At 44.7% G+C, this 58884-nt stretch overlaps 1 protein-coding gene across 1 annotated transcript; it reads right to left on the minus strand.

The window, feature by feature from the left end:
• Positions 1-16454: 16454 nt before the first annotated feature.
• On the minus strand, positions 16455-58625 carry LOC124137808. Its single transcript, XM_046504257.2, has 3 exons — positions 57596-58625; positions 30439-30568; positions 16455-18981 (listed from the first exon to the last, which is right to left on the minus strand). The coding sequence occupies exons 1-3, from the start codon at positions 57721-57723 to the stop codon at positions 18262-18264; spliced, it is 978 nt and encodes a 325-aa protein (XP_046360213.2). The 5' UTR covers positions 57724-58625; the 3' UTR covers positions 16455-18261.
• Between the last annotated feature and the right edge of the window lie 259 nt (positions 58626-58884).

Here is a 58884-nt window from a genome sequence, read left to right on the forward strand (position 1 = left end):
TGACAAGCATAGTCGCCTAGTCATACAATGTATTTCTCAGCGTCAGTACACTACCCCTGGTATGTATACACTGCGTTCCTTCATCAAAGTGGCCGTATGCATTTATAGCGTATACAGTTATATATCATTGACGATATTTACTATGTCACTTGATCCAAAGCTCTAAAGTCATTGTCCAAAGAAATCATATTTATGAAACTTGACATTTTTTATAGAGAATTTGTGGATATCAATTTCCTGATTATGAGGAACACAACGTTTCGGAGTATATGCCTACTTCTTCATCAGGTGATGAAGGCATAACCCCGATGAAGGAATAAGCACATGCTCGTTGTTTATATAACGTTATGTTCCTCATTATAAAGAAGTTGACGTCCATAAATTCTCCCTCTCATGTGTTTTTTTTGTAATTGCCATTCAAAGACGTGACATGTCAAGAAAGCACTATCCGAACATTTATGAATTCATAACAGCTATCAAGAAGATTGAATCCACCAACAAGATCACTCGCCTTCAGATTGACCATGGTGCAACAACTCGGCCACGCTCACGAGCTTACAGAGATCTTGACCAGCGTCTCAACCGACTGAGACAGCAACTTGGAAGTTGGAATCAGATCGCCTTTTCAGTTCCTGGACGCAGCAGGTCACTTATTGAAGCTTAAAAAACTCAGATTTTTGTTTTGATTATTGTATTGTATTGTATTATCAGTTGCTATGAATAAAAATAGGAAAGAAAAACACTTACTTACTTACTTAATTTGGAGATTTAACGTGAGCTTTCCGACTGATGCATATTTCGCACACGGTAGAAAAACACTAAGGGAGATTCTATTTATATCTGAAGGGGGTAAACTTATTACTCATGCATGAAATAACAGTCACCAGACCATAAATTGTTGTTTTAAGACTGTAGGCGAAATGGGATGTAGGCGAAATGGGAACAATTGGAAAACGATGCCTAATGATACGCCACGTCCTTTTGAAAGAACTTTCATACACGATATAACGCAGACAACATTTATTGTTATTTTACGGTAAAACAAACGCGTGACACCAATATGGTCAATCGTTGTCCTACTGACACACATACATTTATACATATCATTGTAAATTGACCGCCATCTGTTGACTGCTGACAGAGATAGTCAGATGTAAGGAATTAAGCACAATGAACGCTACGAGCACAGACAAAGCCTTGGAATGGTATCAGATGTAACTTTCAAACAGTTGCATTTATTGCTTATTAATCACAAATATCATTCGGATCATATAGGTAAAGGTTGGGGTGAGAGGTCAGCACCGCTCGGGTGATTGAACGGGTAGAAGTGGCAGGGTGAACATGGCCCACCCGACGCCCCTAGAGAGGAGCATCCTGCTGGCCTCACGCTCGGGTGAAGTTGTTTTGATAACCCAAGGCTGGGTACACCATAGAAATATAGCTACAGAAGTCATTAAACTTAGGTGATAGTCATCGTAAGTACTTCACAGGTTGTGTACGTTCTTCACTAGTGTGTGCATGCCTGAGAAGTATTGACGCTGGTGACATACATAGATAGATAGATAGATAAATATGGAGTACATATAAAGATAAATAAATGGAAAATAGCTATATAGTTAAATAGAGGAGGGATAGATAGATGGATAGAGGATAGATAGATGGATAGAGCATAGATCGAAGATAGATATGTAGATATATAAAGGATAGATATAGATAAATAGAGGATATATATATATATATATATATATATATATTTATACATATATATATACACATAAATAGATGATAGATAGATGATAGATAGAAGATCTCTCTCTCTCTCTTTCTCTCTATCTCTCTCTATATATATAAGGAGAGATATATAGATGAATAGAAGTTAGGTAGATAGATAGATAGACAGATAGAGAATGGATAGATAGATAGATAGATAGAGGATAGATAGATAGATAGATAGATAGCTGGATAGATAGATAAATAGATAGATAGATAGACAGCACGTTGAACGCCAGCTGCTTGTCAGGAATCGTACAGATAGATGTTGTTCTTGTTTTGATCAAACGCAGCGAGGTACGATCGACTGAAGCGAAGTCAATGTTGCAATTTGACGTAAGTCTTTCAGAACCTTGCAGACCGTTTCCCCACTATTTTTAGTGCTTGTTAAGAAGTCACGTGATTGGATATCTAGTGGTGTACGAAATCCATCAATATCGATTTTATGTCACAGATGGAAGGCGATTGTCGGTCATTTGTTTGACCGAGATTCCCGTGCCAAGTATTCACCTACAGGGTATATCGGACGTTTAACACAGCTCCCGGCTGTCCCAAATATTTGCCCTGGAAGCCCTCATAGATTATTTGATTTAATGAAGGAAAAGAGCAGCTGGATTTGAAACAGCCTTTCTGAATGACGCTGAGATTTTACGTAAGCTTCTAACACTTGTGTGGCTGAGAGTGAGTGAGTGAGTTGGGTTTAATGTCGCTTTTAACATTATTCCAGTTATATCATGACGTGTCAGCTTAATGTGGGAGGAAAGCCCGAAGTGATGCAGGTCTCAGACGTTTATCACTTCGGTGAAACCCATGAGCACGGGTATGGTGCTGACAAACCTAGAGACATAATCGGGGCGAACCCGGATTCGAACCCACAATCATAGGTTTCTGGCATGCCCAAGGGACGCAACTCTGCACAGCGAATAGCGGCGCCTTAGACGACTGGGCCACCCGTGCCCCCTGTGTGGCTGAGAAATGATTTTGATTCCCCGCTGTTCGTTTCGGTCTGTGAATCTACGATGGCTGTTATACGTTGGTTGAGGGGCGGGGGGGGGGGGGGGGGGGGGGGGGGGGGGGGGGGGGGGCGCACGGGGGACCTAGTCGTCTAAGGCGCCGTGATTCCCTGTGCACTTCCCTTGGGCACGCCAGAAACCTATGATTGTGGGTTCGAATCCCGGTTCTCCCCGATTATGTTTCTTGGTTTGTCAGCACCATACCCGTGCTCGTGGGTTTCACCGAAGTGGTAAACGTCTGAGACCTGCATCACTTCGGGCTTTCCTCCCACCTTAAGCTGTCACGCCGCGATATAACTGGAATACTGTGATAATTCACCTGATGAAGAAGTAGCATCTACTCCGAAACGTTGTTTTCCTCATAATAAAAAAGTATAACATCCATAAATTTTCTTCCTTATGTGTATCACTTTTAAATGCCTTTCAAAGACCTAATTTGATTATTGGAAGTATTCCCATGCTCAACTCTATTTGAAAATGATCTGATTGTAACTTTTTAGATGAATTAATATACTTTATAGAAAAAAATATACGCACGTTTTGAGGGTATTGTATTTTATTTACCATATACCACAATCTTATAAACAAATTATTCATGACTACCTAGCATCACTGTCAGTAGGAATAGCCCTGAGTGTCTGTTTACAGGAATTCAATGGTTGCCATGGAAATGTGACTGTGGAAAATGATTTAGTAGTCATTGTTCTTTTGTTAGCACATACAACATAACCCACATGGCAAAAGGGATGTATGCACTTGAAAATTGGATTTGACCTCAATATTCCAAACGTAATCAAAACGTTACTAGGATGAAAAACGTCGCCGAAACACTGCAAACTTAAGGTCCAAAACAAGGCAATAATACCCGTATCAAAAACGTGACCATCGATAAACCATTTTTGTTTGTTTCGTTTGTAGCCCCCATCAAACATAGGTGTATACTCACTTTTGCCCGGCAGTTGATGATACAATTCAAAACATTATTTAAAAAAAACGTTTGGAGACCTTAAATATTCCCACTCCTAAAATGTTATATCACTTTATAAAGATGAGCTTTTCCTGATACTCTAGTATATTAAGTTGTCAGTATTCTAAAATGCCCAGGGTGGTGGTGTAGTGGTGAAAACTATCGCTAGTCACCAGGTTCGAATCCCAAAATGAAATGTGCGAAGCCTATTCTTGACGTTCCCTTTCGTCCGTGTCACGGTGCAGGTGTCACGGTGTAGATGTCACGGTGCAGGTGTCACGGTGCAGATGTCACGGTGCAGGTGTCACAGTGTAGATGTCACGGTGCAGGTGTCACAGTGTAGATGTCACGGTGCAGGTGTCACAGTGTAGATGTCACGATGCAGGTGTCACGGTGTAGATGTCACGGTGCAGGTGTCACAGTGCAGATGTCACGGTGCAGGTGTCACAGTGTAGATGTCACGGTGCAGGTGTCACGGTGCAGATGTCACGGTGCAGGTGTCACGGTGTAGGTGTCACGGTGTAGATGTCGCGATGCAGGTGTCACGGTGCAGGTGTCACGGTGCATGTGTCACGGTGCAGGTGTCACAGTGTAGATGTCACAGTGTAGATGTCACGGTGCAGGTGTCACGGTGCAGATGTCACGGTGCAGGTGTCACGGTGCAGGTGTCACGGTGTAGATGTCACGGTGCAGGTGTCACAGTGTAGATGTCACGGTGCAGGTGTCACGGTGCAGGTGTCACGGTGCAGATGTCACGGTGCAGGTGTCACGGTGCAGATGTCGCGATGCATGTGTCACGGTGCAGGTGTCACGGTGTAGATGTCACGGTGCAGGTGTCACGGTGCAGATGTCACGGTGCAGGTGTCACGGTGCAGATGTCACGGTGCAGGTGTCACGGTGCAGGTGTCACGGTGCAGATGTGATGTGCAGGTGTCACGGTGTAGCTGTCACAATGTAGGTGTCACGGTGTAGGTGTCACGTTGCATGTGTCACGGTGCAGGTGTCACGGTGCAGATGTGATGTGCAGGTGTCACGGTGTAGCTGTCACAATGTAGGTGTCACGGTGTAGGTGTCACGTTGCATGTGTCACGGTGTAAGTGTCACGGTGTAGGTGTCACGGTGCAGGTGTCACGGTGCAGGTGTCACGTTTGTTGGAGGCGAGTTTGGGCAGCCCAGGAGTGAAAGTGTTTGCTTGGAACACCGAATACCCGGGTTCGTTTCTCCACATGTACAAGGCGCGAAGTCTTTGGTGGGATATATCAGAAGGGGGCGGTTGGGTAGCCTAGTGGTTAGAGCGGGTTCGATTCCCGACATGGGTACAATGTGTGAAGTCCATTTCTGGTGTCCCCCGCCGTGATATTGCTGGAATATTGCTGAAAGTCGGCGTAAATCAAACTCAGACACTCACTCATATATCTGTAGGAGACGTAAAATCACACGCACTCACTGTTGTTAAACGATGCAATTGTCCTTTAAATGTGAAACTTGTGGAGTATGAATATTATTATCATTGCAGTTTTTCCTGTCTTTCATGATCATGATAGAAGAACTCTCACTCTACATCATGTCGTTATTGTATGCAAGTCAACCATGACCAACCTGATCCTAAATAAATAAATCCAATACAGCCCAAGCAAGTCTATAATGTTTGGCAAGTCTAGATTACTGCAGTATCTGGCATCTGAAACTGAAGAAAGTTTCTGGGCTCCTTTTTATTATATTTGATGTAATTGAACAACTGTTTTTTTCTGTAAAATATGTTCATTTCAGGGACTAGATGTTAGTCTAGGATGTCACCCGTACATAGAATCAAGTTTCCATTTATGTATTTATTAGTTACAAAAGAAATAAAACAAATATAACATAAAATCCCCTTCTCCACTTCACGAGACACAAGAATATTGTATTGGCTGGCCTAGTGTCCCAGCTGGCAGTAAATCTCACACCTACACTGTTTGTTTGTTTGTTGTTTAACGCCGCACTCAGCAATATTCCAGCTACATGACGGCGGTCTGTAAATAATCAAGTCTGGACCACACAGTCCAGTGATTCACATCATGAGCATGGATCCACGCCAATGGGATCGATGACATGCATCAACCAAATCAGCGATCCTGACCACCCGATCCCGTTAGTCGCCTTTTAGTCAAGCGAAGTCGCCTTTTGCGGCAAGCATGGGCTGCTGAAGACCTTTTCTACCCCCGTATCTTCACGGGTCCACACCTATACTGACTAGATCATGTGCTGGTCTTTCGTTGTTGATGCTGATGTTTGGGAAAATGTTGATGTTGTGATGGCGTTTTCTCTGAGTTTGTTTATTTGTTTACTGTAAATGATAGCACTGTTGATGGATGTTTTTCTGTTGTTTATGCTGGTTGTGTTGACAGCGATATTTCAATGTTATACAACCAAAGAATGAAACACATTCACACAGACATATTGAACAAAAATATTTTGCTTTCAGTTTAGATAACTTCTTTGATAGTTTACTTGTGTGTTTAAGGGCAAAGGGCCACACTTAAGACATTCCCATGTTCCGGAAGGGAAGACCCCATTCATGGAAAATGCCAGGCAAAACGCACTTCTACTTTAGAGTGGGTGTTAGTGGTGGCGCATAGGTATTATAAGTGCGCTTCTATTTAGACTTGCTTCTGGACCGGCAGTTAAAGAATATCGCGCTGTTCTGGAGCTTTTAGTCAGTGAGATGAGGTGAGGTGAAATTGGGTTTAACGTCGCGTCCAAGATTATTGCGCTTTTATAGCGACGTGCATGCACGTGTGTGTGTGGCTGCTTGTACTAGTCCGGACTGATGCCGATTTATAGTGCTAGCTCACTGAGATACCATGCCGCAGTTTAACATGAATACCCCACTCAGACACAGTATACTGACTCCGAGCCGACCAGTCCTTGTTTTAGCCCCTTAATGCCGAGCGCCAGACAGGGTAACAATAAGTACCATCTTTTAACCTCTTTTGGTATGACGTGGCCGGGGATCGAACCCCGGGCCTTCCGCTCTCCGGGCGTCCGCGTCATACAAAAAGACGTTAAAAGATTGTACTTGTTATTACCCTGTCTGGCGCTCGGCATTAAGGGGCTAAAACAAGGACTGGTCGGCTTGGAGACAGTATACTGTGTCTGAGTGGGGCATTCATGTTAAACTGAGGCATGGTTTCTCAGTGGACTAGCACTATAAATCGGCATCAGTTCGGACTAGTACAAGCAGCCACACAAACACATACACGTGCATGCACGTCGCTATATAAGTGCTATAATCTTGGAAGCGACGTTAAACCCAATTTCACCTCACCCACCTTATTTGGTCAGAGCAAGTATTCAAATGCGAGCAACAGATGTGATATTATCTTTGATCTGGCCCGGGGTAGAATAGGTCTTCAGCAACCCATGCTTGCCGTAAAAGGCGACTCTGCTTATCGTAAAAGGCGACTAACGGGATCGGGTGGTCAGGCTCGCCGACTTGGTTGATGCATGTCATCGATCCCAATTGCGTGGATCGATGCTCATGATATCAATCACTGGATTGTCTGGTCCAGACTCGACTATTTACAGACCGCCGTCATATAGCTGGAATATTGCTGAGTGCGGCGTAAAACAACAAACCAACCAACCAAATCTTTGATCTGGCAGTTCAAGTGATGTCAGGTGATGTCAGGGGATGTCCTGTGGTTCAAGACGTTTTTGGAAACCCAAGTTACGTGTCACAGATCGTAGATTTGCGGGTTGGGTAAAACCAACGAGTATGGGTATTGTGTTGACAGATCATAATCTAGACGAACCTGGGATTCGAACAATAGATGTTGCAGCCAAGGGACACCTTCAGCCACTTGCCCACCAATCACATGGGCAACTATATATCTTCAGACATACGCCAATCTCATGCCATGAAAAAGACATTCAGTTTCATGACGAGGTCACATCAGTAGAGCTTTCTAATCAGCTCATCACCGTGGAGACAAAAAGAACATAAACGGGTAGTTCCGAATGGAGAAAAACAAAGGCCACGCACTTCATGTTGTCGATAATATATACACACGCTATCGTTTCTGAAACCCATGGTTTACCATGGAGGGAACGTTTGAGATATGTACAGGTTTTCTTTTGTAAAAATCAACATTATCAAATCAAGGTGGAGAGAGTGATTATGGTTTTTTCGCCGCTTTTAGCAATATTCCAGCAATATTATGGCAGGGGACACCAGAAATTGGCTTCACACATTGTACCCATGTGGGGAATCGAACCCGGGTCTTTGGCGTGACGAGCGAAATTTTTAACCAATAGACTACCCAACCGCCCGTATCGAGGAGGAAATGAAAAAAATTAAACCGAATCGTTTAAAAAAAGCTGTCATCTGAGGGTGTGAGGTGACATGGGGTTTAACGTCGCATCTAAGATTATTGCGCTTTTATAGCGACATGCATGCACGTGTGTATGTGTGTGTGTGTGTGTGTGCGTGTGTGTGTGTGTGTGGCTGCTTATATTATCCGGACTAATGTCGATTTTATAGTGCTAGCCCACTGAGATACCATGAGGCAGTTTAACATGGCTGAATACCCCACACAGACGCAGTATACTGACTCCGAGGCGACCAGTCCTTGTTTTAGCCCCCTCATGCTGAGCACCAGGCAGGGTAACAATAAGCACAATCTTTTAACGTCTTTAGGTTTGACGCGGCCGGAGATCGAACCACGGACCTTCCGCTCTCCGGGCGGACGCCCTACCACTAGACCACGGAGGCGGTCTCTTATGGAGGATGTGAAGTCCATATCTCACTCACAACTAGGACGCGACGACCCGTGAAGATCCGGGGTAGAATAGGTCTTCAGCAACCCATGCCTGCCATAAAAAAACGACTATGCTTGTCGTAAGAGGCGACTAACGTGATCGGGTGGTCAGGCTCTCTGACTTGGTTGATGCATGTCATCGATCCCAATGTCGTGAATCGATGTTCATGATGTCAATCCCTGGATTGTCTGGTCCAGACTCGATTATTTCACCTCATCCCGTCATGGATTAATATCAGTTTCCCATATGCCACTACTTGGGGTAGACTATACTTGGGGTGAGCGTGGCGTTAAACAACAAACAAACAAACAACCAAACAAGGACTTGACAGATATTGATACAGAGAGAGGCACCAAATCGGAGTAACCAAAGACGTATATATATATACAAATATCTATATACGTCTTTGGAGAAACGGATCTGAATATAATGAGAGTAAAAACGGTAGTCCGTTAAAAATGAGGAAGCTCAAAACGTGAAAACACTTACGCGAAATACATATTTATTTTTTTAATATACAAATATATACACAGATGGCACGGAACATGTGCATGGATACTCGCAGATGAAAGTCAGGATTTTGTACACCGAAAATTCAAAAAGCAAAAAGGGAAGATAACCACTGTTGGAATTAACACGTAAAGGGAGACAATTCAAACACGCATCATTCGCGGCTTGATGGACAAAAAAAGAAGCAACCATAAAACATTGACAAAAAATGTTTCGTTGAATTTAAAAGAATTTACCATATTTGATTAAGGTCTACGTTCAAAGATTATTCAGCGAAAAAGCCCCATGTGTGTGAGACGAGGGAAGCAATGTATAAAACGTACGTGATGGAGCGTATTACCACATATTGAAAGCATCGTTTTCAAACATTTCATATAAAACATGTGGGTAATATCAAATTAATTCAATTAACTCCGAGAATTCGTATTCATGACTAATTACCATAGCAACTCGAGGTTTAATGTATTTCATAATATTTATTTTCTCTTTATGAAAATAGGATAAGATGGAAAGTTACACAAGCTGTCGGGGCAAAGAGTGTAGATGGTGGCTAAGAATAAAACAAACAATAAATGGTCATTCGATGGTGATGTATTTTGATACTGGTATCAGCGTTGTGTTTTGGACCTTAAGTTTGCTGTGTTTCGGCGACTGTTTTCAGCCTTGTGGGTTCGAATCCCGGTTCGCACCGATTATGTTTCTAGGTTTGTCAGCACCATACCCGTGCTCGTGGGTTTCACCGAAGTGGTAAACGTCTGAGACCTGCATCACTTCGGGCTTTCCTCCCACATTTAGCTGACACGCCGTGATATAAATGGAATACTGTTAAACCCAACCCAAATCACTCAGTGTTTTCAGCCTTGTAACGTTTTGATAACGTTTGTAATGTTTTGGTCAAATCAATTTTAAGTGTATACTTTCTTTTGCAGGCATTTTTTGTGTGGGATTCCGTCCTGAATGTGACTTGTTTCCCTGACTTTTCGATACATGTTTCCTAACGAGTTTCCTTGACTTTTAGCTACATGTTTCCTAACGAGTACTCCGACCGATATCTATAACCGTCCCTGGGGCTGTATACAGACGGGGTATTTTTAGATTTACCCGAGTGCATGTTTATCTATCGAACAGACATTCGCCGCTTAAGTTGTCAGTCACGGGGTTAAAATATGCTATCAGACCTAGGATTAGTCCCTTTCCTGTTTTGCTACTTGAATGTATGGTCTAAATGGGCTTGTTTTTGAATACCTTGCATTCACGTATATGCCCACGCCCTAGATAGTCAAACCGTGTGTCTCCGTTATAACCTTTGACCTGTCAGCATGGATGGTCACGTGACGATTCCAGTTATGCGTAACGCGTGTCATAAAAAGCGAATAAAATGTGAATCGATTGGTCACAATGGATGTGTAAATGAACGGATTGGTGACGAGGGAAAGACTCCTAGCTGTGCTCTTACTGTTCGTTTGTTTGTTTGTTGTTTAACGCCGCACTCAGAAATATTCCAGCTATATGACGGCGGTCTGTAAATAATCGAGTCTGGACCAGACCCTCCAGTGATTGACATCATGAGCATTGATCCAAGCAATTGGGATACGATGACATGCATCAACCAAGTCAGCGAGCCTGACCACCCGATCCCGTTAGTCGCCTCTTACGACAAGCATGGGTTGATGAAGAGCTTTTCTACCCCGGATCTTCGTGGGTGTAAATATATAAATTGTAGGTGATTCTGTGCCATTTAGTTGGCTTACCGTGTAAATTTGTCTTCGTTAATGTCGCTTCGTGGATATTTAAACATCATGCACACAGGTTTTTACGTGTATACAACCATAAACGCAAAAAAAACCAAGTTGTCAAGCATGTGTTGCTGAAGACCTATTCTACCTATTCTTCACGGGTTCCTCGATTTAAAAGAAGCCAGCAGATTGTAAACTTCAGGGCTGAGCAAGTGAGTGAGTTTTTTTAACGCCGCTTTTAACAATATTGCAGTTATATCACGGCGTTTCAGCTTAATGTGGGAGGAAAGCCCGAAGTAATACAGGTCTCAGACGTTTACTACTCCGGTGAAACCCACGAGCACGGGTGTGGTGCTGGCAAACCTAGAAACATAATTGGGACGAACCGGGATTCGAACCCACAATCATAGGTTTCTGGCGTGCCCAAGGGACGCAACTCTGCACAGCGAATCGCGGCGCCTTAGACGACTGGGCCACCTGTGACCCCCAGAGCTGAGCATAAAGGGGGTGAGTATAGGCAGCAAGAGCTGTGAAAGGGATGAGAGTGGAATAGGGGGAGGGAGGATGGGTGGGTGGTGAATGTTTTATAAGATATGTGCTCTCGGGTATGAAAGAGAGACGAAATCACTTAGATTTATACCTGTCAATGAATCGACCTCACAAAATAATTTTTCATTGCAATATGGTAATTGGGATCCTAAATACCTCACTACGACTGATAGATCTATTTTACGTACAAATATTTACATTAGGACAAGAATAACACATACACACATATATTATACAAGTTCACGAAGAATGTACACACTTGCCCCGACACAACATTTACCGTTCTTCATTATGCCGGCATGGCGCCATAACCGCAATTTTGTCATTAAAAAACACCATTGTATTTCTGTTGCAGACCAGGTCAATGTGACCATGATATTTCCATTCTTTCAGTCAACACGTATTCTCCACCATGTACTTCGCCTGGTTATTTCTGCTGTCAAATTGCACAAAGGGCGAAGTATAGCTGCGATGGCATTCTACCAAATGAGCGAGGGACGTAGCTGGCGAAGTCAGCAGATGGCGTCCACGTTCATCACGTGGTTGCAGTTGAGTCAGAAACAGAACATTGTATACATGTATATATATCAAAGAGTGGTGGTGCCAGTTTGGTACCCACACAGCTGAGGTAACCTGGATTCCGAGAATGGTTGCCTCGACAGTTTGGCACTTGGTGGCTAGACTGGCTCCTAGTCCGTGAACATATTTTTTTCCCTTCCGCCCAGCCCTTACTGCAAATGCTACAGCCCTAAATGAAGCAAGTCTAGATTTTCCACATGGTCTGAGACTTCCATCTCACGGGGACTCTTCAGTTTAAATATTAATGTAGCTGCTTGTTTCTAATAAAATGTATATTTTCGGAGACTAGGCGTTAGTCTACGGAGAGTTTCACCGGGTGAGGCAGTTCCTAATTGCGAGGAATGTGAACAAATGTAATTTATTTCGAGTTTTTTTGTAAGGCACACAATTGTTTGCAATGCATCTGGATACATCTGGAAACATCTGGATACATCTGGATCTCTCAGTGGCCATGGCCTGTGTGAGATTGTAAGACTAGAGACTAGACAGATACAGCGTAGATAGATACATGGACGTAGACAGAAACAGATAAGAATAATTATACCAGTGAGAAGCTTTGGTTCGATGAAGCTAGATGTAAATATAATATAGATACTGACTAAACAAAAAGACACAGGCTGCTAGAGCTGAAGAGGGGATGAGTATAGCCTGCTAGAGCTGAGGAGGGGATGAGTATAGGCTGATAGAGCTGAAGAGGGGATGAGTAAAGACTGCTAGAGCTGAAGAGGGGATGAGTATAGGCTGCTAGAGCTGAAGAGGGGATGAGTACAGGCTGCTAGAGCTGAAGAGAGGATGAGTATAGACTGCTAGAGCTGAAGAGGGGATGAGTACAGGCTGCTAGAGCTGAAGAGAGGATGAGTATAGACTGCTAGAGCTGAAGAGGGGATGAGTATAGACTGCTAGAGCTGAAGAGGGGATGAGTACAGGCTGCTAGAGCTGAAGTCGGGATGAGTACAGGCTGCTAGAGCTGAGAGGTGGATGAGTATAGACTGCTAGAGCTGAGGAGGGGATGAGTATAGGCTGATAGAGCTGTGAGGGGGATGAGTATAGGCTGCTAGAGCTGAGGAGGGGATGAGTATAGGCTGATAGAGCTGAGGAGGGGATGAGTATAGGCTGATAGAGCTGAAGAGGGGATGAGTATAGACTGCTAGAGCTGAAGAAGGGATGAGTATAGGCTGCTAGAGCTGAGAAGGGGATGAGTATAGGCTGCTAGAGCTGAGGAGGGGATGAGTATAGGCTGCTAGAGCTGAAGAGGGGATGAGTATAGCCTGATAGAGCTGAGGAGGGGATGAGTATAGGCTGATAGAGCTGAAGAGGGGATGAGTACAGGCTGCTAGAGCTGAAGAGAGGATGAGTATAGACTGCTAGAGCTGAAGAGGGGATGAGTAAAGACTGCTAGAGCTGAAGAGGGGATGAGTACAGGCTGCTAGAGCTGAAGACGGGATTAGTATAGGCTGCTAGAGTTGAGAGGTGGATGAGTATAGGCTGCTAGAGCTGAGGAGGGGATGAGTATAGGCTGATAGAGCTGAGGAGGGGATGAGTATAGGCTGCTAGAGCAGAAGAGGGGATGAGTATAGACTGATAGAGCTGAAGAGGGGATGAGTATAGACTGCTAGAGCTGAAGGGGGATGAGTATAGACGATATATACTTAGATAGATGGTCAGATTGATGATGGATGGATAGATAGTTAAATTGATATTTCGACGATATATACCTAGATGGGCAGATTGATGATGATAGATAGTTAGAGGGATATATAGACGATATATACCTAGGTGGGCAGATTGATGATGACAGATAGTTAGAGGGATATATAGACGATATATACCTAGATGGGCAGATTGATGATAATAGATAGTTAGATGGATATTTCGACGATATATACATAGATGGGCAGATTGATGATGATAGATAGTGGGGGTGGGCGTGTTTGGTACAGGGTGGGTTCGGAGACAGGGTGAGGCGAGTTTATTAGATGGGGATGTGTTTACTATCAGGGCTTGGGCGTGTGCTTATTAGGGGGTGTTTACAAGAGGAGAAGAGGCTTGTATGTTAAAGTGGTCTACGTGGGCGGTGGCCGCTCAGTAAGACTAACGAGAGCGGGTGTGAAGCATATGCTGGCTCCACTACAACACAATCTCTGATACATGGTATCAGCATGGCCCAGTTTGTATTCCCCTGGACGGCTACAGACACAAGCATGAAATACTCATATCCCCCGCCAATATGTCCGGTTGTGTGCAAGGCTAGAAATAATGTACGGTTTTCAAGATCTGCTCCGGAAAGGAGTACTAACGCCGTTTTCAGTCCCGTCAAAGTCGTTGCTATGGAAACTCCAAAAATAATGTTTTCAAAAATCCCAATTAAACTATTAAAGGGCACCAGTTTACCACAAGACCTATCTATGTGCCAACTTTGGTGAAGAAATATTGTACGGTTTTCAAGATCTGCTCCAGAAAGGAGCACAAACGCCATTTTCAGTTTCGTCAAGGTCGTTGCTATGGAAACTCCAAAAATAATGTTGAGTTCTGCTCCGAAAGCGAAGCGTGACGGACGGACGGACGGACGGACGGAAGGACGACGGATAGCACCCATTCCTATATCCCCCCTTCAGCTTCGTGGCGGGGGATAGAAAACGCATTACACTGGATTGTTGAATGAACAGTCAGTTTATGATCCTAGTGTGACCACCTGATTCACCATAGTCGTCCCTTGAGTGAGTGAGTGAGTGAGTGAGTGCAGTGGGTGAGTGAGTGAGTGAATGCAGTGGGTGAGTGAGTGCAGTGGGTGAGTGAGTGAGTGAGTGCAGTGGGTGAGTGAGTGAGTGAGTGAGTGAGTGAGTGAGTGAGTGAGTGCAGTGGGTGAGTGAGTGAGTGAGGTTTTGTGCCGCTTTAAGCAATATTCCTGCAATATCGCGGCGGGGGACATAAGAAAATGTGCTTTACACATTGTGACCATGTGGGGATTCGAACCCGGGCCTTCGGCGTGACAAGCGAACGCTATAACCACTTGGCTACGCCACTAGGGAACGAGGCACTGGGGAAGAATAAATAAGGTTCACAGCCACTTTTTAGCGGACACCAAGAATAAGCGTCACGTACACGTTGTTTCCATTTCGAGAATCGAACCCGGACTATTTGTTACTGTACTCACATATATACTTGCACCGTCAGTGTGAACCAATCCATGTAAATTTTATGAAAAGGTCGTGTTGGGAGAGAATATTGAAACTTTTAGCAGCAGCAATATTGTTACCATCGAACGTGGAGACGTGTCTGCTTGTGCCGGGCCAATATCGCGAGTCAATTACCAAATATGGGTGCATTATTATGATGATCATGACTACACGCATGTACCAAATGACACGACCTCATGTGCACGTGTACCACGTGCCGCGCCCCCTGTTGGCCGCATTTCTGGCATGTGACCGACCTTTAGAAATGTCAGAAGAAATGAGACACACTCCATGACCGATGTTTGCCCATGTAGTTCCACAACGTGGTGTCGTTCAGTATCCATGGTTGGGGCCCTATGTAAAACCCTCGCGGCCCCCAACAAGCCGTGTATCTGTGGTCAGTCAATATAATCGCGCTAACAGTAAACAAGCTGACCCGAAAAGGTGTTATCTTGTTTACTGTTTACTCAGTCACGTGACGACGGAGGATCTTGGTCACCCTCAAACTGGGAGGAAGTTAGAAACATGGGCGCGACTAAAAGTCGGATTGAGTTGATTGCTATTTAATAATATGGAAAATATTGCAAAGCTGATTTTTTAAATGTCATGCTGTTCTCGTTGCTGGGGAGAATATATTTTTGTACAAGAAAATCGCACATTCTTATTTCGAATTCGTATTAAGTAAATGAAGTTGGCTTATTCCAATATTTACAACGAATCCTATAAGTATTCCATTTGATATTCGATGTGAATGAAACAACGACACTTCGCCATTTGGTATTTGCAGCCAACATCCGTCATAACGAGTGAGTGAGTGAGTGAATGAATATGGTTTTACGCCGTTTTAAGCAATATTCCAGCAATATCACGGCGGAAATGGGCTTCACACATTGTACCCATGTCGGGAATCGAACCCGGGTCTTCGGCGTGACGCGTCATAACGAAATAACAATATGCACGGTGATCTGATGATATTACGAAGTTATCACTACATGCTTGTTTGTTTGTTTGTTTGTTGTTTAACGCCGCACTCAGCAATATTTCAGCTATATGACGGCGGTCTGTAAATAATCGAGTCTGGACCAGACAATCCAGTGGTTGACATCATGAGCATCGATCCACGCAAATGGGATACGATGACATGCATCAACCAAGTCAGCGAGCCTGACCATCCGATCCCGTTAGTCGCCTCTTACAAGCATAGTCGCCTTTTGCGGCAAGCAGGGTTGTTGAAGACCTATTCTACCCCTATCACTACATGTACATGTACAACGATCATCTCTTATTACGAATTTATAACCACATGATAGCTAAATTCGGATATTACGAAATCACCACAATGTAAACAGAAACGTGCTGATATATACAAAGCATCACCATATATACCGCGAAGTTCGGATATAACGAACTTACCATCGTTTTCAAAGCGAGGTTTTTAAATGTCCAAGTTATCAAAACGTGTACAGCGAAGTTCTTATAAGACGAATTTATCATTACGTGTACATCGAAGTTCGATTTAAGCGAAACTCACTGATACCGTTTGTTCGTTATATCCGTAGTGGTATACATGATAGTGGCATTTGAGATTTATTTCAGATAATTCTGTTCCATTGCCCATTGAAGTTTGTTACATCAAAACATCTATCCATGAAAGGGCGATATGCCAGATTGCTCACCAAACATGTCTGCATTTGTTAGTGGAAACCTGGGGGTCACGGGGGTCCAGTCGTCCAAGGCGCCGCGATTCGCTGTGCAGAGTTGCGTCCCTTGGGGACGCCAGAAACCTATGATTGTGGGTTCGAATCCCGGTTCGCCCCGATTATGTTTCTAGGTTTGTCAGCACCATACCCGTGCTCGTGGTTTTCACCGAAGTGGTAAACGTCTGAGACCTGCATCACTTCTTGCTTTCCTCCCATTAAACTCACACGCCGTGATATAACTGGAATAATGTTAAAAGCGGCGTTAAACCCAACTCACTCACTCACTAGTGGAAACGTTTATTAAGTAATCATATGAAATAACGTAACACTATAGTTGTACGTTGAAATTGGGTCACCACAAGGCAATAATAGCCAGATGGCTTTTCCCTAGACTAATATAGACCTAGAAATAAAGCTATTCAAAAATATATTATCTAAAATCTAAAAAATAGAATCCTATTAGAACCAACAAGCTTGCTTAATTTCTGGAGTTTAGGCAATCTTGACTTGCCAAATTATTCTATACTTGAGTTGGATTCGTTTTTATTTCATTCTCTGGGGTCTGGGAGGCTTGGTGGGCTTTGCCCATACCCATACATTTACTATGGGTAAATCTGGCATATTCCCCTATCTTGGACACATCGTACGCTCCTCACGACATACGATGTACCCTGTGGCGCTGTGACGAAATATACAAACTGGATATTGAAACAAAACAAACATTGTAACAGAATAAATTCAACAAATTAAACTTCAACTGCTCAAATCTATATAAGGATGAATGTTAGCTTGAGACAATGCATTGTAACACAATATCCTTCGTTGGAATATTGCTTTGGCAAGATGGCAGGATTAGGGACACACTCACGCGATGACATCACATCCTGACATGCGCAATGCACATGCTGGTTGTTTCAGAATGACATTTTTTCTTTTTTGTGTGGATAATTCGTCTTCCTCTGGTCTTGTGACTTCGAGGATACACGCGCTCCTTTACACATGCGTAAATGGAGAATTTAAAAAGAGCATCTCCGTCACAAAAATATTCCAATATTAATAAAATCCAACATTTGGAAGCGTCATTCGAACGAGCACATTCAATCAAGGCGTTTAAACGTTAAATCGACGTCACTTCCTGACACGCTCGTATCATTTTTATTGTTGACAGCACGGCATGGTGTGGAAAATACCCTGTGGTTTCTGATATATAGTGATATATATTGATGTTTCAGTTTATCAACATCACATACGCATCACTTGATGTAAATGATTCATTTCAGAATCAGATTTTCTCGTTTCGTGGGAATTGTGGACTTCATCAATTTCGTTTCTTGATCTTAGTTTTAACACACACCCAGCACTTGCAACGTTGCAAATTCCTCATCGGATTTCCTAATCCGAACTGAACCTTCAATTGAGATCGTCTTTTGTATAAACCCGACAGGCCAATCAGTCACGTGATTAAGCCGCGCTTTCCTCTGGGTAGGCTGACAATACGTTGTCATAGACGCTCATCTTGGATGAGGACGTCTGCTCGAAGGTCATAGGTCGCTTGGCCGAGGGGTACACGAGGGGTTGGGGCTCGGGAATATCAATGTCTTCGGTTCGGGCTCCTCCTTTGGTATGAATGGCAGAGGATTGTTGCGAGCTGGAAGAAGATCTCATCTGAGTATGGTAGGAGGAAGAAGAGGAAGTTCCAGTGTGGGTGGACAACATCGGTGTTGACTCTGCTGGGTTGTCGTAGTCGTCGTCAAAACCATACCTGATTGACGAGGACGTGGAGGAGGTGCCCCTCATGGGGTATACCTGGATTGGGTACTGTGGGGTGGGGGAGGGAGGGGCGAAAGGGGGCCCAAGGGGGTGCTGCACGGGCGGGATATATCCTGGACCCGATGGCTTGTATATTGGTGTCTGGCCCGCGAAGCTGTTCTGCTGGCTGTACATGTGAGATTGGCTAGAGTGCTGGATTGGTATCTGGTGCACGGTATCCATGCGTGGTGAACCGCCAGAGGGCGCTATTGTCACGTGACCCGAACCTTCTCTCAGTTCCGTATCCGGTGATAGGGTGACATGTTTTTCAAGAGTGCGGCCATTTCGCTTGGAACCCGAGTCAGACCTCTTAAGGGATGATGGTTTCTGGATGACGGCGTAGCTGGGGATCTCCTCCACATCAACCTCTCCCTGTAACATCAACATCAACATCAGTTTATACACCGTTATGTACAACACATTGGTAACATGTTCCTCAGAATAGCTGTCTAGAAATTTTGGTTGTAATTTTCTGAGTGTGTGAATGAATATTGTTTTATGTTGCAGTGGGCATTATCCGAGCCATAGCACAGCGGTCTGTAAATAATTAATTCAGGGTCAGGCAAACCAGGGGTTTGAAAATATGAGTGAGTGAGTGAGTTAGCAATATTCCAGCAATATCACGACGGGGACACCAGAAATGGGCTTCACACATTGTACCCATGTCGGGAATCGAACCCGGGTCTTCGGCGTGACAAGCCAACGCTTTAACCACTAGGCTACCCGACCGCCCCTTGAAAATATGAATAGTTATTCAGGCCGGTGACACACAATCAGCCAAGTCGCATATTGTAACCACCCGTGGAGATCCGGGAAGACAATAGGTCTTCAGCAACTCAAGCCGCACTCAACAATATTCCAGCTATATGGCGGCGGTCTGTAAATAATCGAGTCTGGACCAGACAATCCAGAGATTAATGTCATGAGTATCGATCCACGCAATTGGGATCGATGACATGCATCAACCAGGTCAGCGAGCCTGACCACCCGATCCCTTGACTCGGTTCTTACGACAAGCATAGTCGCCTTTTACGGCAAGCATGGGTTGCTGATTGCCTATTCTACACCGGATCTTCACGGGTCCACCAGGAAGAGGAGGAGACAACTTAAACTGCAAGAAAATATGACATCTGTTGCTCGCATTTGAATACTTGCTCTGACCAAATACTGACTGAGTATGGTTTTAACGCCGCTTTTAGCAATATTCCAGCAATATCACGGCAGGGGACACCAGACATGGGCTTCATACATTGTACCCATGTCGAGAATCGAACCCGGGTCTTCGGCGTGACGAGCGAACGCTTTAACCACTAGGCTACCCGACCGCCCCTCTGACCAAATAAGGTGTTAAGGTAAAGTCGCCTCTTACGACCAGCATCTATGAAACATCCCTGTTAGAACTGATCTTCAGCATCCCATGCTTGTCGTAAGACGCGACCAACGGGATCGGGTGGTCAGGTTCGCTGACTTACTTGATGCATGTCATCGTATCCCAATTGCGTAGATCGATGCTCATAACGTCAATCATTGTGTGGTCCAGACTGGATTATTTACAGACCGCCGTCATACAGCTGAAATATTGCTTTGAGCGGCGTTAAACAACAAACAAACAAAGCATATTGTAACCACTCGATCTCCCTTGTCAACGGGGGCTTTCTGACACGCCGTGCTACGACTGGAAAACTGTTCAAAGCGGCGTTAAACGCACACACTGACTCACGCATTTCTCAGCCGCGCCTGGGCTGATGAGGATGTAGTGTTTCAGTTGCTTATGACTGTTCCAGATATTATAATGCATCTTTAAACAAGTAATTACACCGAAAGAACACGAAACACGTCATCTTTACTAAGTACCTGCCTGGGGCTGGACATTAAGGAGATAAAACAAGGACTGGTCGTCTCGGGGCCAGTATACTGTGTCTGATTGGGGTATCCATGTTAAAAGATGGTACTTGTTGTTACCCTGCCTGGGGCTGGACATTAAGGAGATAAAACAAGGACAGGTCGGCTCGGAGTCAGTATACTGTGTCTGATTGGGGTATCCATGTTAAAAGATGGTACTTGTTGTTACCCTGTCTGGCGCTCGGCATTAAGGGGCTAAAACAAGGACTGGTCGGCTCGGGGCCAGTATACTGTGTCTGATTGGGGTATCCATGTTAAAAGATGGTACTTGTTGTTACCCTGCCTGGGGCTGGACATTAAGGAGATAAAACAAGGACAGGTCGGCTCGGAGTCAGTATACTGTGTCTGAGTGGGGTATCCATGTTAAAAGATGGTACTTGTTGTTACCCTGCCTCGGGCTGGACATTAAGGAGATAAAACAAGGACAGGTCGGCTCGGAGTCAGTATACTGTGTCTGAGTGGGGTATCCATGTTAAAAGATGGTACTTGTTGTTACCCTGCCTGGGGCTGGACATTAAGGAGATAAAACAAGGACAGGTCGGCTCGGAGTCAGTATACTGTGTCTGAGTGGGGTATCCATGTTAAAAGATGGTACTTGTTGTTACCCTGCCTGGGGCTGGACATTAAGGAGATAAAACAAGGACAGGTCGGCTCGGAGTCAGTATACTGTGTCTGAGTGGGGTATTCATGTTAAAAGATGGTACTTGTTGTTACCCTGCCTGGGGCTGGACATTAAGGAGATAAAACAAGGACAGGTCGGCTCGGAGTCAGTATACTGTGTCTGAGTGGGGTATCCATGTTAAAAGATGGTACTTGTTGTTACCCTGCCTGGCGCTCGGCATTAAGGGGCTAAAACAAGGACTGGTCGGCTCGGAGTCAGTATACTGTGTCTGAGTGGGGTATTCATGTTAAAAGATGGTACTTGTTGTTACCCTGCCTGGCGCTCGGCATTAAAGGGATAAAACAAGGACTGGTCGGCTCGGAGTCAGTATACTGTGTCTGAGTGGGGTATCCATGTTAAAAGATGGTACTTGTTGTTACCCTGCCTGGCGCTCGGTATTAAAGGGATAAAACAAGGACTGGTCGGCTCGGAGTCAGTATACTGTGCCTAGTTGTTGTCTAGTATAGCTTGTTTGGATTCGACCGCCTCCATGGTCTAATGGTAGAGCGTCCGCCCGGAGAGCGGAAGGTCCGGGGTTCGATCCCCGGCCGCGTCATAACAAAAGACGTTAAAAGATGGTACTTGTTGTTACCCTGTCTGGCGCTCGGCATTAAGGGGCTTAAACAAGGACTGGTCGGCTCGGAGTCAGTGTACTGTGTCTGAGTGGGGTATTCATGTTAAACTGCGGCATGGTATCTCAGTGTGCTAGCACTATAAATCGGCTTCAGTCCGGACTAGTAGAAGCAGCAACACACACACATACACGTGTATGCACGTCGCTAAATAAGGGCAATAATCTTGGACGCGACGTTAAACCCCCCTTCACCTCACCTTGTTTGGATTCGGGGTACAGGTGGCCCAGTTGTCTGAGGAGAATATGTGAACAGTTGCGTCCTTGGGCGTGCCCGGGCCCACTTTCACAAAGCGATCTTAGCGCTAAGATCGCTTTGTGCAAGTGGGCCCAGGTCGTTGCTCGGAATCGCATCTTTGCCCTGATTTTGATTCTTGGTTTATCAGGGTTTTATAAAGTTTCACGCCACAGTTTCCCACCATTATTATCATAAATTATACATTTATATACTGCACCTATCCAGACTGCTCTGCTCAAATGCGGTTTTATATTTGTTGCCAGCTTAGTGGATCCGTATGGACTCCAGATTTCATTCTCAGCTCCCTATGGAATATACAGCTCATGCTGTCTACGGGCGTTTTTACACTTTAGATATCGCGTACCTGATCACTAAATGGGTACGGTATAAGCGCCTGGCGCTTTAGACCGCTCGCCAACTTCGCACCTTGACCTATTCTCCATCCCAGCTTCTTTTTAGCTGGATTCGAATGACACGAGACACAAAATAACCGTCCAAATATTATGTGATCTTAAGTTATTGATTAAGAGTGAGTGAGTGAGTGAGTTGGGTTTAACGCCGCTTTTAGCAGTATTCGAGTTATATCACGGCGTGTCAGCTTAATGTGTGAGGAAGGCCCCAAGTGATGCAGGTCTCAGACGTTTACCACTTTGGTGAAACCCACGAGCACGGGTATGGTGCTGACAAACCTAGAAACATAATCGGATCGAACCGGGATTCAAACCCACAATCATAGGTTTCTGGCGTGCCCAAGGGACGCAATTCTGCACAGCGAATCGCTGCGCCTTAGACGACTTGGCTACCCGTGCCCCCTATTGATTAAGAAGATTCATGGACACGACATTCGTAAAATGCATCTGCAAAATCAGTCACAAAAAACATTGAAAAAGTATCCTTGGGTGGGGCTATAGTAAATTGTTTCCAGGCCCCGATAGTGATAATGTATTTATACTATCATTGTTAACAATACCACGAAAGCAATCGTTTCACACATTTAGACATGTTTACTATAGATTTCCTCCGAAATACTGCAGCTATGTCTTGCATTAAAACCAGATGTATCCGCTATTCAGGATCAAGTCAGTCGCCGTTTTGTCTACAACGATTTGGTTTAAGAGAGTCCAACAGGAAGAGGTGTATTGTAGGATTCAGTGCGGGTTAAACTACGGGTCTAACAATGGTGCTCAAGTTAGTAGGCACATGTTGTATCGATCTAACGCCATTGCATGGTTGTGTGAAGTTTGTTTATATCTGGAGGCATGTTGGTCGGCCATTATGCTGCCGCAGCAAGGAACCCAGAGTTCCAGGAGACTGAAATAGTCACCAGTGGGTTTGGCATCCTCCCAGAGACAGGGGATGAACACTTCTTAAATCTCAGGGCCAAGAAGCACCATCTCATCATACATTTTCCTCCCGTAACAGTAAATTACCTTCGTAGAGTCCCGCGGAAAGGTTCGTTTGGGTTTAACTCAACAGCGCTCACCTTGTTATGATGTTGCTAGGGGCAACGTTTCGGTGTTGATATTTCCTGTCTTGTAAACTGGCAGTTTTTTGAGTGGAACGGAATTTGAACACTGCGGTGATTGATGTTACACTTACGCTTGAAGAAGTATCATAATGTTGTTGTCAGTTAATGTGAAACTGTTTTTTATACCTTTCCTGGATTGTTATGCTGTATCTGGCTATTTAGCGACCAGAGAAAGTCACGTGACTTCGTTATCTGCACCATGACCTTGTGTGACCTTGACGTCTCTTGAGGTCACGGTACCGCCGACTGAGCCAACGAATGTGTTATAATTATACCACTGTCTAAGTAACTCCCCACTTCCGTGTTTGAATGGAATGTCAATTTCTTTCCAGAAACAATTACTTGTAAACAACAAGTACCATCTTTTAACGTCTTTTGGTATGACGCTCTCCGGGCGGACGCTCTACCACTAGACCACGGAGGCGGTCTACTATTTAAAGGAATATATAAATCTTTGCAAAGGTTTTAAAGGAACAATGTGTCAAAACATTAGCACATTTGGGGCGTTACTCAAACAATCTCAGCAGCCATTACTTGTTTAAATATGTGGCATTGTTTCAGTCCAAATCTCATCAAAATGGTCGGACTGGTAAGGTGCTCCTAACACGGGCAACTGTGTTGCATCTGCTTACATTGGTATGTTCGAAACGTGTAACTATATTTTCTGATTATTTTTATATTTGCCTACACTTCCGGTTTGGGACGGGTCCATGGGACTGTAAACAGAGCCGGACCTACCTACATATGTGTTGAAGGTAGCGTATTGGAGTGAGGGAGAAACTGTGTAGAACATCACGTATTTGAGGACGGTATAACCTGTGTGTAGAACATCGCGTATTTGAGGACGGTATAAACTGTGTGTAGAATATCGCGTGTTTGAGGACGGTATAAAATGTGTGTAGAGCATCGCGTGTTTGAGGACGGTATAAACTGTGTGTAGAACATCGCGTATTTGAGGACGGTATAAACTGTGTGTAGAACATCGCGTATTTGAGGACGCTATAAACTGTGTGTAGAGCATCGCGTGTTTGAGGACGGTATAAAATGTGTGTAGAGCATCGCGTGTTTGAGGACGGTATAAACTGTGTGTAGAATATCGCGTATTTGAGGACGCTATAAACTGTGTGTAGAACATCGCGTGTTTGAGGACGGTATAAACTGTGTGTAGAATATCGCGTATTTGAGGACGGTATAAACTGTGTGTAGAGCATCACGTATTTGAGGACGGTATAAACTGTGTGTAGAACATCGCGTGTTTGAGGACGGTATAAACTGTGTGTAGAACATCACGTATTTGAGGACGGTGTAAACTGTGTGTAGAACATCGCGTATTTGAGGACGGTATAAACTGTGTGTAGAACATCGCGTATTTGAGGACGGTATAAACTGTGTGTAGAATATCGCGTGTTTGAGGACGGTATAAACTGTACGTAGAACATCGCGTGTTTGAGGACGGTATAAACTGTGTGTAGAATATCGCGTATTTGAGGACGGTATAAACTGTGTGTAGAACTTCGCGTATTTGAGGACGGTATAAACTGTGTGTTGAATATCGCGTATTTGAGGACGGTATAAACTGTGTGTAGAACATCGCGTGTTTGAGGACTGTATAAACTGTGTGTAGAACATCGCGTATTTGAGGACGGTATAAACTGTGTGTAGAATATCGCGTATTTGAGGACGGTATAAACTGTGTGTAGAACATCGCGTGTTTGAGGACGGTATAAACAGTGTGTAGAACATCGCGTATTTGAGGACGGTATAAACTGTGTGTAGAATATCGCGTATTTGAGGACGGTATAAACTGTGTGTAGAACATCGCGTATTTGAGGACGGTATAAACTGTGTGTAGAATATCGCGTATTTGAGGACGGTATAAACTGTGTGTAGAATATCGCGTATTTGAGGACGGTATAAACTGTGTGTAGAACATCACGCATTTGAGGACGGTATAAACTGTGTGTAGAACATCGCGTATTTGAGGACGGTATAAACTGTGTGTAGAACATCACGTATTTGAGGACGGTATAAACTGTGTGTAGAACATCGCGTATTTGAGGACGGTATAAACTGCGTGTAGAACATCACGCATTTGAGGACGGTATAAACTGTGTGTAGAACATCGCGTATTTGAGGACGGTATAAACTGTGTGTAGAACATCACGTATTTGAGGACGGTATAAACTGTGTGTAGAACATCGCGTATTTGAGGACGGTATAAACTGCGTGTAGAACATCACGCATTTGAGGACGGTATAAACTGTGTGTAGGACATCGCGTATTTGAGGACGGTATAAACTGTGTGTAGAACATCACGTATTTGAGGACGGTATAAACTGTGTGTAGAACATCGCGTGTATGAGGACGGTATAAAGTGTGTGTAGAACATCGCGTATTTGAGGACGGTATAAACTGTGTGTAGAACATCACGTATTTGAGGACAGTATAAACTGCGTGTAGAACATCGCGTGTTTGAGGACGGTATAAACTGCGTGTAGAGCATCGCGTGTTTGAGGACGGTATAAACTGTGTGTAGAACATCACGTATTTGAGGACGGTATAAATTGTGTGTAGAACATCGCGTGTTTGAGGACGGTATAAACTGCGTGTAGAACATCGCGTGTTTGAGGACGGTATAAACTGCGTGTAGAGCATCGCGTGTTTGAGGACGGTATAAACTGTGTGTAGAACATCGCGTATTTGAGGACGGTATAAACTGTGTGTAGAAAATCGCGAATTTAGTAAGAGATAAACCGCATATTAGAATATCACCTAGTAGAGAAAGGGATAAAATGTCATCTATTGAGGAAGAAGAAAATCTGTGTGTGGAACATGACGTATTTTTTCAAGGGATAAACTGTATATAGAATATAATGTATTACACGAAGGGATAAAATGTGTGTAAGGAACATCACGTATTTGACGAAGGGATTAACTGTGTTTGGGACATTTTGACTATGGGATAAACTTATATATAATATCACTGTGTTTAGGACATCATGTAGTGGAGGAAAGGTGAAACTGTGTGTAGAACACCTAATGAGGAAGGACTGCTCCAAGTGACACAGGTCACAAACAGGGCGAATCTGGGATCCTTATCCACGATCATCGAATCCTATCTCGACAATCGGACGCAACTCTTCACAGCGTAGGGAAGAGCCCTTGTGTGTTGATGTGATATGGGGAGGAAAGCCCGAAGCTTGGCGAGACCTAGCAGTTTACAACTTCGATGAAATCAACGAACACGGGCATTGTGCTGACAAACCAAGACTCATAGCGGGTCTGGAAACACGGGCATTGTGTTGACAAACCAAGACTCATAGCGGGTTTGGCAGCACGGGCATTGTACTGACAAACCAAGACTCATAGCGGGTCAGGGAGCACGGGTATTGTGCTGACAAACCAAGACTCATAGCGGGTTTGGCAGCACGGGCATTGTACTGACAAACCAAGACTCATAGCGGGTCAGGGAGCACGGGTACTGTGTTGACAAACCAAGACTCATAGCGGGTCTGGCAGCACGGGCATTGTGTTGACAAACCAAGACTCATAGCAGGTCAGGGAGCACGGGTATTGTGCTGACAAACCAAGACTCATAGCAGGTCAGGGAGCACGGGCATTGTGCTGACAAACCAAAACTCATAGCGGGTCTGGCAGCACGGGTACTGTGTTGACAGACCAAGACTCATAGCGGGTCAGGGAGCACGGGCATTGTGCTGACAAACCAAAACTCATAGCGGGTCTGGCAGCACGGGTACTGTGTTGACAGACCAAGACTCATAGCGGGTCAGGGAGCACGGGTATTGTGCTGACGGACCAAGACTCATAGCGGGTCAGGGAGCACGGGTATTGTGCTGACAAACCAAGACTCATAGCGGGTCTGGCAGCAAGGGTATAGAGTTGACAAACCAAGACTCATAGCGGGTCAGGGAGCACGGGTATTGTGTTGACAAACCAAGACTCATAGCAGGTCAGGGAGCACGGGCATTGTGCTGACAAACCAAGACTCATAGCAGGTCAGGGAGCATGGGCATTGTGCTGACAAACCAAGACTCATAGCAGGTCAGGGAGCACGGGTATTGTGTTGACAAACCAAGACTCATAGCGGGTCAGGGAGCACGGGTATTGTGTTGACAAACCAAGACTCATAGCAGGTCAGGGAGCACGGGCATTGTGCTGACAAACCAAGACTCATAGCAGGTCAGGGAGCACGGGTATTGTGTTGACAAACCAAGACTCATAGCGGGTCAGGGAGCACGGGTATTGTGCTGACAAACCAAGACTCATAGCAGGTCAGGGAGCACGGGCATTGTGCTGACAAACCAAGACTCATAGCAGGTCAGGGAGCACGGGCATTGTGCTGACAAACCAAGACTCATAGCGGGTCAGGGAGCACGGGTATTGTGCTGACAAACCAAGACTCATAGCAGGTCAGGGAGCACGGGTATTGTGTTGACAAACCAAGACTCATAGCGGGTCAGGGAGCACGGGCATTGTGTTGACAAACCAAGACTCATAGCAGGTCAGGGAGCACGGGTATTGTGTTGACAAACCAAGACTCATAGCAGGTCAGGGAGCACGGGCATTGTGCTGACAAACCAAGACTCATAGCGGGTCAGGGAGCACGGGTATTGTGCTGACAGACCAAGACTCATAGCAGGTCAGGGAGCACGGGCATTGTGTTGACAAACCAAGACTCATAGCAGGTCAGGGAGCACGGGTATTGTGCTGACAGACCAAGACTCATAGCGGGTCAGGGAGCACGGGCATTGTGTTGACAAACCAAAACTCATAGCGGGTCTGGCAGCACGGGTACTGTGTTGACAGACCAAGACTCATAGCGGGTCAGGGAGCACGGGCATTGTGCTGACAAACCAAAACTCATAGCGGGTCTGGCAGCACGGGTACTGTGTTGACAGACCAAGACTCATAGCGGGTCAGGGAGCACGGGTATTGTGCTGACGGACCAAGACTCATAGCGGGTCAGGGAGCACGGGTATTGTGCTGACAAACCAAGACTCATAGCGGGTCTGGCAGCAAGGGTATAGAGTTGACAAACCAAGACTCATAGCGGGTCAGGGAGCACGGGTATTGTGTTGACAAACCAAGACTCATAGCAGGTCAGGGAGCACGGGCATTGTGCTGACAAACCAAGACTCATAGCAGGTCAGGGAGCATGGGCATTGTGCTGACAAACCAAGACTCATAGCAGGTCAGGGAGCACGGGTATTGTGTTGACAAACCAAGACTCATAGCGGGTCAGGGAGCACGGGTATTGTGTTGACAAACCAAGACTCATAGCAGGTCAGGGAGCACGGGTATTGTGTTGACAAACCAAGACTCATAGCAGGTCAGGGAGCACGGGCATTGTGCTGACAAACCAAGACTCATAGCGGGTCAGGGAGCACGGGTATTGTGCTGACAGACCAAGACTCATAGCAGGTCAGGGAGCACGGGCATTGTGTTGACAAACCAAGACTCATAGCAGGTCAGGGAGCACGGGTATTGTGCTGACAGACCAAGACTCATAGCGGGTCAGGGAGCACGGGCATTGTGTTGACAAACCAAAACTCATAGCGGGTCTGGCAGCACGGGTACTGTGTTGACAGACCAAGACTCATAGCGGGTCAGGGAGCACGGGCATTGTGCTGACAAACCAAAACTCATAGCGGGTCTGGCAGCACGGGTACTGTGTTGACAGACCAAGACTCATAGCGGGTCAGGGAGCACGGGTATTGTGCTGACGGACCAAGACTCATAGCGGGTCAGGGAGCACGGGTATTGTGCTGACAAACCAAGACTCATAGCGGGTCTGGCAGCAAGGGTATAGAGTTGACAAACCAAGACTCATAGCGGGTCAGGGAGCACGGGTATTGTGTTGACAAACCAAGACTCATAGCAGGTCAGGGAGCACGGGCATTGTGCTGACAAACCAAGACTCATAGCAGGTCAGGGAGCATGGGCATTGTGCTGACAAACCAAGACTCATAGCAGGTCAGGGAGCACGGGTATTGTGTTGACAAACCAAGACTCATAGCGGGTCAGGGAGCACGGGTATTGTGTTGACAAACCAAGACTCATAGCAGGTCAGGGAGCACGGGCATTGTGCTGACAAACCAAGACTCATAGCAGGTCAGGGAGCACGGGTATTGTGTTGACAAACCAAGACTCATAGCGGGTCAGGGAGCACGGGTATTGTGTTGACAAACCAAGACTCATAGCAGGTCAGGGAGCACGGGCATTGTGCTGACAAACCAAGACTCATAGCAGGTCAGGGAGCACGGGCATTGTGCTGACAAACCAAGACTCATAGCGGGTCAGGGAGCACGGGTATTGTGCTGACAAACCAAGACTCATAGCAGGTCAGGGAGCACGGGTATTGTGTTGACAAACCAAGACTCATAGCGGGTCAGGGAGCACGGGCATTGTGTTGACAAACCAAGACTCATAGCAGGTCAGGGAGCACGGGTATTGTGTTGACAAACCAAGACTCATAGCAGGTCAGGGAGCACGGGCATTGTGCTGACAAACCAAGACTCATAGCGGGTCAGGGAGCACGGGTATTGTGCTGACAGACCAAGACTCATAGCAGGTCAGGGAGCACGGGCATTGTGTTGACAAACCAAGACTCATAGCAGGTCAGGGAGCACGGGTATTGTGCTGACAGACCAAGACTCATAGCGGGTCAGGGAGCACGGGCATTGTGTTGACAAACCAAGACTCATAGCAGGCCAGGGAGCACGGGCATTGTGCTGACAAACCAAGACTCATAGCGGGTCTGGGAGTTGGACCCATGATCAGTGGGTGTTAAACCGTGTGTGGAGACTGGATATTGAGGAGAAGTACGTCAGTCAGGTGCAACTACTCACCCCCATCCAAGTCTGGGTAAACACGTCCTGGGAGTACCGGCAGCAGTAGGCGTGGATGCAGAGGAGGAGGAGCACCATCAGGCCACACCCACCCAGGCCCACAAAGACCCCGCCCACCGATGAAAAGCCACTGTAGGAGATAACAGTATTGATTACCATTCGATTTAATAACTTCAATGACGAATGACGAACGAAAAACTGAAATTTAAACATTGTATGAAATCAGTTATTACGACGTGGTTTACCTAGGTAAAACATTGTTATTCTAAATTCATATATGGGTATGGTGATAACAAACCAAGGATGAGAGACGGGTGGATTCTGGGTTCGAATCCGCGTTCAGCAGATCCTGGCACAACTAGAACAGCGATTATTAGCCCGGTTCTCTGGGTATGCTGCGCTGGCGCAGTGTAGCGCCAGCGCAGCATACCCATGGAACCAGGTTGCAGCGATTATCAGCAAATTGACGACTGGTCATAATCAAAACGTAACCCTTTACAGGCATGTTCTTATTATATCTCTGGCTAGACACGCCGAAGGCCGGCCTCGATTCTGCACGTTGATACAATGTGTTAAGAACGTAGAAACTGAGATTGACCCGAACAATTATAAAAACGGAGAAAATTCAGTCTCACTCATTCACTACTGATAGTGTATTTATCACAAGTCATGAATACACAATGCGATTTTGAAAGTGGTCAAATGGGATGTTATATTTGTGATAACACTTTTTTTTAGTAAAGTACAGATTCTAGTACTTTTTTGGGTTCCATCACTCTGGGTGTGTGGGTTCGAATTCCGAAAGGGACCCAACCCCCAAAAGTAGCGTTCAGCCATGGGAGCCGTGCCAATTTACACTTATCAGAGGGGTACACACATTACGTGATCTAGACTAGCTGTTGACGGACTTTCATTTTTGTGGAAGCCTCGGTGGCTGAATGGGTTAGATCGCTGACTCTGTGTGCTGGCGATTAGGTGCCTCACTGCGAGAGTGGGTTCAAATCCCGAATTTGGACTCAATCCAAACAGGTACTAGAATCTGTACCTAACTAAGAAAGTGTTATCCCAAATATAACATATGTTACGTTATTACAAATCATATATACAATATCACACAGAAACAAAAAAACTATTTCAATAACTAAAGAACCTTTCCCACAACCGATTCGACTAAGCAGCGTCGGGCACATATTTCTCATGTCATTCCAATTCCGTCTCAGATAAACACATGAATAGCCGAGCATGTCGTGGGTGGGGTGAGCTATGTGCAAAGATATACACCACAGCTGTACATTGTGGGGGACTAGCCCTGGAATCTCGTACACTTTATAACAAGGGAGGTATAGAGGTTTATCTTCCCGCTAGTTTGATAACATACAATTTTAACTGAAATACACTCCTTATCGGCCTTACACTGTAGCACTGGGGATAGGGCCGTGTTCAACCAACCTAAAACTGCATCTTGAAATGTAATCACTTTCTAAGTATAGTTCAACGTCAAACTGAGATAAGATGTTAGATTCATGATAACGTTTCGAGGTTTGATACACGCCAAGTTTAGCTGCACGGGAAGAAATGTTAGTTTGATGAAAAGGGTTGACGACATATTAATCTTCGAGCACATTCCTGTTTGTCTACATATCAAAGATGCTCCTCCCCCTAAACGTATTCTAGGGCGTCGTAGAAACATGGCGTTCCACCTAAACATGGAGAGAACAGTTTGGTTCTTCTTTGAAGTCCATGGTATGAGTTTGATAGCTACGAAATGAGTCAGATGTAAAGGTCCGCTTTTATTATCCACCTGCCTCTAAAACATACCACTTACACAAACGTTTTAATAGAGTACGAATAAAATAATGTTTATACCCCTCGTTCCCAAATTAATTATCCGTTTTTTTGTGTGCTTTTTGTTGTTGTTTAACGCCACACTCAGCAATGTTCCAGCTATATGACGGTGGTCTGTAAATAATGGAGTCTGGACCAGACAATCCGGTGATTGATATCATGAACATCATCCACGCAATTGGGATCGATGACATGCATCAACCAAGTCAGCGAGTCTGACCACCTGATCCCGTTATTCGCCTCATACGACAAGCATACTCGCCATTTACGGCAAGCATGGGTTGCTGAAGGCCTATTCTACCCCGGATCTTCACGGGTCTAATTATCTGTAAATATATAAATTGTTAGTGATTCTGTGCCATTTAATTGGCTAACCATGTAAGTTTGTCTTCGTTAATGTCGCTTCGCGGATTTAAACATTATGCGCACATGTTTTTACGTGAATACAACCATACACATAGACTTGCACAAGTCCCTAAGATTTATTAGTTTAAAAAATAATTTCAGATAATGTAAACAAAAAACACAAGTTGTCAACAAATCTAGACTTGCCTATTAGGAGATTGGAATTACAACATCCATGGATTTATCTTTCAATACAGCCTTGGAGCAAGGCTAACGGAAACTACATCAGTATATTATTTTCATCAAATATTGAGATGGGAAATGTAATTTGTCAAAAAGTTTGACATACAACGTGCTAGATGGATGCAAATAATTCGGGAACAAATTATGGTTTATAGTCGTGTTATTTGTGTTGAAAACATACCGGCAAATGATTGAGTTATCTGTTTACATGTTGAATAAGTTCTTTTGGCGATAACATATTTACTTATGCCAGGTGAGCTAAAACTCCTGGACTTACATCAAGTCTCTGAAATCAAAATATTTTACAAATGAGTTCTTACATTGTTCTGATAAAATATAATACAAAGGAGCCCAGAGACAATATTCATTTTCTTAAACTGCAGTAATCTAGACTTGCCAACTATTACAGACTTGCATAGTCTTGGGTTGGGATCTGGGGTCTTGGGTCTTGGGTTGGGGTCTTGGGTTGGGGTCTTGGGTTGGCGTCTTGGGTTGGCGTCTTGGGTTGGCGTCTTGGGCTGGGGTCTTGGGTTGGCGTCTTGGGTTGGGGTCTTGGGTTGGCGTCTTGGGCTGGGGTCTTTGGCTGGGGCCTTGGGTTGGCGTCTTGGGCTGGGGTCTTGGGTTGGGGTCTTTGGCTGGGGTCTTGGGCTGGGGTCTTGGGTTGGGGTCTTGGGTTGGGGTCTTGGGCTGGGGTCTTGGGCTGGGGTCTTGGGCTGGGGTCTTGGGCTGGGGTCTTGGGTTGGGGTCTTGGGTTGGGGTCTTGGGCTGGGGTCTTGTTTTGGGGTCTTGGGTCTGGGGTTGGGGTCTTGGGCTGGGGTCTTGGGTTGGGGTCTTGGGCTGGGGTCTTGGGTTGGGGTCTTGGGTTGGCGTCTTGGGCTGGGGTCTTGGGTTGGCGTCTTGGGCTGGGGTCTTGGGTTGGGGTCTTGGGCTGGGGTCTTGGGTCTTGGGCTGGGGTCTTGTTTTGGGGTCTTGGGTCTGGGGCTGGGGTCTTGGGTTGGGGTCTTGGGTTGGCGTCTTGGGCTGGGGTCTTGGGTTGGCGTCTTGGGCTGGGGTCTTGGGTTGGGGTCTTGGGCTGGGGTCTTGGGCTGGGGTCTTGGGTTGGCGTCTTGGGCTGGGGTCTTGGTTTGGCGTCTTGGGCTGGGGTCTTGGGTTGGGGTCTTGGGCTGGGGTCTTGGGTTGGCGTCTTGGGCTGGGGTCTTTGGCTGGGGTCTTGGGTTGGCGTCTTGGGCTGGGGTCTTGGGTTGGCGTCTTGGGCTGGGGTCTTGGGTTGGGGTCTTGGGCTGGGGTCTTGGGCTGGGGTCTTGGGTTGGCGTCTTGGGCTGGGGTCTTGGGTTGGCGTCTTGGGCTGGGGTCTTGGGTTGGGGTCTTGGGCTGGGGTCTTGGGCTGGGGTCTTGGGTTGGCGTCTTGGGCTGGGGTCTTGGGTTGGCGTCTTGGGCTGGGGTCTTGGGTTGGGGTCTTGGGCTGGGGTCTTGGGTTGGCGTCTTGGGCTGGGGTCTTTGGCTGGGGTCTTGGGCTAGGGTCTTGGGCTGGGGTCTTGGGTTGGCGTCTTGGGCTGGGGTCTTGGTTTGGCGTCTTGGGCTGGGGTCTTGGGTTGGGGTCTTGGGCTGGGGTCTTGGGTTGGCGTCTTGGGCTGGGGTCTTTGGCTGGGGTCTTGGGTTGGCGTCTTGGGCTGGGGTCTTGGGTTGGCGTCTTGGGCTGGGGTCTTGGGTTGGGGTCTTGGGCTGGGGTCTTGGGTTGGGGTCTTGGGTTGGCGTCTTGGGCTGGGGTCTTGGGTTGGCGTCTTGGGCTGGGGTCTTGGGTTGGGGTCTTGGGCTGGGGTCTTGGGCTGGGGTCTTGGGCTGGGGTCTTGGGCTGGGGTCTTGGGTTGGCGTCTTGGGCTGGGGTCTTGGGTTGGGGTCTTGGGCTGGGGTCTTGGGTTGGCGTCTTGGGCTGGGGTCTTTGGCTGGGGTCTTGGGCTAGGGTCTTGGGTTGGCGTCTTGGGTTGGGCTCTTGGGTTGGGGTCTTTGGCTGGGGTCTTTGGCTGGGGTCTTGGGTTGGCGTCTGGGGCTGGGGTCTTGGGCTGGGGTCTTGGGTTGGGGTCTTGGGTTGGCGTCTTGGGCTGGGGTCTTTGGCCGGGGTCTTGGGTTGGGGTCTTGGGTTGGCGTCTTGGGCTGGGGTCTTGGGCTGGGGTCTTTGGCTGGGGTCTTGGGTTGGCGTCTTTGGCTGGGGTCTTGGGTTAGGGTCTTGGGTTGGCGTCTTGGGCTGGGGTCTTTGGCTTGGGTCTTGGATTGGCGTCTTTGGCTGGGGTCTTGGGTTGGCGTCTTGGGCTGGGGTCTTGGGCTAAGGTCTTGGGTTGGGGTCTTGGGTTGGGGTCTTTGGCTGGGGTCTATTGTATTATCAGATGAAATATGTAAACAAAATCCCGAAACTGTGTTTGGGATCTGTTTTTAGTTTAAACATATTTTATTCTCGCGAAAAGGAATGGGCACAAGTTATCACTACTTAGAACGCCCTGTCCCATAGATTTACACGTATGCTTATTTACAATTCATAAATTAAATGACAGAAAGGAAAGAAAGAAAATAGAGAAACGTATATACATTCGCATTGCTCACACAACCCTTTTTGTTTACTTTATATATGTGTGTACATTTCCAAAAATGTTTTCGTTCACATGACTGGGTAAACTTGTATTGCCAACTAGCATCAGGTCAATATTTACATCACAAGTATCTATCACAATTAACAATAGTGAGTGCATCAAATCGTTTCTAGATGATTTAAATAAAGGGATCTGTCATAAGTGATGGCATCTGCCCAGCTGCAGGAGAATGGAGCGTCTGGACCCATTAGGGTAGTCCTGCACCATGACCGTGGAAGATTTCATGAAATAAATAAATCTAGAAAAGCATACAAAAGCAAGTCTAGCCAGCTCAAGCTAGCTCTATTCCACATAAGGAATTTTTTATTTATTTTCCGAGTCAAGAAGGATATTGTGTAATATAAGATTTCAGAGACTACATGTTAGTCTACCATTATGGCAGCAATCACAGATGCTGGATTTTTCTAGCAGACGACATTTTCATTTGACAGCTTTGAAACACGGACAGGGCAGGCTTTCAGGTACCAAATAAGAAAGATTTTTGATTCTTTATTTTTACAAAAAATCAGTGACATCATTCATAGATAGTAGTGGTATAGCTATGAAGTATAATTTATCTAAAAGAACAATAATGTACTTTATATATAATGACGATAAACATTGATACATTATGATATATTTATAACAATAATAAGCTAGAAAACCTATTTAGTTGCAGTCTTCATCAAAGTGTTAATTTATGATAAATATTTAGCTGTATCCTACACAGCTATGTTTATATGTGCGTCACTAATTACGTCTTCATTCTGAGCTTCAGACAGAAAAAATATGATGTGACCCCAAACAAGTCCAAGACCCCAGCCCATAAGGTTCTACTACACCAAATCAGAACCAGGGACAGTGCGGTTCAGTGCAGATCGAGAGATATCTGCAGGCTGTGATTGGAGGATATCGTGTAAGATTTTTATGTCTTTTAAATGTACATCCATCCAGTTATTAAAACTGACCATGGTTTTCTATATGTAGTACTCTTTTTCAACATGATGACTTATGCTGAATGTGACCACAGCTATTTTCAAGTAGGTGATATTTGGTGCGAAACTGGGATGGTGTGTTTAGCTTCCGGTACTCGGATAAGGAGCTGGCTAAGCTTGTCATTTTTTTGTTTTTATTGCTTGTTGAATGCTTAGTTATTTTAAAAAAAGAACGGTCTATGGGAAAACATTTGGTTGTGTGTAACCATAACCCCAGCCCAAGACCCCATCCCATCCCTGGTTTTACAATGTGTACGTAATGATAAAATAGTTCTTACTGGCATCAGTAGAGCACGTGGTAGGATTTGTTGTGGTACTACGACAGGTGATTGTTATTACACAGGACGCTACGATATATATAATGTGTCAATATCTAGACAAAGTCTAGACAGCGATCATCTGTGCTGACTCAATCACCTCCACCGTGTCTGTCTGAGATGCTGGGACCACAACCAAACGTCAATCAACTCGTGATGGAAATAATACTTGCTTCGGCCGGACACACGCTGATAGCCACTGACAAATGAAAGACCGCTGGTGGTCAGTTTGTAGTGAAAGGGAGATCAACTCGGGACGGAAGGAGTGATCAAGGAAGGAGTGGTCAAGGTTTCAACAAGACCTGGGTGTGGCATACTTGACAGTCAGTTCATTACTCATGAATAATAAAAATACTGTATATGTCAGTTATGGCGCATTAAATATCGAATATGATAATAATGAATAGGCTTCTCGGCAGGATAAAGCCAACAGATCAAAACGATATCCGTTGGGGTCATTTACGGACAATATTCACATGAAAAAAGGTCAGGTACTACTTTCAGTCTTTACAAACAAACATGGCGTCACCTTCGTCTATCGGCGGTTGATTTAGAATTGATCGTCCAGGATCGGACAAATTACTGGAGTAATAGACCACAGTTCAGTTAAGAAGTCAAAACCAAGTTTCAGTTGGAACTACATTGTCTGTTGCCACTGTCCGACTGACTAATCACTGACCTTGTGACGTAATATATTAATGCACATACTCTGGGAAAATATGCGATGTGTAAGTACCATTCATTTTAGAGTGAGTGAGTGATTGAGTGAGTGAGTGAGTGAGGTTTCACGTCGCTTTTAGCATTATTCCAGCACATTTTAGAGAGATACTTGTTTTGACGATAGAATTTCAGAATGACATTATATGATGGAAAGGTTACCCCACGTATGTGTTTTGGGTTGGTAAATATCATGTTTTAAGAATAAACACCACGAAAGATTTGCTATATAAAAAGAGTGATTGCCTCTGCAATCAGTTCGTAATAGCTGGGAAACAAGTATAACCACTAACATTAACATATATGCCTGTTGCATGCAATTGTGACAAACGTCAATGCTAAACATTATTTCTTTTATAGAGTGAGTGAGTGAGTATGGTTTGACGCCGCTTTTAGCAATATTCCAGCAATATCACGGCGGGGGACACCAGAAATGGGCTTCACACATTGTACCAATGTCGGGAATCGAACCCGGGTCTTCGGCGTGACGAGCGAACGCTTTAACCACTAGGCTATCCGACCGCCCCTAACTGGACTTTATGACAGAAGGAATAACTTCAACTTTCCCAAAGTCAACTTTCCCTTCATGTCGAGCAATATTTCAGCAGCTCCGGCCATTGGTGTCAACATTTAACAGATACAATCGAGCATGCTCTTTCTTCGGAGATGTGAAAGAGCATCACACGACTCTTGCTGAAAGTTGTTTGACCAAGGTTGCCACATTCAAGGACATTATAAATATTCTAGAAGACGCTTGGATAAGCTGGACATTCCTAATCGGTGACAAAAATGATGTCAGATGCAATTCCCGGACGACATATGAACTTCAGCCATGGACCTAAATAATTTATATTAATTTTGCCAAGGACTATTAAACTGTTTTATAAGCCCGTTGGGGTGATCATGTTACTGACAATAGCGTCGAAGAGACCCTTAAAAAACACACTGATCAATAAAGCAAGGTTAACTGCAATGTAACGACCTTGACCCCAGCAGGAAGGTGACGTCATGTGTGCTTCTCGTTCTATCTCCACTCCATGCCCGACATTAACCATGTCACCTCGGCTCCAACAATGCCATTAACGCCAATATCATTACATTAACCATTTCATGCTTGGCAATTATGTTTCTACTTCATCATGCGATGATTATGATGCGCATGGTGCCGTTAAACCAGCTATCTTATCAGTCTTGAAATGGGTCGAAACCGTAAGTGAAATTACAGACTCTCAATTGCCCGCAGCGTGAGGTAACACGGTGTCTGTTTCATGGTGGACGTAACACATTCGGGGGACTCCACTGTGGGGATAATTCAATCAGGGGGATGGGTCGTATTGAAGGACGCCCCGTCCAGCTGTAGGGTGGGAGAAAAACAACCTGTCCATGTGCAGTATAGCCTTGATGAAGTCGGGAGATGGGGAAGTGGTGTGGGGGAGAGGGGGAAGGTGGTGTGGAGGGAGAGGGGGAAAGTGGTGTCGGGGAGAGGGGGAAGGTGGTGTGGGGGGAGAGGGGGAAGTGGTGTCGGGGGAGATGGGGATGGTGGTTTGATGACGACATAGTGATAGGGAGCCGGTTTTTTCAGTGACTTGCCTTTGCGTGCGTTTGTAACGTGCGCAACCGTCGAGGAAGGCTTTGTTCACCTTTTCGTGAACACCGTGTGTCATCACTATTTGCTGGTGATTCACAAACACATGCTTTTGATATAGGAATCGTATGGAAATGTTTTTGTGTCGTTTTTTATTTTAAGTATAGGCAGGCATCGGTACATATAACAAAAAGAGGACTTATTTTAATCTTTTTCTAGATATATACGAAGCCTGAAGCACTGCCTCGACGTCTCTCAGTTCAATATATACTACTCAATAGAAGTTAAGGATCACCCGATTCTTTCATATAACTATAGTGAATCTGTCATTCAGGTGACTTGCCCTTGCGTACGTTTGTAACGCGCGCCACCTGTGAAGCACTGCCACGACGTCTCTCAGTTCAATATATACTAATCAATAGAAGTTAAGGATCACCCGATTCTTTCATATAACTATAGTTAATCTGTCATTCAGGTGACTTGCCCTTGCGTGCGTTTGTGACGCGCGCCACCTGTGAAGCACTGCCTCGACATCTCTCAGTTCAATTTATACTAATCAATAGAAGTTAAGGATCACCCGATTCTTTCATATAACTATAGTTAATCTGTCATTCAGGTGACATGCCCTTGCGTACGTTTGTGACGCGCGCCACCTGTGAAGCACTGCCTCGACATCTCGCAGTTCAATGTATACCACTCAATAGAAGCTAAGAATCCCCGATTCTTTCATATTCCTACATACCATACATCTGTCATACCATACATCTGTCATACCATATTACAGATTAACTATAGTAATATGAACGAATATGGCCCTTAACTTCTTTTGAGTAGTATATCACAGCAGTAGCGCGACATGCAAGGATGTGATCGTTCATTCACGAGGACCCCACCTGTCCCTATGTTTGAACATTCAGGTCTATAATAGAGTGATGTACGGCAAGCAGATGGCTCAACTGTCATATACCCCTGTATGATTGAGTATCCGCGGTTGGTCAAGCGGGAAACAGGCTACTGTAGCCTGAAGCCATCACCTATGTTACCTACAGGAGTAAACAAGCAACACTGCTCGAGTAAACAAATCAATAAGTTTCAGCATCTTATCTGTTTGAGTTAGAAGGCGGAACATGGAGGTATATGTGTACAAAAATAACAAAAACAACTGAATCACAATCTCGAAAATGTGTTACCCATGCCCATAGATTCAACCCTTTTGCGCAGATTGTAACATTTTGTTAAAGTGATCAGGCCATCTGTGTACAGATTCAACTTCGGTAAACTACGGTTATAACGAACTCAAAGGGACCACTAGTTTTAGTTCGTTATAACCGTGGTTCGTTATATGCATATACACAACATCTATACAGCAAATGGCCGGGACCAAAAATTAAGTTCGTAATATCCGTCAGTAGTTTACTGTAAATGCTGATATCAACTGGCTAACACAACAATGTGTAACACTACACACGTTTCTTTTGTGGGCAAAATGACAAAACACGTACAAACATATACAGACCAAAACATGCTGGGGTTACCTAATATTTTTGAGATATTTTATTAAATTGTTTGCTAAGTCTTCACAACAAAATATATTTATCTTCAAAATATTCATAACGTTTTTGTTCAGTATAGATATATACAGTAAACTACGGTTATAACGAACTCAAAGGGACCACTAGTTTTAGTTCGTTATAACCGTAGTTCGTTATATAACATCTAGACAGCAAACGGCCGGGATAAAAAATTAAGTTCGTAATATCCGTCAGTTCGTAATAAGCGTGTTCGTTATAAACGTAGTTTACTGTAGATATTAACTTTAGTAACTAACTGGGGGCACAGGTGGCCCAGTCGTCTAAGGCGCCGCGATTCGCTGTGCAGAGATGCGTCCCTTAGACACGCCAGAAACCTATGATTGTGGGTTCGAATCCCGGTTCGCCCCGATTATGTTTCTAGGTTTGTCAGCACCATACCCGTGCTCGTGGGTTTCACCGAAGTGGTAACCGTCTGAGACCTGCATCACTTCGGGCTTTCCTCCCACATTAAGCTGACACGCCGTGATATAACTGGAATACTGTTAAAAGTAGGCGTTAAAACCCAACTCACTCACTCACTCACTAGTAACTAACTGACGAAGACGGAAGCTGCTCTCCCCCGACTCAGCGAAACTGCTTCTCGAACCCACTCTGAAGCCTCGACATGAAGACAGGCATGTAGCTGGGTGAAAGTTTGACTTGTTCGGGAAGAACGTTATTGCACGACAGGTGGGTCTGTGATAAGACTGGTTAAGTATAAAATGTATCCCCGATGGGTACAGGGTCGGTCGCGGGGCCAGGGAAGCTGGGTTACAGGCGAACTGCATGGCGGGAGATAAGATTGGGTGATAGGACGTTTGAACCTGCTGCAGCTTGATGCTGATGCTGATGTCGTCAAGTGATGCCCCAAGGTGATGGCAGCACGCTGATAGTGATATACATGCTGCTTGCATTACTCATGCTTTATCGCCGGAGAAACACGCGCCCCTGTACATTTCCTGATTAGAGAGATTTAATAATTTTTTTATTGCACTACTGTCCTGATGCAACACGCGATACAGGTTTATTGGGCTAGTTGAAATAGACCTACATTACTTTACTTGTGTATAATAACACATTCTGCTGTAACAAGTTGAAGAGTTCATTGAGTAAAATAACTATGATGACTGGATGGGACAAATTTAACATGAAGATCAGTAGAGTAGTTATGTCAGTCCTCGTTGGGATTCCGTACCTAAGCTGGTGGCAAGAGGCGACCAAATAGATCGGTGGTCAGGATCGGTTCCTGTCGTGTCATCGTACCCCGACGGCCTGGATCGTTGTTCATAATATCAATCACTGGATTGTCGATTATCTACAGGCCGCCTCCACATAGCTAGAATATTGCCGATTTTGGCGTTAAACTAAACACGAACAAAACAACCAAACCCAAGTAAGTTCAGGACAGGAGGTTTAGACCTTAAAGACAAGAGTCTGTCGACAGTCCAACACACGCCCTGTACAACACCAATGCACCAGGTTCCGAGTGAGGTCACTCATAAATTCACTAATAGGTGAAACAAGTTCGAATACGCAGACAGTTCTAGGCCATGTCGATTTATGTTTGAATAACATGTGTCAAAACCTACTTCTGGGTATATTCAACGCCCTGCCCTGGTCAATGCGTAGTAGGAAAGTCCTATGCACTTTTATCATAAATCACGGGGCCAGTTCCACAAAGCGATCTTATGATAGTTCAATAAAAGAGGGGCGGTCAGGTAGCCTAGTGGTTAAAGCGTTCGCTCGTCACGCCGAAAACCCGGGTTCGATTCCCGACATGGGTACAATGTGTGAAGCCCATTTCTGGTGTCCCCGCCGTGATATTGCTGGAATATTGCTAAAAGCGGCGTAAGCTCTCACTCAATAAAAGATGTATAGAACTTATGAATTCATCTTATATAACAGACGATGGCTTGTGCTTCGTGGGACGATCTTCACTGTATACGAAGGTGTCATCGCGCAGCTACTTTACAAAACCAAACCACTTTCCACCTGGCACCTATTACTACAAAAGCATTCCACACAAGAGACCAACAATACATTCTCTTGATGTTATCGTTGAATGTCTATTAGCGTTTAAGGTCACGAATTCTTGCCTCCTACACAAAATAAACTCTTTGAGAAAGAAAGTATCTCTGAATCCCACTGTTATAAGGCTCAGTCGTATTTCCCAGGTTAATATATGAGTCAGAACAAACATCTTCCTGCTTCCCTGTGCTAAACAGATATGACTAACAAACACCTGTTCGTGAAGCCGTTTCCGTCGATGGCGTCACGCAATCTTGTAGCCATGGGTAAAAATATCTTCAGGCATCTGCCTCACAGACATTCTGATAGGAGACCAAGTGTGAGACCCGCGTGAAACCAGGGTGAAACCCGCGTGAGACCTATGGGAGACCGTGGCAATGTTGGTATTAACTTTATAACACCACACAGGGTAGTACAGTTCATGGTCATCGGACCACCAGAATCAGATGGTGCATGAAATTGTTTCCGAGTTTGAGTGAGTGATCATGGTTTTACGCCGCTTTTAGCAATATTCCAGCAATATCAGGGCGGGGGACACCAGAAATGGGCTTCACACATTGTACCCATGTCGGGAATCGAACCCGGGTCTTCGGCGTGACGAGCGAACGCTTAAACCACTAGGCTACCTGACCGCCCCTTTCCGAGTTTGAAGCCATGAAGGTTATTTCATAACGAGTAACAGTGACTGGTTTATGAAATGGAGAACCGTTCTTCAAGCCACACGCGATGGTAACACTGGCTATGGATTCATGATGAAACGTTCTGTTCTCCAACGTATACACGGACAGATTCCAGGTCAATGCAACAAACACATACTTTTGTATGCAAATTATGCGAGTGGCGGTGATACCGGTAGGGCAGGACATGCTTACCCTTTTCGCCTGACATTGCCTGGTGTCATCACTGATTTTTAGTGATCCATTCAGGTATTTTGCTTTTCACGCCCACTAGAATCTGTTTCGATGGAATATCGAGAAGGGATATTCTCTATCAGTGACGTTTTATATTTAAACATGGTGAGGCGACGGGGGAAAGGTTGGCGTAGCCTAGTGGTAAAATTTAGTCATTCGCATTTAATGCAATTTCCAATGTTGACTTTATGATGTTGTTTTTTACTTTTGATTGATTTGTTCCATTGAAGACTCTGAGGGGGAATACATAAGTAACCATCCATGAACAAACTGACCAAGAGAACAAACTATTCTTCCAGTGAACATACTAGTATTGATTGCAAGAACAATATTATACATCAAGGAACATTCTTCCAGGAACATCTTGTCCAGTGGTAAAATTTAATGATTCGCAAGTAAAGCCGAAGACCTGGATCGAATCTCAGCATTGGTGTAATATGTGAAGGCAGGGCAACAACAATTACCATATTTTAAAGTCTTTTGGTATAAAGCTGCCAGGGAATTGAACAACTGACCTTCCGTTCTACGGGCAGACGCTCTATCCGGACAACGGAGGCGGTGAGTAAAAGATGGAGTGCTAATGATGGTACTGAAAATTACGCCATCCCGTCACCTATGTATTCTTGTGATGTTGTTTAAGCGTCTATATATCTGTACGTGTCGACGGCGTCGGCGTAGGTAGACGTCACCAAGTGCACGTAGAAACACATTTATTCATGACTGACTCACATTACAAGACAAACAAACACCAAACAACTCCGAACAAAAATGTCAAGAATTATCGCAAATACCAAGAGAGAATAGACAGAAATATATGCATTCTTTTGGATTTCTTACAAATCGCGAGAGTAATAATGTTCCCGTGTCGCTAGCACCAGTGCTCCAAAACATATGCTGTTACTTCATCATTACAAGTGGCCTGCTTGGTTTTCACTAACATGACACTGAGGTAATTGCTCATCTTCCGAGAGCATCGTCTGTATAAACACTTTCAAGGATATCTGTGGCGTTTTTACCCTACCTCTGGAAGCGCCATCGCCACAATTACCTATGCCTTCCTATGTATAGCGCAGGCATCCTGATCATGCTACTATACCATCCTTGACACCCACAAGGAGCGGAACAGCTATATAGTTAGAACACATTCTCTCATTTTCCAAGAGAATGTAAATTGCAAAATACATATAAATGTGCTTTGGCTGTCATGGAAATGATATCCTTGCAGACCCAGGCATGGGCGGATACAGCTTTTTTGAAAAGGGGTGTGCACAATTAAGATCTATTTATTGTCTTTGGTGGTATACAGAAATAAAGATTTTTTCGAAATAAAAAAAAGGGGGGGGGGGGGGGGGGGGGGAGGGTGCGCCGCACCCCTCCTTTGTATCCGCCCATGCCAGGGGGCTGGCGTTATTTGCAATATTGGAATCTTAAAGACATTGGTTTCCACACATTTATAGGTGAGGTGAAGTGAAATGGGGTTTAACGTCGCGTCCAAGATTATTGCACTTCTATGATGACGTGCGTGTGCTGCTTGTACTAGTCCGGACTGGCTAACAACAAGTACCATATTTTAACGTCTTTTGACTCGAACCCCGGTCCTTCCGCTCTCCGGGCGGACGCTCTACCACTACGTTACATATAAGCATTATATTACAGTCTGACACGGGTATGTACTAACGCGAGGCTTGATTCCGTTACTTCTCAACACAGGGTTCACCGATGTCTCAAGGTTACAGGCGTGTACTTTAATGTTGGATGTCTTATATCATATGACTCTACAGTAAACTACGTTTATAACGAACACGCTTATAACGAACTGATGGATATGACGAACTTTATTTTGTCCCGGTCACAGCTGTTTTCATGCTGTACATATGCTTATAACGAATTACGGTTATAACAAACTAAAATTTGTGACCCCTTTAAGTTCGTTATAACCGTAGTTTACTATATTTGAGATTATTGAATTCGCTGTTTCTTAAGAAGTGGCGAAATTGTTCAGGGAAATCTATCTTGTCAGACGACAATTCGTGGTCATTCAGCTGCTTGCGAAGAAATATGAACATGAACATGAACATGAACATGTTCTTGTGTTTCAGTTACCAATTCCTGCCCATTCAGCTACTTGCGAAGACATATGGCCCAGGATTCCTCCAGAAACATGGCACCGAAGTACCTGTTCTGGTGTGTTAGTTACCAATTCCAGCCCATTCAGCTACTTGCGAAGACATATGGCTTTGCTCCCGTGGCACCAAAGCACATGGGTACTTTGTATACGTACTTTGCCTCTGGACCCGACGTCTTCAGATGGCGTTAAACAAAGCACATACCTGACTAAACTACAACTGCAAATGCAACATCATGTATGTCACGTAAACATCTTCCCAGTGCTGTAAAGTACACGTGGCATGAAGCCAGAAGGTCATCTCGGGTCAAATACCGGTGTCGCGCCGATTAGTTTCCCCGGAATAAACGCTCTTTGATAGATCAGAACGCCAAGTAAACGGTGATGCCCTTATTATTTACACGTGGTGCCTTTGCTTATTTTCCCTTACGTTTCTCTGATATGTAAAGTATCGGATAGCAATGTCTGGCAGACCTTTCGCTTTCGTTATTCAGATGAAAGATTATGATACTATTAATCAAAATAAGCACATTAAATATGCTTCAGAGAAGATTGTAATGAAGGTATACACGCCTGCTTGTTGGTATGATGACAGGGCGAAGTTAGGCAGTGGAATGCTCGTCCACATTCGTCCATATATTGCAGTAGTCAAAACCATATGTTGCAAACATGAAGAATACATTCGGAGTTCGTTGTTTCTACATCTCGTAGAGTGAGTGAGTGAGTGAGTGAGTGAGTGAGTGAGTTTGGTTTTACGCCGCTTTTTGCAATATTCCAGCAATTTCACGGCGGGGGACACCAGAAATGGGCTTCACACATTGTACCCATTTCGGGAATCGAACCCGGGTCTTCGGCGTGACGAGCGAACGCTTTAACCACAAGGCTACCCGACCCCCCTACATACCGTAGACTATACACTGACTGAACAATATCTGCACTAAAGGTAACCATCGAGTTTATCCCAGAGTGAGAGAGTAGTTGGTTTTACGCCGCTTTTAACAGTATACCAGTTATATCATGGCGAGTCAGCTTAATGTGGGAGGAAAGCCCGAAGTGATGCAGGTCTCAGACGTTTACCACTTCGGTGAAACCCACGAGCACGGGTATGGTGCTGACAAACCTAGAAACATAATCGGGGCGAACCGGGATTCGAACCCACAATCATAGGTTTCTGGCGTGCCCAAGGGACATTCCAGTCTAGATGATAAAAATAGGCAAGTCTAGGTATGAAATCAAATGTTTTTCGTTTGTTTTGTTTGTTGTTTAACGCCGCACTCAGCAATATTCCAGCTGTATGACGACGGTCTGTAAATAATCGAGTCTGGACCAGACAATCCAGTGATTGAACATAAACAAAGTGATTTCACTTTGTAAATTTGACGCATCAGTGACAAAAATGTCCGATGCAATACCCTATGATGATTTCTATGACTTTGTTTTATTTTCATTGATATACTCCCATGAAGACACTGACAGGGAAACATAAGTTTGTTTGTTGTTTAACGCCGCACTCAGCAATATTCGCGCTATATGACGCCGGCTTGTAAATAATGGAGTCTGGACCAGACAATCCAGTGATTGACATCATGAGCATCGATCCACGCATTTGGGATCGATGACGTGGGTCACCGAGCCTAGCCATCCGATCCCGTTACTTACCCGTTACGCATCCAAAATTATTGCACTTATAAAGCGACGTGCATGTACGTGTGTGTGTTTGTGTGGCTGCTTGTACTAGTCCGGACGGATGCCGATTTATAGTGCCAGCTCACTGAGATACCATGCCGCAGTTTAACATGAATACCCCACTCAGACACAGTATACTGACTCCGAGCGGACCAGTCCTTGTTTTAGCCCCTTAATGCCGAGCACCAGACATGGTAACCACAAGAACCATCTTTAAACGTCTTTTGGTATGACGCGGTCGGGGATCGAACCCCGGACCTTCTACCTCTAGACCACGGAGGCGGTCATTGATTGCAAGAACAATATTATATATCAAGTAGGAGGAATATGTCCTCCAATGAACATATTGATATTAAGGATAAAATTATCCATCACGGAACATTCTGACAGGGAGAGAGCGATATGATCTACTAGTAAACATACTGATTGTAAGAACAATATTATCAAGGAGCATTCTGACAGAGTGAATGAGAGCAATATTTATGATTTTTGTTTGTTGTTTAACGCCGTACACAGCAACATTCCAGCTATATGACGACGGTCTGTAAATAATCGAGTCTGGACCAGACAATCCAGTGATTGATATCATGAGCATCGATCCACGCAATTGGGATCGATGACGTGCATCATCCAAGTCAGCCGACCACCCGATCCCGTTAGTCGCCTCTTACCACAAAAAAACATTCTAATACTAAGGATGATATCATCCATCAGTAATGACAGTACGGCTGATCATCAGGACCATACAGACAGAAATAGTTATGTCATCTAGCAGGAAGCGGGATATATTAAAAAATAAAACATAAATAATAATTAATAAATGTAATAATTGTTCACTGTATGTCATGACATAAATTTGCCTCTAACTTTCAGAGAATCAAATCGTATGCCTTGAAACACTGTCAGAAATCTGTCAGTAACAAAACTCGCAACCCCCACCAAGAACCTACATAGTCGTGTGTCTAGAATCCCACCCAGTGCGGTCAGTGAACGATACCACGACTAGGTTACCCCGCCGCCCCATAACCCTCCCCATCCCCCCATAACCCTCCCCATCCCGACCCCACCCCCTCAAGACGCCTACTGACGTAGAAGAATGTAGACTACGTGGGTTGATTGGTAAAATCTAAGCCTGTAAAGATATATTAACTTTGTAATGTTTAAATGTGATCGCTGCCCTCCACTTGCAGGGTTATCGGACAAGGAAGCTCAGGATAAGTGCATGCTGGGTCTCCTCCACAACCTCCCCGACGCCAACTACTACACCATCGTCACCCTGCTGGAGCATCTAGTTTGTTTGTTTGTTTGTTGTTTAACGCCACAATATTCCAGCTATATGACGGCGGTCTGTAATTAATCGAATCTGGACCAAACCATCAAATGATTGACACCATGAGCATCATCCAAGCAATTGGGATACGATGACATACATCAACCAAGTCAGCGAGCCTGACCACCTGATCCCGTTAGTCGCCTCTAACGGCAAGCATTGGTTACTGAAGATCTATTCTAACCCGGATCTTCACGGGTCGCTGGTGCATCTGGTCAGTTTGGTAGCATTGGTCACCGGCATGCAGTTTTATGTTAAGAGAATCACATAAAAGGAATTGCGTATGAGTGAACACTTTTGATGTGGACATAACATGTCATAGAGGTATACTTGTCAGTGTAACAAACTGTTGCGCTATGACAAGTCAGTACAATCAGCAGGGTCTGTGACCTTCGATAAATGGACAACGTCCAAACCATCCCGTCAACTGACATTTTCTGTATTTGTGCTGTTTTTATGGCTTCGTTAACGTGGAACGGAAACTGTCTTATCCTCTTACAAAAATGTCCCAGTATTTCCGTACCACAGGATCCGAGTGTTGTCTCGCCGCTCAAGGCAACGTTGTAACCGGTGCTGCGTGAGTCCTGAGATGAAAGCAGTTTCAAAGTGCCGTAATTGTTGAAACACGACCATGAACCAGCAAGTGGTCCTGATGCTTCCGACACCCCCTCCTTTACCAGGGATTACCTTTATTGTGATGCCCTACTCCTCACCTCGACAGAGATGAGGCTGTAAACCGCGGGATGGAGGCTCGACAACCGTTCTGATGCCCCGTGACTTATCTAAGTAGAATTATAACGCGGTTAAATTTCAAGTTGATTGATCAGGGAGAGTTTAGGAGGCTGAGGAGAGATTTGTGACTTGATATAAGGGATATGGCTGGGAGAGGAGATAAGACACGTCGGGGAGGTGGTGGGGTGAGTGTGGGGGTGGATGTGGTTGTGGTGAATTAAGACCTGTGGGTGAGGGCCGGGGCATTGATGAGGACATATGGTGGCGGTGGGGGGGATTTTGGGGGGTGTTATTGGGCATGCACTCAGACAAGTGCATAGATAGGAAATGGATAATAACATGTTGGATTGATTGAGATATGTGGGTTGGGTATTGGGCATGCACTCAGACACAGTGGTGAAGAATGGGACATGGATTACAAAATGTTGGATGGATATAGATATGTGGATTGGGGATTGGGCATGCACTCAGACACGTGGATGAAGAATGGGACATGGATTAAAAAATGTTGGATGGATTTAGATATTTGTGGATGGGGTATCGGGCATGCACTCTGACAAGTTGGTAAAATAGGAAATGGATTATATAATGTTGGATATATTTAGATATGTGGGTGGGGGATTGTGCTTGGCTTAAGACACGTGGTGGGGTGGGAACATGTATTCGGACACATGGGTGGGGTGGGACATGGGGGATAGGGCATGGATTTAGAGATACTGAAGGGGAAAGGGTGTGGGCCAAGGCTGAAACCAGTGCGGAAAGATGTCGGGAGAACGGTGTACTTTGATCTCAGTGCACGATGGTTATGGAGATAAGGTTGGAGAGATAAGACCGTGGATGGATTCATGGCTACTGAATCTTCCTGTTTCTTCTGGAACGCGTACGTAGTGGTTGCCCATGCAGGTGGCATAACGTTTCCAACGTCAGAGTTGTTGCCTTAACGACCTACTCTGGCGCTGTTGCTTAATTCACAGGAACACCTGCTGCAACATATCAAGACATCCTGACACAAACGTGTAAACAGTCACATAAATGTTCTATACCAGAGTAAAAATGCACGAGTCGGTTCAACAGTGTCTCTCTCTAAGCGAGAGAGTCGACTTCTTAAAGATTGGAGATAACTCTCAAGGTGAAACGAAGTCGTGCTGACTGGCAATCGATCACAATCATGATCCGGGATTCGAACACATGCCCATGATTCCTAGAGCGGCAAAGGGACGTAACTCTACACAGGGAATTGGTTAGGACAATCTATCATGATCAGGGCGATCCGGGATTCGAACACATGACCATGATTCCTAGAGCGTCAAAGGGACGTAACTCTACACAGAGCATTGGTTAAGACGACTGGTATTCAAATGACCATCCCAATTTAACATAAATCGTCAATGCTAGAGAAAAACCAGTCTCGATTTTTCAACGAAACAGATTCAATTTGTGGTAAAAGGCAAATTGCGGTGATTTTTTTATGAATGGATCACTGAAACAGTGATGACACCGGGTGTTCGCGAAAAGGGTAAACACGTCATACCCCACCGTGGCACCAACAAAACAAACGCTGCGAAACACACTTTTTGTAACCTTAGAAAGGTGAAATGTGGTTCTGAAGTGAAATGTGACAGACACCTTCTTCACGCGATAGTTATGACGTTGAAGGTTATGTTCAGGTAGTCATAAACCATCGATATGTAATGCTTATAAAATTTTAATCTAAGAATAAGAGAATGTTCGATTTAATTACAGGTCTAAATCAGACGAGGGAGAGTAAATCCACTCAGACGACATATCGGCACGGTTGCTACATCGCCATGTCCAGCCTCGATTGGGATACAATGACATGCATCAACCAAGTCAGCGAGCCTGACCACCCGATCCCGTTAGTCGCCTTTTACGACAAGCATAGTCACCTTTTACGGCAAGCATGGGTTGCTGAAGATCTATTCTACCCCGGAATCTTCACGCGTTTTGAGTCTGTTTGGAAGGGCACTATGCATAAAAACGGTAATTTACTCACATTACTCTCAAAACCGCGATTAGTCATATTTCATGCGCCGTTGGAGTTGGGCGATGGACGTGACATCGTCACACCCGAAACGAAGCTATGGTGGAGATAATGTCTAGGGCCCCGTTCCACAAAGTGATCTTAGCGCCAAGTCGATCGTAATTCTCATTATTTAACACTGACTTACGACAATCGTAGCGCTAAGATCGCTTTGTGGAACAGGGCCCAGGGTATTTATAATAACAGAAAGGTGATATATTACCCTGGATAATCGAGGATACACTATGTAACGCTTAAGTCGAAGGGAAGGTGGATTTTTCGGCATGTGTTGTATGTGCAAGTCATATGTTATCAAGGTCGGCGGCCGTGGTCTAGTTGATAAGAGTTGTCTGCCCGGAGAGCGGAAGGTCTGGGGTTCGATGCGCTGGTCGCGTCATTCCAAAAGACGTTAAAAGATGGTACTTGTTGTTACCCTGCCTGGGGCTAAAACAAGGACAGGTCGGCTCGGAGTCAGTATACTGTGTCTGAGTGGGTATTCATGTTAAACTGCGGCATGGTCTCAGTGGGGTAGCGCTATTAAAAAGCATCAGTCCGACCTTGTACAAGCAGCCACACAGACGTGGCAGCACGTCGCTGTATCAGTGCAGTAATCTTGGACGCGACGTTAAACCCCATTTCACATCACCTCCCCTTAACCATCGAGCTGATGTGTGCTGCTGAATCGGCGCTGACGTTTGCAGATATATTTAGGTAACAAAAACAACCAAGTCTACGATGTGGTATTCCAATAAACCGAAAAAACGCCGCAGCATTACTGCTTCCCAGCAAGATACAGGACCCATCCCCATTGGTCCTTACCATTAAGAGCAGAATCCCGAGATGACTTGCACAATACTGACAGCGTATTCACGTTCACTTACGTTTGTGTCTTCTCTACGCGCGATGGAATCTTAACATGTATAATTAGGCGAGACAAATTTTTAAAACTTGGTTTACGAATCAGCAGACTAAAAAAATTGAAATGTAAAGAATATGAAAAATGAAAAGCATTTTTTTTATTCCGCCGACCAGAAATAGGTAAATTGTTAAAAAAACGTATGAAAATGAATTATATAAATTACTTCAATTAGAACCGGTTGAATATTTATCTGACGAAATATGAGGTAAAATATTAAAAATTGGAAATATGGAAAAAAAAAGTATTCGGCCTACCGACCTGGATGTTTTATATCCAAAAACCAAAAATCTGTATTTATGTTCAATCTTTGTATTACAACATAATCTATTTGCAACGTTAACAACGATCCACCCGAACCACCCTTTATCGCCGCCAAACATTTATAACGTGTTAATTTCGAATGGATTGTTAATGTATAGTTATGTCAGGTCATGGCACACCAAGCATAATCTATTTGCAATATGGAGACCATCAACTCCTAAATGATCCAGCAAACCCTCACATATCGCCGCCGCATTTACAACGTGTTAATACCCCCGCCTCTCCACATCGGAACAAACACAAAGAGTACTGGACCCTGAACTACGTCGACACATTCACCCCCAGCTACAGGCTGCAACACAGCCTATGACAGTACACGTCTATAGCTCCATGCAAAGGTCTTGTGTATTCATTACCGATATTACCACGACGCCAGTGTTCATTATGAGCGCTTCATACCTACCCACGACATTATTAAAGGTCTCTTAACATAAAGGTGAAACCTCCATTGTCCAATCTGACCTAATTTCACGTCGCCTTTCGTCGTTCTGTCTAATCCGATGTTTCTCATTCACCGCTTCAGATTGTCCGTTTCTATCCATACAGGACGTTTGAAAAGGATTTTCTTTCTCAAGGTCACTTCAAGGTCACTGACCCGTGACAATGAAGTTTATGATGGTGCATGGCGCTGACAAAGGCTATGAAATGCTATAAACGAAAATTATGGCAATGAAAGCCACATGCAAGACTATTTAGGATAAATTAATATGTTCCGGGAGGTGGCATCACTGATACTGATGGTGTTTTCAATATCTCAACTCATTTTAATACACGTATATGTACATTACTGGTAGGTCATAAGTATACACACATGTTATATGGTGACTAAAATGAAACAATCAAGAAATGGTTGTTCGATGGTGATGTATTTGATACAGGTATCATAGTTGTGTTTTGGACCTTAAGTTTGCAGTGTTTCGGGGGCTGTTTAAGCTAAGTATATTTTTTCTAACCTTTGGAATTTTTTGGTCAAATTCAATTTTCAAGTGTATGTTTTCTTTTGCCCGTTAGTTTACATTCAGTGAAATCACGTTACTGCGGACCTGGCTTATCCGGTAACCCCTGTGTTAGGAATGTTAATCCGGATATTTGTTAATCCGGACTATTATACTACGGTACAGTCCGGGGTAACGGTACACCGTACAAGGGAAGCCCGTTTATCCGGACGGTGCTTTTCCCATTAAAATCAACCGGATTAACATACATCTGGCTTAATGAATCACTAGTACGTAGTAAAATCCCAATAATTATAAATGGAGGTTCCCAGAACTGTGTAATGACTTCATAGGTTACCATTACTACTCCAATATAATGCTTATGAATGGGTTATACGAATACTTACGTTACGTTAATATTTTGGACATTACCGGAAGTGCCTTTCAATCAAATTAAAAGACATAGGATACCATCAACATTCGGTAGAGGTAGTGAGTGAGTATGGTTTTAAGCCGCTTTTAGCAATATTCCAGCAATATCACGGCGGGGGACACCAGAAATGGGCTTCACACATTGTACCCATGTCGGGAATCGAACCCTGGTCTTCGGCGTGACGAGCGAGCGCGTTAACCACTAGGCTACCCGACCGCCCCCGTTAGAGGTAAAGAGAGAGACTTGATTATAAATTTGATTTTCAGTTACAAGTATATTTCCGTTGTGATAATGAACATTATGAATAGTTTATTGAGGAATGGCGAAGATCGGATAAACGAACTACGAGTTCGACACATCCGTAGTTGACAGTACCAAACATTCACTGCACAACTGTGCTACCACAGGCTGATTCGACCAGGAAATGACATAAATATAATTATTATATTTCATTTGTGATAAATGACACAAAACCTCTGTGGCTGCTTCTAAAATATGACGAGATAAGACATGGGTAGTTTTGCAGGGTACTATATGTACCAGCCACCGCGTTATAAACACCTGAAGCTGCACGTGCTGGTTGTAATTACAGGTGTAACCAATCCCCCCGTAAATGTAATGTCGAGGGGGACATGTGTCTGCATTAGTGAGAACTTGAGGTTCCTCGCTTACATCACCCCGTTATAACGATATACCATGCACCGAGCGGTGAGGTACAAGTAGCTAGTGGTAACAGCGTTCTCTCGCCACGCCCACCTTGTTGTATTCCCAACTGTGTCCCGCTATGTTAAGCTCCATTCTTGTTTGTTTGTTGTTTAACGCCGCAGTCAGAAATATTACAGCTATACGACGCCGGTTTGTAAATACTCGAGTCTTGCCAAGACAATCCAGTGATTGACATCATGAGCATCGATCCACGCAATTGGGATACGATAGCATGCATCAACCAAACCAGCAAGCCTGACCACCCGATCCCGTTAGTCGCCTCTTACGACAAGCATTGTCGCCTTTTACGGCAAGTAAACCCGGACCTTCACAAGTCAATACCGCCAAGGAGGCAGCCATTTGAGATTGTGACTGGGGGCCTGGGGGCTTTTGAATTTGTTTTGTTTTTATTAGAAAGTACTGATAAGATATAAGTTGACCTCAGGTTGTACCCAAAAATGCAAATTGTTTAATGTTAGCCCTGAGAAAAATATCGTTTTTTGTGTGGGTGGTTTATTTTGGTGTTATTCAAACCAAACCAAACCAAACAACAACAAAGCAATGAAAAATATGGGGACTAGAACCCGAGTCTGAACACGTTAACCACTCGGCTAACCTCCCTCTCCTAACTAGTTCTGTTAATCAGGTTATTTATTAAACTGCTGGTGCCTGTTTAGTAATTCATGTGTCTAAATAACAGAGGTCAAGAATCGCGATTAAACTGAAATTGTATTTATGTACAGTGAAACCTTGTTAGTGCGGACCCCGTTAATCCGAAAATCCCGCTTTGCGGAGACTTCTGTAAAGACCGTGTATATATTATACAAGACATTAATCAGCCCCGTTAATCCGGACATATGTAAATCCGGACATCTGTTAATCCGGATATATGTTAATCCGGACATCTGTTAATCCGGACATATGTAAATCCGGACATATGTAAATCCGGACACCTGTTAATCCGGACATCTGTTAATTCGGACATCTGTTAATCCGGTTGATTTCACTGAGAACAATACCGTCCGGATTACCGGGTTTGGACTATATATACACACAGGGTGTATTATAACTAAGTTTTAATTCCACGTGAGAACGAGTCGGCAACGAACACAATACACAGACGAAACATTTGAATAGGATTGGCTGCACATTGACAGTTATTCTTTTGACGTTCATACTGCTAATATGACAAATATAGCCGCCGAATAACGACACATGGTGTCGATATAAAGCAGAGGACTGTTATGAATATGTAATGTGTATTAAACACGACCATGGTAAGGGCGCTGTTGTGATGTACTCGGGCCCTAACCAGTGACAAACAATTGTGAGGCAGTGGGTGGAGTTGTAGATATACTGACTTCACGTTTCTCGTGTTATTATATGGGCAATAATTATAAGTTTAAATCATAATTTCTAGATTATGTAATTAATAACAAGTTGTCCCTACAAGAGACTGGAGTCCGTGTGTGTTCACATATCTAGACTTGCCTATTACGAGGATAGAATTACTACACATCAAAGGACTTTTCTTTCAGTACAGCCTTGGAGCAAGGCTATCTGGGCAACTGTCCAAGAGAAGTGTACTTTCTCTCATCAAAGGCTGTAAATATTGAATTATGTGTGTAGATGAATATGTGTGCCTTGTGTGTGTGGCTGTGTTCGAGAGAGAGAGAGAAGGGGGAAGAGAGGGGAGATAAAGAGAAGAGAAGAAAGGATTCGAAAGAGAGAAGAACAAATGAAAATGATAAAAGAAGAGAGATACAGTAAACTACGGTTATAACGAAGGGACCACTAATTTTAGTTCGTTATAAACGTAGTTCGTTATAAGTATTTCAACTAAAATATACAGCAAATGTCCGGGACCTAAAAAACAGTTCGTTATATCTGTTAGTTCATTATAAGCGTGTTCGTTATAAACGTAGTTTACTGTACAGGGAGTGAGAGATATAGGGAAAACAGAGACAGATGAAATGCTTGGTCAACCCGGCTCCACATCACTATCAGTTTTAAATAATTTCATCACCACCATCCTCACCTGCAGCAACAGGTGCCACCCCATCTCCACCCTTCTGAACCCTCACCCGACCCACCCACATCATCACACTTACCCCCCTTGACGGAGTACAGGATAACGTAGATATTATACACACTCTGTCTTGATGAGTACAAGATAATATTATAATACACTGCTTGAGAAGAACGTCATATACTTTCTTTCTCAGCAATATTCCAGCTATATGACGGCGGTCTGTAAATAATCAAGTCTGGACCAGACAATCCAGTGATTAATATCATGAGCATCGATCCACGCAGTTTGGATCGATGACATGCATCAACCAAGTCAGCGAGCCTGACCACCCGATCCCGTTAGTCGCCTTTTACGACAAGCAGAGTCACCTTTTACGGCAAGCATGGGTTGCTGAAGACCTATTCTACCCGGAATCTTCACGGGTCAGAACGTTATATACACGTTGATGAGTACAAGGGATTACAAACTGCCGGGCTAAAGAAAGTATACATCTATGTTTGATGTTGGCTAAAAATGAAACAAACAAGAAATGGTTATGCGATAGGAATGTATTTGATACGGGTATCATAGTTGTGTTTTGGACCTTAAGGTTCAGCCTAGTAACGTTTTGGTTAATTTTGTCATTTTTGGTCAAATTAAATTTTCAAGTGTATACTTTCTTTTGAATGCAGTTTATTATAATACATTGTCATGCCAAGTACAGGTGAACAGTATACATACACGGCCAGTAAGATGATTCCCAGGAGCAGGAGGATGAGAGACAGAGACAGGATTGCCACAAGGACCTTGTGAGGTAGAATCCAGTCCTGCCCCCTGTAGCATCTCGGCTGTACCTGGACATACGACATCGTCGACGGTATCCTCACCAACCCACGTCACGGAACTGTCACAGACTATTATTATCCTTCACAGTGGTCACACGTCATGGAATCTCCATATAAAAAAACAAAAAACATTACACGGCGGAATTGAGTCCGCTGAAGAAACTTGCTGAACACCTGTGTACGGCGTTACGACCGCTGGGCGCTTGTCCAATAACCCACGTAACGAGCGTGTTGTGACCAGGTAGGGAGCATCACATTACAACAACATGAACAGCGCCATTCAACACGACAACATAATATCACTCAGTTGTGGCGATCTTCGTCAGTCCTTGTGTTTACACGCGAGGGATGAATCTTGTTTCAAATTATCCGATACGAGCATGCCTTGCCGACACAACCCGCCACCTGTCTGAAGAACTTCGCTTATACTTCCGTGTATCTCACAATGTCGAGATGCCCGGCTCAAGCTCCCAACTCCTCTCTCCCTCCACCCTCGCGCCACGGGCCCTCACCTGCCTCCCGTGGAGACTGGGTTTATTGACCTGAATCTCCCGCCTCCTGTCCGCCGTCCGTCTCAACGCTGACCCTCCGGTCAATCCGACTCGCCTCTGCTATCACCAATATAACGATTACCGTCAGCCCGGCGCTGGCTTCCTGCACACAAGGAATAACTCCCCACACTGCCGACTCGTCTTGGTAGATCACGTGACGAAAAGAAAGTGGTAGTTAGAAACATGATCCTGATGAAGAAAGCTTGCGGGTCCTTACAGAGAGAGAGAGCAAACTTATCCTTGACTCAGGGGCGGCGGTTATACAGCCTCAGCAGTACTAAGTCATAGCAACAGATGTACCCGCGTCTATTGTGTCATAAGTTTTATAAAAGTTTCGGTTTCTTGGCGCTAGTCAAGCTTACATCTTTTACGTTTGTGTCATACGTCCTGGTAAAGAGGGACAGTGGCGTACCCCCCCCCCCCCCCCCCCCCCCCCTCAACCCCCACCCCCACACACCCCATCGTGCCATACTGCTGATAGTGAGGGGGTGGAGGTTCTATAGGAACTGATTCAAGCTGACAGCACACGGGACAAAAATGCAAGGGCGGGGAATTCTTCTCGTGAAATGGCTATACATAACGTAATGATACATTCCCGACTGATTACATTTTAATGGATTGTGTGTGTTGTACG

Source organism: Haliotis rufescens, unplaced genomic scaffold (genome assembly GCF_023055435.1).
Source record: "Haliotis rufescens isolate VD_foot unplaced genomic scaffold, xgHalRufe1.0.p SCAF_57, whole genome shotgun sequence".
NCBI classification, from domain to species: Eukaryota; Metazoa; Mollusca; class Gastropoda; order Lepetellida; family Haliotidae; genus Haliotis; species Haliotis rufescens.

Bases quoted from the DNA above. Each gene is read 5' to 3' on its own strand.
- LOC124137808 (XM_046504257.2), bottom strand. From the start codon at position 57,723: ATGTCGTATGTCCAGGTACAGCCGAGATGCTACAGGGGGCAGGACTGG. The intron at 30,569-57,595 runs GTATGTATACTG...TATCTCCTACAG, and splicing joins GGAATCATCTTACTGGCCGT to TGGCTTTTCATCGGTGGGCG. The intron at 18,982-30,438 runs GTGAGTAGTTGC...TTGATGTTACAG, and splicing joins TTACCCAGACTTGGATGGGG to GGAGAGGTTGATGTGGAGGA.